Source organism: Suricata suricatta, chromosome 8, assembly GCF_006229205.1.
Source record: "Suricata suricatta isolate VVHF042 chromosome 8, meerkat_22Aug2017_6uvM2_HiC, whole genome shotgun sequence".
NCBI classification, from domain to species: Eukaryota; Metazoa; Chordata; class Mammalia; order Carnivora; family Herpestidae; genus Suricata; species Suricata suricatta.
In genome coordinates this window covers 59,986,844-60,058,932 of record NC_043707.1, presented here as the reverse complement: position 1 = coordinate 60,058,932, position 72,089 = coordinate 59,986,844, and the positions used below count along the sequence as shown (strand labels likewise).

Below are 72,089 nucleotides of genomic sequence, written 5' to 3'. Positions count from 1 at the left end.
ACAAACAAAAAAAAGGGAATGGAAGCTTAACAAAATTTCTATCTTTTTAAATGTATTTAAAAGTCACTTATCAATGATTTTCTAAGACTGAGGAAGCAAAGATGACTAATACTCCATGCATGTCCTCAAGTAACCTTTGACCTAATGAAAAGTCCCAATATGCATATAAACAATTGTACCACAGGTGCTGGAAAGGATCGTGAAAATAGATACCAAGTGCTACAGGACGAGAAGTGAGAGAGTGACAAATGGTAAATGTAGGACAAATGGTAAATGTAGGACAAAGTGTGTATGGCTTTTTCTGTCTTTGTTGTGTCATTGCATAACAATGCAGTGGGCAGAGAGTCGTCTTGCGGCGTGTGGTCAGGACATAGAATACACTAGGAATAGTGTTCCCCACGGTTATGCAGCATGGCAGCTCTAGAAAAGGAAAACATTAGGGCCTTCAGACGTTTACAAAGACCTGCAGGTGGTGGCTTTGAATGCAGCACTTCCTAGCTCTATCAGGTAGTAGTGCTTTGGGTTGCAAAAACTTAAGTTTATGATTTATGAAACAAAAACATCATTATCTCAAATTATAAAACCTAAAGACAGACATTCTCTAGTTCTTCTCGAGAAGCCTAATAACAGTGCTCTGATTCTTTTTTGTGTACAGATGATCTACTTTTTCTTCCTGGGAGCTGGTAACCGTATGTAAACCACTCCTCATGCAGCCCCGCCTGTTCCTGTAGCATCTCATTACTTTTTACTCCATCACCTTCAATACATGACATATAGTTATTTTTGTATTTGTCTGTATCTCTCCATTAGAGTGTAGCTCCTTACAGGGCAAGGACTGAGTCTTTTTGTTTCTGGCTGTATTCCCTATGCCTAGACTGTTCTTACTTGTGACAGATGTTCAGTAAATATTTGCTCAATGAATGAAGGTGGAAAGTGCCAGTATACGGACATGGCTACCAACTTGTTCTCATTGTGCACAAGACATGCATTTCGTGCACTTCTGCTGTACTGAAATGGGACTTTTCAAACTCCTGCTGTCTGATTCTCCACCATAATAAGGTAATCAGAGCCAGGAAAAACTGCAGTCCTCAGCAGGAACTTGTATCTAGGCTTTTCAACTTCCTCTGTTTTTGCTCACAGTATTTTACCTTGGGGAATTCATTTCCCAGGATTCAGTGCACCATCGCAAATGGCCCCTTGTTGCATTTTGGGAGTTGTAGTCTCCTAAGGAATATAAGAATATGGGGATAGTTGTATCAAAGGTAGAAATTCCAAAAAAGTAGAAAAGCCCCTCACTTTCCTGGTTTTTAAAAACAAAACAAAACAAAAACTATTGCTTTAGCCAGGAGCCATGCAATTGAAGAAGAATTTAGTTTCTTTCCATCTTTCAAATGGGAAGAGTTACTCGATTTCCTGAAACAAAGTGATACGGTGTAAGTAAAGTATTGATTACATTTCTAAGTTAAAGGAAATTTCACCCTGGTGAATGAAATTTCTAACATTTTCAATGTTGTGTGTCTTCACAATTTCGCCATTTATTTTTCAGTCCTCACAGATATGTGTTTTGAAAAATATGCTAAGCTCTTTTATAAGTCATTAACCAGGTGCTTTTCTGCCTAACATCAGAAATTATCAAGTGGAGGCTAGCAAACATCTGTCAATGATGCTAAAGAAAAAAAAAATCCTGCCTCCAATTCCTAGATTGAATTAGGTAACATTTAATTTTTCTTCCAATTTTATATCCTGTGGACAGTAAATACATCTGAAACTGATTCAAAGAAAGCATGTTTTACAAATATAAAAACTTTGTCTTACATTTATTTCCTGCTTAGAGTTTACAAATTGCCTGCACAAACACTTGGAACTGCTTACCCAATATGCGAAGTGTGATTTTGTTGGGAAAGGCGATGTGCCCAGCTTAAAAACTACGTTACCCAGTTTTCCCTCCCTCCCCCCACAGTTAAGCCTTTTGCCTTCCTCTTGGATAAAGAAGCCATGCTGCTTATGGCTGGGCTGTCCTTTGTATAAGAATATGAGGCCTCTGGAGACGGGCCATGTCTGAGCTGTCCTGGACAAATGAAAGCCATTGACTTCTGCAATTCATAGACTGAGAAATTGCAGTTTTATGCCCTCCCTGATACACAAATTTACCCTTGTGCTCAGTAACATGAAGGATTGGCGATTTCTGGGTAACTGTATGAAACTTTCAGACCCATTTCTTTAGACCCACCCCATGCACACTTTCACTGCTCCTGGGCTGACTATTGGAATGCTGAAATTTTAATACCCCTTCTGAACCTTGTAGGTACAGTCTGCTCCCAGATTGCCAAACCACATGAGTCTTTATTAACCTGCAACCTCATGAGTGTCAGTCTAGGTGCAAGGGGGCAGAGCTTAGCCTCTTCATTGAGATCCACCAATAAATAAGCTCACTTTGCTCCAAATCTATTTTTTATTTTTTTACTTTCTCCAAGACCATAGAATCTTTCTCCAGGCTTTGTAGGGATGCCAAGCATGATAAAGGAGAGAGGGGAAATGAGAAACTTTTTCTTACCCATTCTAAATTTCTTTCCTATAACCAAGAACTGCCTTTTTGGTTCACTGCAACATATTACATCTGTTCTCCAAATAAATTAGTATATAATATATTAGCTATTCTGAATAAAAGCAATGGTCATGAGATTATATAAACTACTGGGAATGAAAAAAATGCCCTAGAATATCAAAAGCCTATCTCAGACCAAGTAAGTGTATTAGAGTTCTTAGGTGCAAGCAACAGAAACCATTCCTAGCTGATTTAAGCAGAAAGGAACTTATTTTAAAAGCTGAAAAGCAGACTTGGGGAAAAAAAGAAAGATTTTGCAGCCAGAATCCCAGGCAAAAATCATTCCAACTGAAATAGCTTTTTCTGTAAAATGAATCATTCCAAAATTTAGCGGCAACCATTTATTTAGCTTACAATTTTGTGGTTTGACAATCTGATTTGGGTTCTCTCATGGGTCTGTGATCAAATGCCAATGATCACAATGGGTGGCTCTATCTCTGTTTGGCGGGGGACTGACTGACACAAGAGGTCTATGTGATTCTCATCAACCAGTACCTGAAGCCAGGCTCATTTACATGGCTACTCAACATGGTTCCAGAGAACGAGAAGTGTACAGTTCTTTCAACCAAATATAATTTTCACCCAACTGGACTCTTGTGATGTATCAGATCCCACAATGCAATCTAGAATTTAATATGATGAATCTAAACAATTGGCTTCAATTAATTAGGATCATTTTATCTTCGTGGGGTGAAGATGTTCTGTTCAAATTCATAACTGTAAATGCAATCACTTTTAACCATAAAAACTATTCATCAATTTATGTGTAATCATTCTCATGTCCATTTCTCTATTCATTTGTTTTATATTTTAAAGTACTCTGAGTGGCATTGAAATAGATTTGGCACAAACATAATACATTTTTACTTGAAGTTAATGGGCAGACTCTAAAAATAAATAATTTCTTTTTCTTAATTTTTTATGCTTTTTGATTTATTTTTGAGAGACAGAGAGAGACAGCGTGAGCAGGGAAGTGTCAGAGAGAGAGAGAGAGAGATACAGAATCTGAAGCAGGTCCAGGCTCTGAGCTAACTGTCGGCACAGAGCCCAGGGCTTGAACCCATAAACTGTGAGATCATGACCTGGTGGAAGCTGGACACTTAACCAACTGAGCCACCAGGTGCCCCAAAATAAATAATTTCTAATTTTATAGAATTCCTTTTACTACTATATCATTTAAAATTCACTTGATAGGGGCAACTGGGTGGCTCAGTCGGTTAAGTCCCAGGTCATGATGTCAAGATTTGTGAGCTTGAGCCCCACATCATGCTCTGTGCTGACAATGCAGAGCCTGCTTGGGATCCTCTCTCTTCCCCTCTCTCTGCCCCTCCCCTGCTCTCTCTCTTTCTTTCTCTCTCAAAATAATAAATAAACTTTTAAAATATTTTTAATAAAATAATAAAATTCTCTTGATAGACAAAGAGCTTCTAATGAATGAATAAAGTATAGTTTGGTAATTTGCTATATCTTGGTAATTATATTTTGGTAAATTCATAAGAAATTGAGAAAACAAATAACTCTAATGTCTAATTAGCAAGACATTTTCAAGATAAGCAAAATCTTTTCATATAAATTTTAGAATCAAACTCAATTTCCTTTAAGAAATATTTTGAAATTGTTATTGGGACTGCCTTATGTTTATAGGCAGTTTCAGAGAGAATTGACAATATCATACCATTGAATGTCCCACTCTGTGAACATTGTATAGTTCTCCATTTATTTAGGCCTTTAATTTCTCTCATAAAAATGTTTTAGCTTTTAAGGTAGGGATCTTGCAAAACTCTAGATTAATTCCTATAAAAACTTGATAACTTTTTATTCCACTGTAAATTAGTACAGCGACATCAGTTTCTTTGGGCAAGTTTTTATACCATGTTCTCTTTCTCTTCTTTACCTTTTAAAAATTTCAAAATCCTCAGTAAATAGGACATAATTAATTTTTAAATCTGATGTGCCAGTCCTCATATTTTAACTAAATAGCAATCAACTTGAAGGCCTTCAATTATGTATAAATAATTATGTAGTATATATACATTATGCATTATATGTTATGTACTTTTATCTTCCATTTTCATGTTCTTTTCATTTGTTCCACTCCATATACTTTTCTTCACCTGATACATTGTTCTTTCCTCTTTTTACCCTCCTTCCATACAACGAAAGGATGTTAGAATGGTAGAGACCTATTTGACGCTTTCCTGACTTTCATTGTATTTTGATCATGTTTCTTTTTCCATCTTTATACTTTCATAAGGGTCTAATCTGTTGTTGAACCTATCTGTATAATTTTTGAATTATATAACTTTCAGACGGTTCCTCTTCAAATCTGCATACTTAAATCCTTTGAAGAAAATTTAAATTTGACTTTTATCTCCATAAGCAGAATAAGTGTTTTTGCCCCAGTATGTGTCTGAGAAATCCAGTCTCTGGAGTTCTTTTGGGTCTATTATTGCTTCTACTGATTCTGGGTCTTGCAAACTCATTATATGTCTTGAAACTTCAAATTATTTGATGGTCAATTTTATTGGAAAAAAACATCTTTTAGATAAAGTTTGCCACTTTGTGTGTTACTATCTTCTTCAGAAAGGATTTTATCTCCTGCTCCAATTACCTGTGGACACTTGCAGTACAGGATCAATCTCTGTGCTGCCTAGGGGGTCCCCAGAGTACTCTTTATATCCCGATCCCAGAATTCAGCTCTCTCAGGTGTTTGCTCATAACGGGGATTGATTATTGCTAATTTTAGCAGTTGCTGAGCTTGGGATGTTTCCTATCTTTTAAAATCTGCCCCAAAGCACAGCTTGCCTGCCAGCTGTGTTTTATGGGGTGTTCTCACCCAGTCACCCTAGTCCTCTTCACTGACGTGTGAGTTGCCTCCTCTCCATGGCAAATGTCCCCGACAGCAACTACTCCAGTTCACCTCTCTGTGGCATTCACCCTCGCTAGTCCAAGACTGGTTATTTTTCACTAACTTGTTGCATGTTCAGTGCTCTTAGGAGGATATTTTCTGTGTTTTGTCTAGCTCTTTTGCTTATTCTCAGCAAGTGTTAGTCAAGTCACCAAAGTAACCATTACTGAAAGTATTTTTTTCACTTTTATTATAAACGAATGAAGGTAGGTATCAAATCATAATGTCATTTAGATTCCACCAGACACGTGTTCTAACAGATTTATCTAATACTATCAATATTTACAACATGCCCAAACGATATCATTTGTACTAATTTAAACATATCTTAAAGTTTAAGATACTAACATAAAATGGACAAGGAAAAGCTTTTTTCATATTATTTTAAGAAGCATGTTGGAAAAAATTGTGTAGACTAGTGTCTGTTTTCTAAGTATTTGATTTCACATAACTTCCCTTAGTACCTGATACAGTACCATATATAGAATAGCCCCTCAATAGATAGTTCCTGAATTGTTACTTTAATTTTTTACCAAATTTTAAAATTGTGTTGTGTATGATGTCAATGAGTAACCGATTAGCAATAGAAAACAACATTATTTTCCTTAAATCTAGTCGTTTTCCTTTCTGATCAATACAACAGTTGGTTTCAGTATTCAAATGGCATTAAGACCAAGGTTCCATCTGCTTTTCCTGAAATATTGGTTAATTTACTCTAATTTGCGTGCCATTTTAAATAACCTTGCAAGAACTCAGCACAGATTGAAGAAATTAAAGATATTTGTATAATGTGGCTTTTGCCATTTTATGACATTTTAAGGTTTAAAATTTTCTCTGAATAGTATTTACAAAGGCAAACAGATGTCTGAAATTTAAATATGATATTAAAGTTCTCTCTACTGTATTTTATGACATATTAAGGAATATTTTTAATTTCTGTCAAATCTTTTGTGGAAAAGTAAACTACACACTGTTCTGTGTGGGTTATTCCTGTGCATCTGAAGTCATGTCACAAGTTTGCTGTGCTCCATGAATTCACATCCACAGACATGACATTAAAGAGTCATGACTAGATAGTGCCATGGGCTAGAAGGCTGTGTAAGAACTCTGCCATGAAAGCGATTGGTGAGGAATGGTATATGCTGAAAAAGTCATGGTTTATTCTGGAGACAATAAGATTAACCACGTGGGTTCAGAGTAAACTCAAACTAAAACTGAGAATTAGTTAGAATTAGGATGCATGGGGGGAAGAGAAATTCTAAAGCTGTTGAATATCAGGGGTCAGCACAGCATTCCATTAAGAACTCAAGAGTAAATATTTTACAATTTGTGAGCTACATAATCTTTGTCACAGCTCCTCACCACTGTGGTGTCAAGGCAGGCATACACAACACAGAATGGCTGTGTGTGGTTGTGTGCCAGTAACACTATTTATATCTTTTTAAGTTTATTTATTTTTTATTTAAAGAGAGGGAGAGAAAGAGAGAGAAAGAGAACACATGAGCGAGCATGAGTTGGGGAGGGGCAGAGAGACAGGGAGAGAGAATCGCAAGCAGACTCCACACTGTCAGCACAGAGCCTGATACGAGGCTCAAACCCATGAATTGAGTAACACTATTTATAAAACCAAGCTGGATTTGGCCTGTGAGATGGGGGCTCACCAACTCCTGCTGAAGAGGGTTCCAGGACCCCAGGAGCTAACTTGTTACTTTTGAAGGAAGAATGCTGCAAGACAGAGAACCAAAAGTCTTACCTTTTCTGTGACATCCTGGCTCCGTTTGCTGCCAGACCTTGGTCCTCCACAATCCCATGCAAGTTAGCCCCAGGCTGCTGAGATTCTCATGGTGACTTGGAACTCTGCACAGTCTGTAGCATTGCCCACTTGGAGACTAAGCAAGAATTCTCCCAATTTACAATCCTGTGCACATCTGCTGTTGTCAAAGCACAGCATCATGCCAGGGCCAAGTCCAGAGGGGCTTCCAAACTTAGTTATATATCCCTGCAGAGCTAGTGCTTCCTTAACAACTCTTGGGTCCTATTATTTTAGATTTGGGTCATGAAACCAGAAATACTTTTTCTTCTGGTGAGTTCCTCTTGAGAGTCTTTATGTCTTCTCCCACCAGAAGATCTCTTGTTTAGGGACCCCATAGGTCACCTTGAGAGTTGGCCTTAATTTTGATTTTTTTTTCACCTTTAATTGTTAAATTGAGGTCAGAGTCCAGGTCTTTTTCTTCCACAAAGACCCTAGCTTTTTGTAAAACTGATTCATCTGTTAACATATCAAAGAAAATAGAAAGTAGTCCCCTGGCAATGAAAGTATGATACCCTTCTCTAAGGAGAGTGAGTTCTATTCAATTTACATTTGACTATGTCAACCCTTTTCAAAGCAGAGATCTGCTCCGAGGTGACTTCTTTCTTTTCCTATAGAATAAATACAGTTTAGCTTTATAAAAAGAAAATTTAGCCCTGTTTAAAAGAAGCTCTTATTCAGGTATGAGGTCATTTTTTGGGGATGCAAGAAGCTCTTTTGGAAGAGCTAGACTTTCTAAACTGAAGAGAAGCTAAGTTATCTAAAATGCAAATTAGACCAATACTGCATATCTTGATCCTTCTAAATTGCCAGTATCCCACACTTTATTCTGACATTATCTCACATGGCCTGGTCCATCACACGATCTGCACAGTTCACGAATCAATATTTGTCAGTTGTGCACATGGACAAGTTAACCTCAGTGAGTTGTGTACATGGACAAGATGCACATGGTTGCAAGTAGTGAAGCCCCACAATCACTGCATATGAGGGGTTCATGGACACCTTTGTCATCACTCCTTCCTGAAAATTGTGGGTGGCAGCAAATTATGCAGTGGTAGACAACTTGTGTTGAGGTTTCATTGGTTGTCTATTGCAGGATGATGGCGTGCTGGATTGTGGCTGGAAATCAGTCAGACACTATTAACACCTCATACTTTATTCCCAGAGAAATGCTCTTACACTATCATTAGTATCAATCTTATAGGGTGTGTATTACACAGAAATTTTTGGTTATAAGTGATAGGTACCCAAAGAAAAGTAACAGGCAAACGTGGCTTGGGAAGGAGGCAATTATTAACTCATACAGTTCGATCTCAGAGAAGGCTGTGCTGCAGCTGGCTTTGTGGTATTGAATTCAAGAACTTAAAACCCTCAGGAATCTGTATATTTTATATCTTCTTTTCCCTTCATGTCAGCTTTATTTTCTTCTACTACTATAAGACTTTCCTCATTTGGCAGAGGGAACAGGACCATGGGCAGCTTGGGACTTACACTGCCACAGCCTTGCTACCAATAAAAGAGAAGGAAGGGCACATTTCCCTCTGACTCAAGTTAGGAAGGTCCTGGGATGGTACTCTGGTAGGTTTTATAATCATCTCTGGGCAAATCTCCATTGCCAGACCATATAGTGTCATATATGATAGGACTCGCTTCAGTCATGTGCTCACTCCCCATGACCATTTTATGGGGAATTCTGTGGCAGTCCATGCCTTGGGACAACATATTGCCTTGTATTTGGAAAAGAGATCTTATCTCAGAGGAAGGGATGGATGCAAACCAAAGTACCACACATTTCCAATGCCTGGGATACAAAAGACAAACAATTGGCAAAATAATAGTTTACTCAATTCCAAATCAATTACTTATGTAAATTCAATGTAAAGGGTGAACCAATGAATCTAAGAATTCTAGAATTTATGAGCACCATCTCCACATTTGCAAGGTCTGTCATTTGTGACTCTATACCTGTGTGAAATCAACTTTGCATTAATTTTGTACTTCAGAATAAAGTCTGGAACTAATAGGCCTATTTTCTAAATACTAATGAACAAATTTTTATAAAAGATGTAATTAATTAAAGATGTAAAAATTATTTTAAGTATAAAATTTTCATGTAGCTTATATATTACTGTGAAATTAAACCATAATTCTATTTGTTTTACTTTAAAGTTATGCAACATATTATTTTTAAGAACTATATTGCTTTAGCTCTTTTCATAAGTGTTTCCAGAGAATACTGCAAGGACAAAAGTGGTGTGAGTGGCAGCAAAATTAAGAGGCACTGCTTTACAACATCTTACATTGCTTTCTGTGTCTTTTAATGATTCTTTCTAAAATCTTTTGGACTCCTGTTTTAATTTTTCTTATAATTGTTTATAAAACATAAGTGTGATGACTGTAGTTAATAATACTGTATGGAATAGTTGAAATATTGCATGTTTGAAAGTTGCTAAGAGAGTAGATCTTAAAAATCCTCATCACAAGAAAAAAATTAATTATGTATAGGGATGGTTGTTAATTAGACTTATTGCAGTGATTGTTTTGTAATACATGTGAATATCGAATCATTACCTCATATATCCAACACTAATATCACATTATATGTCAATTATATCTCAATTTTAAAAAACCCAGAATGGTTATATCATGACATTCAAATTAAGAGGGAACAGAGAGAAATATTAGTTTAGTTTGACAAATGAAATGGAATTTCCAGCCCACAGAGGAGTTGAATAGCCAAGGAGACCAAGATAGATGAAAAGATACATTCAAGAGACACTTAAATGTACAGGTGCTCAGAGAAAAAAGAAGACCACTCACATGTGGATTCTAGAAAATTTTTGGAGCTTCTAGAGCCTAGAGACAAGGCTGGAAAACTTCATGGGGGAAGTGAGTCTTCAGGAGAATTTAGGAGAATTTGAGATGCAGTATTTACAAGAATGCATGGTTTGCTACACCCTGGGAAAGTATCAGAGGATTCAGATCTGCTTGATTGGAGCACGTTTCTCTGTAGCTCCAGAGAAAGGCTCAAAATTCCTATGTTGGACTAATTATTATAAAAACTCTATGCAATCAAAGGGTAATTACAGAAAGATTGAGAAAACAGGAGTCATTCTGGACTAATTAAAATAGATTCTTATTTGTGTATTAGACACCTTTCATGCTTCTTGTGAAAATTGCCAATGTGCTCAAAGTGTTGAGAGAGAAGAGAAAGAAGGACAGTGTGTGTGTGTCCCAGCAGGATCATAACTCATAAAAACCTAAATTAATGAAAGCACTTACTCAGAATCTTCATTGTTTCAGGGTTATACCACCACTGTAAAGGAGAATAAAAATTATGGAATTTAGCTATTCAATAAATATTTACTAAAGTCTTGAAATGTACATAATACAATGCTAAGGATTGTGTGTTGGGTCCACACAAGGGACAATGGAGGCTTAGGCTGAAAGATTGGTGGAGGCCAGACCAAGGAAGCCCTTAAATGCCAGCCAAGAGACTGGAGAACTTTGGAGTGTTTTTAAGCAAATAAGTGACATGATCAAAATTGTACTTTGGGAGAAGTAAAATTAAAATCAAAATTAAAGAGTTGATCATGGGGGCTCCTGGGTGGCTTAGTCAGTTAAGCATCTGACTCTTGGTTTCTGTTCAGATTATGATCTGGTTCGTGTGCTCAAGCCCAGTGTCTGGCTCCATGTTGATGTTGCAGAACCCGCTTGGGATTCACCCTTTCCTTCTTCTTTGGCACCTCTTCTGCTTGCTCTCTCTCTCTCTCTCTATTTCTCCCTCAAAATGAATAAATACTTTATTAAATTTTTTTTAAAAAAAAAAGAGTTGATCATAAAATGAAGATATAAAGCCAGGGAAATTGACCCAGAAGCTATTAAGACATTGTAGAGATAATGAAGAATTGAACAAAATAGGGAGAGCAGAAATGTAATGGGGAGTATGGATAGAAGAGCTATGACATGCGTCATTCCCTCAATTCCCTCCTACAGGTAAGAATACAATATTAGATTAAAACATACCAAATAAAATAATCAAGGTCATAATCAAGTGCTACATTGTGCAGTGCAAAATAAGTTCACTGTTGTTCAGACAGAGGTCTATAAGAGCTGGGAGGAGTGTTGATAAAAATCAGAAATGTGAGATGTGCATGTATTCCAGGAGAGGGGAACAGCATGTGAGAGGGCTCAGAGGCAGAGTGAACGTGGTCCAAGTATGGCTCAAATAAGTTCATCAGAGGAGAGGACACAGTCTGCAGAGGGGAAAATGAGGCCGTTCAACAGAGGTAAAGAGTGTCCAGTGGATCTCTTCTTTAGAGGGGTGCTGTATGGCAAAAAAAAGCTTGGGGGACACAACAAAATTTGCAGGAAACCAGGTGTTAATTGATGTCAATGGAAACACGGAAGACACAATTATGAAAGAACAGAATTTCACTGGAAATTCAAAAGGATTTGGAGATTTAAACATAGGGGATGAAAGGCATGAATAAATTCAAGGTGATAGCAAGATGTTTAGACTGAGTGGTTGGCTCTATCTTATACTTTAATTAGTTGTTACTTATTAGTTACCAGTATGATAGTAGAGAATCTTTTTCCTAGTGTGACACTGAAAGAAAAGAAATAGTCAATTTGTGTTCATGTATTTCTCAACCTTTTCACACATAAAATAATGTATTAGTATAGTACAGTAGGATAAAGTAAGAGAAAATAAGGGCAGCTATATAAAACTTAGTGGGAAAAATTAATTATGTGTACATATTTTATATATTTTATTTATACAGTGTGTAAGCATGAAGACAAATCAAATTTTAGAGGAATGCACTAAATATAAAACTTCCAAATAAAATCTATTCAATTTTTTTTAATGAGAAACTTGAGCTCACTTCCAAAAATATGATTTTGTACAGGGAATGGCTACATACATTTTTTAATCAAAATTTTTAATTTTTATCTCTCTAACCTTGTGATAGTTATCATTAAAGAAAATCTTTGCACAAGCAGCTTATAAAAATCTAAAATCATTGCTTTACAATCATTGAAAATATAATAACCGTTAAAGTTATACCAGAAGAACCCAACAACTCTGCCTTTATTGACCAAAGTAATGCTTAAATGTCTTGTGATCACTTTTTTAAAATTTATTTATTTATTTATTTATTTATTTATTTATTTTTATTTTTTTTATTTTTGAAAGAGAGAGCAGGCAAGAGGGGAAGGGGTGGAGAGAGGGGGAGAGATAGAATCCCAAGCATCCTCTGTGCTGTCAGCACTGAGCCCGAAGAGGGCTTTCATCTCATGAATCATGAGATCACGACTTGAGCTGACATCAAGAGTAGGATGCTTAACCAACTGAGTCACCTCGGTACCCTTTCTTGCGATCACTTGGATGTTTTTATATCCAATTAAAATTTTTATATCAAATACTTCAAAACAAAAATGCTCTTATTTACAAAATGTGTGTGTGTTCAGGGCATTTGCAACCCATAAAAGTTACATTGGGGGTGAGAGAGTCGGCGGCTCACGTGCTCTGCCGCGGACTGTCTGGGTGGTATGTCCAATTGGTTTCCAGTTCTTGACTGTGTTCAGTGCATTGGGGTGGAGCATCCATTTCGGTGGCTGGCAGTCCTCTGGGCATGCTGTCATCTGATGCTCCACCCGAACCAGAATGCTTACAAGCAGAAGCTATGGCACTGAAGGTCTGGCACAGACCTGCCGTACCCCTAAAGACCCAAGTATTTTGTGGGGTTGTTATAACTCATCCACATCACATCAGTATGTCAATGTGCACCCACAGCAAAGCTCCACAATGCAACTTTCTGTTTGGTTTCTGCTGTCACCATTATGGGATATCCTGGGATTGCCTCTGCGCTCAAAGCAAAAGTAAGTTCCTGTGGAATGGGACTTGCTAGAACTGGGTAAGTCACCTTCTATCATGCTCTGATAGGGAATCACCCAGGACCATGGTGGGCAAAAGTCATTGACAGTAGGAAGTGTAAAACTCAGTTGAAAAATATTTCCTGCGAGAGAATACTGTTGGGTTTATTTTTTAAGTTCTAAAGTTAATCCTTCACTTAATAAGTGTCTTGTGATCCTTTTGTGTTATAAGGGTTTTTGGTTGCAGCCACAGATGTGGACTCTGGCTAAATGTATGAAAGAAAGAGAGAGGGGACAAAGGAGAGAGTCAGAGACAGGAATTTACTTTAAAGGATATGTGAATTTGCAAAGAAACAGAAGGAAGAAGAAAGCCAGACTTCTCAAAGGAAAAGAACATGTCACTTCTGAGAATTGAAAGACCAAAAGTAATTGCTATTCTCTCTGTGCTGCCATAAATCAACATCAAGAGTATTCCATCTCAATATCACTCCCTTCAAAATGCAAATTCCTGGGGAATTGATTCTATTTGTTTTCACTTGGCTCACCATCTGCACTCCCCTAGTTGGCCAGGAGAGGACTGAGCACCTTCATTACAGCTTTGAGTGCAGGAGTGGACAGCTCTTCATGAAAATTCAGGATACCAACACAAGAAGCAACAATGGGTCTTGGACAAACAAGATGTTTGTTAGATGTTCATGTTACCATTCTAACTCTATTTTTAGGTGAGGAAACCAAGTTTCTGAGGTAAAATATTCTCTTCAATCAATGATGAAGCCAGAATTAGAACATTACTTTCTGATCTGCCAGAACTTTCCTTATTTCGCTTCTTTTTCTCCTTCACACATTCAGTTCTTTTAGCCCTCTCTCTTTTAGAAAAACAAAATAAAATCTTACATTGTCTCCTGAAAATGCTATGAAGTGGGCTGGTGTCTGAGAAATACATTACTAAATAAAATACACTTCTTTTTCAACCTTAAAAGATAAATGTCAGACAAATATCCAAGGATGAATACTTGCCAAAAAGCTGAAAAAGAGTTTGTATTTGGCTATGAGCACCCAAAACAAAGGAAAGTGCATACGAAAACTACTTCTTTCTTATCTCAGGAGTCTGACAGTTTTAATGATCATGTCAAATGCATTTTCAGGCATATTTTTTCCAGGTTATTTGTGCTGTGAGGTACTCTGTCTTCTGAAATGTCAGAGTACTGCATTTTCAGTGGGTGCCGTTTTTCATTTGAATGCACTGAAATAGGATTTCCAATGAAAAATATTCAAGTTCTGTGGAGCACATTAAGTTGTTTTTAATGCCGCTATTACCATGAGAACTTGCAACTGACAACATTCAACATATGAGTTCTGCCCTTGGCCCTACTCTACACAGCGAATGTGGGATAGAGCATTTTTTGGTCCAGGAGTGTCCTTCAGTAGCCTGAATGCTGGGAGTGGCTCTAAGGTTCACTCTTCCCATAGCCTTCCTTGGCCACCACACTTAAGAGTTTTCTCCATAGTAATTAAAACTGTACCCTAATCGTTTCTTTAGTAGTATATACCACAAAAGGTAATTATATGTTTGTTACTGGAGGCAGTGTGTGTGGCACTTTGGGGCAATCTACTGGGTTCAAAAACTCAGCTAATTTCAGTCATTGCCCTTGAATATAATAGCTAACCTCTCTGAGTCTCAGGTCCTGTAACTGAAAAATGTGATACAATGGTATCCAGTTCTTAAAGACGTTGTAAGCGTTAAATGAGGTAAAAGGTGCAAAGCATTTTAAACAGTGACTTGTCTGTAGTGAGCATCATGGAAGTGCTTTCTATTGTTATGACGAATTTATTATCCTGTGTCCTCTCCCCTTGCATTTGCATTAGACTCTGGTTTCTGTGAAGGCAGGAGCCACATTCTATTATTTTAGTGGGTATCCAGTAAGAATAGTGCCTCTCACAAAGTTGGGGGAGGGGCAGTCAGTCAATATTTGTAGGTTGAATGGATGGACAGATGAATGGATGGGCCAATTTGATAACATCCCAAGCGCCTTCACATATGTATTGTCACATTTGAGCTCCCAAATGGCACCAACACACCTCTCATTTTATGTATTAGGAAACTGAAAGTTGGAGCGACTTGCTTGAGAGCAGATTTCAAATATAAATCCTGGACTTGAGCTCAGGTCTCTGACTCCAAATCTCATCCTCTTCTGGTTCAATCTTTGTACTTAATGTTTTCCATCTCTGAATCCTGTCTTCAAAATTATTCTATAAAAGAGGGGAAAGAAAATATTTTAAAAGGAGTGGGATAGAAGAAAAGAGAATCTTGTCAAAGATGGGATAAAGGATTTTAATAGGAATTGGCTTTGAATTCTGAAGCATTTCCTGATCCTATACCATGTAGTCAGGTCAAGCTGGTCCTACCACCTAGAGAGAAAAGGAAAGTACCTTTCTAATGTTTCACTAATTTATTGAATTACTGAGATGTGTTCAGCATGCATCTCTGATATTTTATCACACATTTTCAGCTCTTATGTGTTGTAGACTCTGGGTCTGGAGTTCTCTCTTGTCCAGCAAGAGGGTGGGTCACAGGATTAAAAATGCAAGAGAGACTAATGTCTGGGAGGAGACAAGAGCCCCGACTAAGGCTACGTACTTCGTTTTTATTGGGACTGGAAGGCTTACAAGCATGATGGATGTGCACAAAGAGACAATGCAATCTTGACCATTAACTCATGGGGGTGAGGGAAAGGAGGTTTTGAAGATCTGCAGTGTTAAGGGTTGGGGTCAGTACAAAACAAAATCCTGGCGCTGGGTGGATGGTCCTTTACAGCAGACATAAGGCCCCTCCTGTTCACCAAACTGGCTCAGGGGGCAAGAAAGACTCCTTGCTACCTCAGGGTCAACAAGGCATCTTTTTTGCAAGGAGCTCTGCTCTGGGCAACTTTGCCCTGCTCCAGTCTATAGCCCTGTTTGCCTGTTTACCTATTTTGGTCCTTCCTTCTTGGTTCATGCATTCCTTCAACAAATATTTACTGAACACTTATTTGCCAGGGACAATTCCAGTTACCAGACAAGACACGCTTCGGAGGAAAACATAGCTCTCTTCTGAGCACTCCACTTTCCCAGGGAAATGAGTTAAGTCACTAGCTGAGAATGACAAGATTTGAAGAAAGAGAAGGAAAGAGTTGGTCCCCGGAGAGTAAGAAAGTGGACAGACTATGGAAAAATACTAAGGCTGTGGGGGATTGGGGCCTGTTTGAAGTTTGCAGCCATTAGTCTAACTTGAAACAAGGCCACATGGCTGTGTGTTTTTCCCTACTCACCTTTGGTTGTTCTGGTGAGAGCAGATAACTGGGTTTAGCTGGGGGCTGGGACTCTGCCAGCGAAGTGTGGGGCATAGGAAAGTGGAAATGGAGTTTGGAGCAGCTGGGCTCTGGAACCCAAGCCCGACAGAAGAAAATGAAAAAAAAGAAACAGAAAACCAGACTGTGTCCACACCGTCAAAGATCTACTGGAGTGTGCTATCGACTGAATATCTGTGTCCCCTCGAAATTCCTATGCTGAAACCCTACCCTCCAGGGGGATGGTATTTGGAGGTGGGCACATTTGAGAAGTAATTATTCAGATGAGGTCATGAGAGAATAGGAATTGGACGGAGAACGTTGGAATTGGCAGTCAGATGCTTCAAAGAGAGACTTTGAAGATCTTGGAAGTGGCCAGAGACATGTCATCATGGAAAGACATGTCTTATATTACACAGTGTTTTTTATTTGCTGAGTGTTTCCCCCTCTGTATTACCTGACCTTCTAGGTGGTCAGAATAATCACAAAGTTGAGACCAGAGCACACTGCCAACAAGGTGAAGGGCTGATTTTAGATCGTTAATGTCTGAAGAGGTGCCTCTGTGATGCTGGTTTTGTTCGGGAAGTGGGATGCTGAGGTCAGAACATGCCCTGGCCTCTGGGCTCAAGGAGGATGCCCACACATCTGCCCCCATCGATGTAGGGAACCCTTGCCATTCCCAGACAGGTGATGGTGTTCATTAGCAGGAAGAGTCGCTGCTTGCAGGATGCAAGGGAGTCTCCTAAACAGAGTATCCTCAGAAGGGGCTGTCATTCCTTGATAGCAGCCAGCTCTCAAGAAGTTCCCACCGTGGCCTACTTTTCAGTATGGGATCCAAGTTTTGATTTCACGCAGGTATAGGTCTGTGTTGCTGCCGAGGGTCAGTGCGCAGGAGCTGGCCTTCTGCTCTCCAGCAATCCTTAAGTAAGCGTCCCTCGAGTGGCCCAGGAGGCTTTCCAGGCGGGGTGTGGGTGTCTGAGCTCCTCAACCTCTCTGCTGCAATATCCAGGGGTGCGATTCTTGACGTCAAGCTCCTCCGACAGCGCGAAGCCTCGCAAGGGCGGTGGGGAGCAGAGGGAGGCTGGCAGGGAGGGGAAGCCATTGCAGCAACAGCTTGTGGGAGGGAGCTGGACGTCTCTAGGTGGAGAAAAACCCGGAGCGAGGGCCAGAATAGGGGAGGAAGGAGACCTGCGGGTTTAGGGAGCCTCTTGCTGCAAAGAGGGGCGGGGAGAGGCGGGGGCGCTGCACGCTCCGCGCCGGCTCCAGCGGTGCCCGCGGGGAATGTGACATCAGCGGCGCCGGGCGCTTGCGGCTGGAGAAGGCAGCTCGCCTCGGCGGCGCCGTGCACACCTCGCCCCGGGGAGGACGCGGACGCGAGCAGGCGGCCGGAATGTCGGCGAAGGAGAGGCCAAAGGGCAAAGTGATCAAGGACAGCGTGACCCTCTTGCCCTGCTTCTATTTCGTGGAGGTGAGTTGGTGCAGCGCCTTGGCACAATGCAGATCTCGCGGGCAGCTCCGGAGCGAATTGGGGTCCTGGACCGGGTTGGAGGCGCGGAGGCTGTGCCCGGGTGCGCGCCGCTGCCCTAAAATGCCCTCCCCTCCCCCTCCCCCCAGGTTTCTCCGGGGCTCCCCCGAGTGTCCCTGTGAGTGTCTGCCACCCAGGGGTGGTTATCACTAGTGGTGTCGCTGCTAGGGGGCCTGCAGGGAGGAGATACCTGTGTGAGTGAACGTGGGGCTAGTTCCCTGGCCCTCCTGTAGCGCCCGTGTGCACAGCGTCCGCGGCCCACAGGGGCCATGATGCCGATATTTTGGGATGTGTTTTCCGTCTGCAAGTACCTATCTAGAACTCTGTGGGCTTTTGGCAAGAATTCAAATGCACACAGCCATGCTCAGAATGTGAGGTCTGGGGATGTTGATAGAGCATAGAATTGCTGATTGCTTTATTCAAAAAACAAAAAACAAAAAACAAAAACACGTTCACCTGTTATGATTTCTATGGTGTTCACGTCTGCTTCTAAAATTGGGTCTGCATCCCTAGGCATCAACCTATTGGACCTTTTCCATGGTTAACAAAAATTATACATATATGTGTATATATATTATGTATATACATGTATATGTATATGTATGTGTAGTATTTTAAAAATATGTGACATCATCTGATTCTGCATGGTTTATACATGTGTACTTTTTCTGTGCTGAGCAGCACTACAGATAAGCAATTGACATACAAATGTAGTGATAATGAACCTCTAACTTACCAAAATGCAGTATTTAAGAAGGAACAATTTATGGGAGCATTAGAAAGATTGACGGGTACAGTGATTCCATGCACTATGGTCCATTGCATTAGGAAGACATTTTTTAAACAAGAGGTTTATTAAGTCATAGGTAAAAAAGAGATGCATTGGGTAGGTTTAGGGAAATTAGATGGTTTTAGGCATAAATGCATGATCTGTAATTAAAGCCTGGACTGCATAGAGAATTATAAGACTGTTGGTGAATTAAAAATATCCTTCATTGGCTATCTTTTCAGCCAAATATGGAGGTTGAGCACTTCCAAGTACAGATGGTAGACTCTGTATTTGATGATTGTGAGGCTTATCTATATTGAGGGACAGCCACGGCCATGAAACTTGGGGGAAGGGACATTGTCAGACTGTTTCTTGTAGAGAACAGTATATTTGCAAATTTCTCTTAGGTGCCCTAATTCTTAAAAAGGGTTTCAGTTATAAGAAAGATGTATGTGACTTGCATAAGTCTCAGAAAAATGATGGGTGACTCCTTCATCCGTGACCTATAGGAGAAAAAAAAAAGATATTCTGTTTATCTAAAGTAATTAGTTGATTCCTTTATTTTTTTCCTTTCTCTTTCACAAGGGATTTTGAGGCCATGGTGTAGGTAATTTTGCTGAAATATAATAGTTTTCTTCAGAAAAATAGGGGCAGCAGAGGATTCCATGATGAAGAGGGAAAATAGAAAATGGGATACCTGACTTTATGCTAAATTGTGTCAGGCCACTTGTCGCATTGCTAATCCACTGTGGTTTAAAGCACTTTCATTCACATCTGGACCCCTTATGTGTTCTAGGAGAAATCAGTTCATGTCTGGGCTCTACCTCCAGGATGGAGCACACCTGAGGTCAGCTACAAGCTGACTACGTTCGGATGGCAGCTGTGTGGCTTCAAGGAAAATACTTTTATGAAAGAGGATGCAAACCAGAGAACTAAGAATAGGCCTTTAAAGTGTCTGTGTGTGCACTTTGACGTAGCTTTAACAGGGGTACATATCCCTTAATTTAAAATTTTAGGAGCAAAAATGCCACATAATGCATTTAAAGTGTGTCTCTATTGGGACACCTGGCTGGCTCAGTTGGTAGAGCATCTGACTCTTGATCTCAGGGTCCTGAGTTCAGGCCCCACATTGGGTGTAGACCCTACTAAAAAAAACCAAAACCAAAACAAAACCTGACAATGAAGTGTATCTCTAGGAACAAACATCTCACATTTGTTACTTCTTTTTTATGAATGGAAATAGTCCCCAAATCATTACATCCCCTTTGAACTATTCAGATACCCACTACAAATTCCTTAGCAGGGCAAGCTAAAGAACTTGGAGACTCTGCATGGAGTTTGAATGAGCATTAGTGACATTATATATTGGGGGTAACAGATTTCAAAGGGAGAGCCAGAAAATTGGATTGCAAATTATCTCCCTGAAACTTCAATGCATGATGAACCACTAAAGAGCCTCTAGAAAATGGGAGATGACATTAGTACACCAATTATTTAAGGGGCTGACAGGATGCACTACCAGGCTTCTTTGGAATGACTCATTTTGAAGCCAGTGAGAATGAGCTTTATATCTCCTTTGGAGGATGAATAAATAGCATGAATTAACACATCAGTAAAATGCTCTAGAATAATGACACTTTGTTTTACAACATAGTTTCCCAAGACCTTAGTAATTAAAATAGAAAAGTGAAACATGAGTGAATCTTCCATCACAGATCAGCCCAAAGCACATATTTCAAGCCTTTCTCTGTTACTTCAGACAATAATTTAAGCCACCTCTTTGCTGATTTCCAGAGGTGGTTTGGGTTCCAGAGCATTCCTGAAATTGACCTATCTTAATAGACCCGAATGGAGAGAGTAACTCAGTTAGTTACTGAGTGGTATTTACAGTTTATACAACAGTAATGGCAACCATTTACAAGCACTTAATAGATACAAAGAATAAAGCTAAATGCTTCACGTTCGCCATCTCATTCAGTTTTTAAGGTTCTCATTAAGAAAGATGCAGTATTGTCTGTTTCAGAGAAGAAGAAACAGAAACTCACGGTCATTCAACAACTTGCCAGGGTTTACAAAGCAAGGTCAGAGGTATAGCTGAGTGTTGATTCAGACACGTGCTCCTAACCATGGCACCACCTGTCTCTCTCAACATGCTGAAAGAATATTCACACAGCTAAAGTTACTGCCTATGGTCTCCCGCTAGTAAACATCAGAATAAGTAGTTGAAAGTAACAGCATATTGATAAAGATGACAGTTTTGCCTGAGAACAGACCAACTTTCCCAGCCGAGATCCTCCTCCTCAGGCTGCCTCTTGGCACAAAGGGCTGGTACAAACAGTATACGCTGGAGGACAGTGTATACTCCCCACACTGACTCACTACTTAGTGGCTGGTGTTCCCTCGGCAGGGGAAAAAGTGGAGACCCTGGCAGCCCATGTGCAGAGTGTCAGAGCGTGGAGATTATATCCTTGTGGACACTGGCTTGAGGTATTCAACCTCTAAAATCTGCACCAGATTCAATGTTAAGCAAACATTAAATTAATGGAAAGCATCAATTTTTTGTACATCTTTGGTTTATGCTGCCCATTGTCTGCTGATAAAGTGGTTTACGGTTGACGGTGACTAAATACATGAATATCATATGGTGATTTGAAAAACCCATGATGATTTCCAGCAGGATACCATACTTTATGAACAAGTCTGTTTATTTGGTCTGACATTGTTCAACTTGAAAGGAACTCTCAAAGGAGCACATCCAAGGCCTTATCGGGTTCAACAGAAAAGCAGGTTAAAAAGGAATGTTCCACTGAAGAAAAGGTTTCTTTTGCCTTTAAAGTTCCGAAGCACTCTCCACCTGGTGGCTGTATCACGGACAGTGGTAATGCAGCCCGGAGCACACGTAGGGTTCCTAAAAGGTCCTTCAGGCTTCATCACCCAGTATTACCTTTGACAAGGCTGGTAGGTGCCTAATGCGTCTTCTTTATGCAAGCCATCACCGTGGCTGTGCCTGTGCTCAGGCTCACCGTTTTGTTCTCATTAGTCATCCTATTTAAAGAAATGGCTTCACTTCAATTCAGCATGTAATAGCAGCCAATGACAAATACCTTTTAAGCCCACAAGGTATACATTCTTAATAAATAAATGGGAAAGAGATTCTTTTCATTTAAATGTTCTGTTTAATGACATATATTTTTATTACTAATCTAGTGTTTATTTTATGGAGGTAGAAGAGCTATGTTTGACCAATACACAAAGATATTTTTATAGGACTACAGATACATATAGTTTGAAATGCTTATTTTTTTTTGTACACATGCACACACACACATACCCCTACATACATAGGCATGCCCAAACATGGGTGGAGTGAGAATATCATCTCTTCCCATTAAGCATAAAATTATAGTATCTGAAGCCTTACAGATTCGGAATTTTTTTTTATTTTTAATTTTTAACAGATTTTTTTATGTTTCTTTATTTTTGAGAGAGAGACAGAGACTGCAAATGGGGGGAGGGTCATAGAGAGAGGGAGACACAGAATCGGAAGCAGGCTCCAGGCTCTGAGCTGTCAGCACAGGGCCCAATGCGGGGCTTGAACTCATGAACTGTGAGATCACAATCTGAGCTGAACTCGGATGCTTACTGACTGAGCTACACAGGCACCCCTGGATTTGGAATATTTTTAAACAGCAAACTTGAAATTGTATGGAAAGTTTTCACTAGCTTGAATGTTGTACTTAACAATGGATATGTTTCAGGATTTTGATAATCCAGGCTGTTACTCTAGGGTTGGTAACCAGACAGTGTGTTCAGGAGTAAAAGCCATTGTTTCTCAATGGCTGTCCTACCTGGAGAAGTTCCAAAAGCCTTTGAGCACAGATACCTTGTAATAGTCAGAATACCTGGTCAGTCTGAATACCATGCACAGACATTCTCATGTCCTGAAAAAACATTAATCTGATTTTTGTTTCCTATCCACTGGAGAGTGTCCACAGATTCTTAATTGTAGCAAACCTTAATTCACAAGATTTCTGTTCTCACTCATGACCTATGTGAAAATTATATTATATAACTCATTTGATCCCCTTGCTAAGAAATAGAGCTGGCTTATTTCCTTCTTCATAAACTTTGGCATCTGTAAGAAGTACAGAATCACATTTGTGCATTGCACATACCAAAATAGTAGTTGTAAGTTTCTCCCTTTTCTAGATGGCACGGGAAGTCTGCTCAAAGAAATGCTGCGAACACTGCCAAGAGAGATGAGCTGACAAATCTTTCCTCCTCTTTTAGCGTCACAACGCGCAAAGTCTTTTCATGAAAAACAAGAAGGAAGTGGAGAAGATAATAGATTCCTAAGTTTTAGAGAGATTAAATGAGGACATTCCCACAAATACCAAGTATTTGGAAATAGGCAGAACCTGCTATTAGGGAAATCTGTGCTATTCCTAAGCACCAATGCCACTCTACTGTGTCTCTATGGCCAAGTCACTCACAATGTTCTTTGCCCTCCTTTTCTCTAACAGTAAAATAAAAATTAAAATGAAAATAAATTGGCTTCTACCAACCTCAAAGGAGATTGAAAATAATGATAATAATAGTAATAAAATAGAATAATCAACTTCAAACCTCTTTTATGTGACAGGCCCTGTCCCTAGAATACCTTTAATACTGAGAACTACCCTACGGGTGCCTGGGTGGCTCAGTTGGTTAAGCAGTTAAGCTTTCGACTTTGGCTCAGGTCATGATCTCACCGTTCTTGGGTTCAGGCCCCACATCAGGCTCTGTGCTGACAGCTCAGAGCCTGGAGCCTGTTTCTGATTCTGCGTCTTTCTCTCTCTCTGCCCCTCCTCCACTTGTGCTCTGTCTCTCTGTCTCTCAAAAATAAATAAACATTTAAAAAAAATACTGAGAATGACCATAGAAGGTAGTATCAATATTGTGTTATGGTAGTACCAAGAAAGTATTATTATCCTTATTTTTTATTTTTTTAAGTTTATTTATTTTAATAGAGAAAGAGTGAGGGAGGGAGGTGCAGAGAGAGAGGAAGAGAGAGGATCCCAAGCAGGCTCTCGCTGTCAGCATAGAGCACAACACAGGGCTCGAACTCATGAACTGTGAAATCATGACCTGAGCCAAAGCCACGAGTCGGACACTTAACCGACCGAGCCACCCACGCACCTGTATTATCCCTCTTTTTAAAATCAACTTATTATAGTTCAGAGAGCTGAATATTTCTGGGGACACACAGCAATGAAGTGAAGCTGCCGGGGTTTGAGTGCTGGTCCATCTCACTCGCATTGCCATTGCATCGCGTCCCTCACACCTGCTCTAATGAGAAGACTAAATGTGACAAAGCAGTGGGATGGGGATACCGGCCTCAGCCATGACTGGGCTAGCTTTGTGGTGTCTGAAGGCAGGTCCTTGCAAGATGTCTGGTCGGCGCTCCCTTTGAGTTGTGGAACAAGGTTTTTCTCTTTATTCATTTCCTAAACTTGGCTCTGTTAGTGCGATCTCCGACTCATAGTAAGTGATTTAATCCTGATTTGGAGGTGTAGATGACATAATATCTGTCCACCTAAAAAGGTGCTTCCTTTGGGAAGGCACAGAGGACACCCATGAGTCTCCTGCGGAGACCGTACAAGCAGCTATGGATGGAGCAACAGGGAGGAGTCAGAACTGAAATAAAGCTTAGAAGGAGGAGAGTCTGCAGTCCTTTGGAAGAAGGAATCCCCAAAAGATAACAGAAACAGAACGAGAGGCCAGACCAAGAGGAATTAGGAGAGAATCCTGGGAAAATGTGGGTGCATGTGGGAGTAATGGAGATCCAATCTCTGAGCAAACTGTGGAGACTCCTTTAGGCATTTGGATTGTCTAAACTGGCTTGTTAATAAAAAGCATTTAAGGCACAGTTGTTACTGTATATGTTGGGAATATATTACAAATATTATGCACAGCATGGCTCTTTTTCAGGCAACCTCTCTTTAAAAAACAAAGTTAAAGCAATGTTGTATTACAGAATTCGGTCTAGTAAAATCATGCACTCCAAGAACATCTGGTTTGATTCCTCTATCACAGAGGAGAAAATTGTGGCTTGAAAAGGTTAACTGAGTTACCTAAAGACATACTTTGCTTAATATAAGGTCAAGAATAGAACTTGAGTCTCCCGACTCCTGTTCTAGTGCTCAGCCTAATTATTACTATTTCTAGAATTCCTCATATTAGAAAATTTCCCCCTGGATTATAACACTTAAAATACAGGTCATTCTAACTCTACATGTGAACAAATTGTGCTAGCTATTTGAAAGTTGTATCTAAATACGTAGGGTACACATTTCATGATATTGCATTGCAGTAATCAACATGTTAAAGCAATTACAGATGGATCTTCTGCTTTTTCTAATTGTTATGCTCTTTGAGAAGCCTGATTACAGCTGGGGCATCTGGGTGGCTCAGACAGTTAAGTGTCCAACTCTTGGTTTTGGCTCAGGTGATAATCTCACAGTCTGCAGGATCGAGCCCAGAATTGGGCTCAGTGCTAATGGTGTGGAGCCTGTTTGGGAGTCTCTGTCTTCCTTTCTCTCTCGGCCCCTCCTCCACTCATGCTGTCTCTCTCAAAACGAATAAATAAAACTTAAAAGAAAAGAATATGGACATTTAAGAGAAATAAAAGTATGGTTACAGCTACAGATCATAAGACTGGAAGTGATATTTTTCCTTCTCATTGCCTAATTCCCCACCGATAATTTCACAATTAACTTTCTTCCATGAGGTCTCTGATGGACAGAAAAAGGAAGAGGAAGCATTAAATGAGTAAGAATATAATTTACATCATCAGTAACAAAATAACTTTGAATTTTCTATTATAGTGTAATGTAATTTTTCACATATATTGTCTTATTTGATCTTTTAAATCTGACTGAGGAGTAGATATTAACTCTGTTCTATGAAGTAAGTAACTGAGACTCAAGGAAGTCCAAGAATGTGCCTTAAATCCAGGTGGTCCTACTCTCCTCTATTGGCCACAAGAAAAGAAGAAGTTTGTATTTAAAGTATGAAATGGCTGGGGCACCTGGGTGGCTCAGTCAGTTAAGCATCCGACTTCAGCTTAGGTCATGATCTCACGACTCATGAGTTCGAGCCCCACGTCAGGCTCTGTGCTGGTACCTAAGAGCCTGGAGCCTGCTTTGGATTCTGTGTTTCCCTCTTCCTCTGCCCCTCCCCTGCTCACACTCTTTCTCTCTCTCTGTCTCTCAAAAATAAATAATAAGCATTACAAAAATAAAGTGTGAAATGTCTAATTATGAGCGTCTTAGCCTTATATGGTTTCTTCTAGAATTAATTAGCTGAGAAATGTACTTCCAGGTAACTATGGAATTGAGTAATTTCCTCATGGTCATGGATTTTGAAGTGTAGAAGCCAAGGATGAAGATGCTAATTTTGACACAGTTAAGGTGGAGGTATTTTTCCTGGTCAGTAATTAGATACTGAATCAATTGCCCTATACGTCCATTACTCTTTGTGTGTTTTTTTTTTAATCACAAAGCATTTTTGTTAATCAGCATAAGGGAAGATAAAATTGCTTCCTTATTTGCTGTAACAAGATGGCTTCTGTATATTTTTCTAGAACTGACATTAGACCACTTAGGTATAAAATAAAGAGAAGAGGAAATCTAGGTAATTAACATCAGTGCATTTTAAGGAAAAGGTAAATAAGGCATCAGTTCATTTAATAGACTATTGTTTGGGAGAGGGGATAACAGAACTCTGTGTGAATATGTTGTCTACGATTAATGTCCTCACCAAAAGCCTGGGATTGCAATTGCCTTAGGAACTGCCATTTTATAAAGTCCTAAGCATGCCTCAGAAACTAGGTCCACGTAGGCAGAATCCAAAAGAGACCGATCTTATATTAAGTACTCACCAAAAAGGGGAGCTAAAGTGAAATACCAGGCTGTAATCTGTTTGTACCTTTATGACAGTTCATTTAATAATTTAATAAATATTTGATTGCTTATTATGAGCCTTTTAGTTAAATTGGGGGAAATAATAAAGAACTATTATTGGTACACTTCCTAGGCCATAGTAGAATTTCAATAAATTTTCATTTAATAGATGGAGTAAAACATCATTAATATGAACATAAATTTGTTTTCCTTTCCAGCCAGTGGAAACATTTTTATTTGTAAAGTAAGCAATGATGAATGTCCCATCAAATATGTTGCTCTGTTTCATAATTATTGAACAATGGAAGGTGAAATCAATCTCCAAGGTCTATATGAGTCCTCATCTCTTAATCCTACCATTTTGTGACCTAAGGCATGCCTATGGATGCATGTATTGTAGCAAATGAGATTTGCATTATTAAAATATAGAGAGCTTCCAACTGTAAAGGCTTGGGGTCAGATCGTAAGTCTTCTCCTCAGGAAAACCATAGAAAGATAGGTGACAACCTATTGGAAAATGTATACTAGAGAGAGACAAATTTTTGAAGCTTCTTTACCCTAGGTCCTCATTCAGTTTCTAGTCTCCAATTGAATTTCATATGTATTAAGAAAATTTATTCAGTGATGCTAGATTTTTTGATGTTTAAGTCTCAGACCTTGACAGTCATTTCATGGACAATATTGGTTCTAGTGACATCTTAGATAGTTAAACAAGGAGATAATTAAGATAATTAATTTTTTCATTTTTTAACTCCACCCTCTAGAGCAACAGAAATAGCAGGGAGCAGATGATAGGCTCTTAATAAATTTGTGCAGTATTAATGTTACATTGGTCAAGAAATCTATGAACTTAATTAATGGAAATAGGGAAATAGAAACTGTGCTGAGCCTCAGCCTTGATCTTAACCTTGGCCTCTGGCTTCTCTGGCTGATTTGGAAGGCTAATGGTCCTTAGGCCCAGTTCAGAAACAAGGGAAGACATTGCTAAGACTTCATTGGCCAGATATGTGTTCCAGTATGTCCAAGAAGGGCCCAGGGCAGCACCTCCCAGAAGATGCCCGTTCTGGGGGCTATTAAAGACTTCATAGAGTGTTCATTCCAAAGCCCCCAGCCCACCTGACTCATCAGACTCTGTTCCTTCCTCCACCACCATCTTCTCACTTTAAGATTGCAGAGGTCAACACAGCAGAGAGGAAAGATGGGTAATAGGAGATGACCCCAATAAGCACAAATACCTTAGTGAGGTGTGCTGCAGTCTCACATTCTTTGCTGTGTTTCTTCATTTTCCAGCCATATGAAAAGTCATAATAAGGGCAGCAATTTCTAGTCTAGGTGGAGGCTGTTAAGCATTACAGAGGGACAGAGACTGGGCTTGGGCAGCGAGGCTACAGCATGATAGGGCTGCCTAGCTACTCACACCAGATGGTTGGTTTGCCATAATCAGAGGCTGCTCAAATCTTGGCATATAAGCAGGGGTTAAATAAATCTCTAACGGATGGCTACTTCTCAAAATGGGTGGGGAGGTTGCTTAAAAATGTCATCAGCCACAAAACTGCTTCAAGATCCCTCCAGCTCAGAGACATTTCCATTGTCCTAGGGCACCTTTGAAAGGTCTGTGCATGGTACCAGATGAAACTCCGTAAGTCTGCAAAAGAGCACACAAACATGAACACACACACGCACACACACAAACAAATGATCTCATTTGCTCTTTGATTTTTGGTTCAAACCACTTACCTTCCCAGGTTTTTGTGTTGGTCAAGCAATTCAGCAGTAATGGAATTAATTCATTTTCAAATTTAGTAATAAAATGTGTCTCTTTGTCAGATGTACTTGTATCCCATGCTACATTGTATTTGACTTTTTGATGTATCTCAAAATGAAGCACATGATACAATTACACTTAATTTAATCGCAGCCTTAGGATGTTGGACAAGAAAGCTTATTAATGTTCTGTCCCACATTAACAAAACACCTTCAACATTTCTTTTATATTCACTGATGTCTTTCACAGGTACATTCAAGTAAATAAAATCTTTAACGGCCTTGGAAAATCCTTAATATTGAAGGTGGGCTCATAATGTGCATTGAAGTATGCATTAAGTATATAAGAGAGAAGCCTGAAGGAGTCTTGCGAGACATTGTTAAGTTATTATGTAAAAAATATATATTGGAAATGCCCTTGCTGGACAATTGATAGGTCAAATAAAATATATCAAGCGCATAGTATACATTCAATAAATGTTTGTTAAATCAATTATTGCATAATAGAAAATATAAACTTTTATAGTGCTTAAATAAAATAGTTTAATGATAAATTGATACCTGAATTTAGTAAGCAACTAAAATTTTTTTCAAAATACTGATGCCTCTAATTCCATAATTTCTATGTACAACATGAAATTATATGTCAGTAAAATTATGTCAGTTTAGATCTCAAAATCAGAATTTTGGCTTTATTATTCCATATTTCAAATGCGTTGTTTTTAGTTACATCTCATTTCCCTGCCATTATTGCAAAACAATATTTATATATCTTTCTTTTACCCCTATGTTGTTTCATATTAGGAAATATTTATTAGACCCTAAACATACTGTATATTTCCTGTGTAAGACTGTTCAGGTAAAAATATGTATGCTTTCTCTATATGAATAAAATAAGTAATAGTGAAAATGTCATTGAATCTAAGTATATTAAGATTTTAATTTTTTAAGGAGACATCAAAAAATACATGCACAATATCAATCACAGCAGAAATTGTAAAGTGGTATCCATAGTATGGAAAAATAAAATGTACTTTATATTAATGTGTCTTTTCAATTTCTCAACATTGTTGTGAAGGCAAAGGTCAGAATTGGAAGTTTTAGCAAAAGGCAGTGGGTATAATTAAGTTGTAAACATGAACTAAGGTGCTAGGTTTCTTGTGTTTGTAATCTAGCTAACCAGCTGTATAATCTTGCACAAATCATGTAATCTGTGCCTCAATTCTCTCATATATATGGTGGGGATAATAATAGTACCTAATAATATTAAGAGGTTTTGTGAAGACTGCATGAGTTCAAAAATTTAAACCTCTTTAAATGGTACCTGGAAAATATTAGTAGCATTAAATTGCTACTTGTATCCATATTTCGAAAAGTCAGGTATATTTTCTAAGGGAAAAGAAATTACAACTGTAGAAAGATTTAAAGCAATTACTTTTAACAATTGGAATACAGGTCTCCAGCCTCAGGTTTCAGTGTCTAATTTGGTTTAAAGGACAAAATGCTTTCCAAGACAATGCACATACTTCATTGTCTAATTATGTAAGAGGAACAAATCTTCAAAACCTGAGGTTAAAACTGGTGATTACAAAGCTTACCGCCCCAAGCTTAGTGCTGAATCAATATTCAGGTAATAAAACAGACATGCATTATTATTTTAAACTTTATTGATTGATCACTGAATGATTGTAATTAGTGTTTTTAGAGCTGTAAAGATGTAATGTATATTTGGATACAAGGAAATAGGACAGAATTTTCCCATTAAACCTAACATATATTGGATCTGGTTGCTCTTCCCTATTAACTACCCTTGCTATTTTTTTTAAGTTTTTTTTAATGTTATTTATTTATTTTTGAGAGACAGAGACAGTGCAAGCAGGGGAGGGTCAGAGAGAGAGGGAGACACAGAATCTGAAGCAGGCTCCAGGCTCTGAGCTGTCAGTACAGAGCCCGACACAGGGCTCGAACCCACGAGCTGTGAGATCATGACCTGAGTCGAAGCTGGATGCTTAACCAACTGAGCCACTCAGGCGCCCCTACCCTTGCTATCTGAAGGACTTAGTTTCAGTTTCTTGTGTTCTTTAGTGTTTAAAAAAATCATTAGAATTCTAGAAATTTGAAGTAGGAGTATGTTCTGTGGTAGAAGTAGGCAAGGATCTTTTAACATAGGGATTTTTTGCTTATCATATTAGCCACATGACAAGATTTATGTAAACACTTAACATCTCTGTCCAAACCATCCATACATGTATGTATTTATTCTACATGGAGGCTACTGAATATGTCCTTTGCTACGCTAGGCCCAGGGGATAAGGAAGTGAACAGGAACATTTTTCTGTTCTCAAGGGTCTTATGATTGAATAAAAGAGAAAAGTGAAGGAACAACAGCCATCCCATAAGATAATCGCCATGACGGAAGCATTCATCTCTGTGCGGTTAGCGAAAGCGATCCAAAGGGAACATTAAAGACAGGAAACCATCTGGAGCTTTAAAGGTGCCCAATTCCTGTTATTTTATACTAGAAGTTATTTACAAGGGAAAACACAAATAAAGATGAAAGCAGGTAACATCTAAGATATAATCAAAGGTTCTTAAGATATTACAAAAAAAATTAAAATTACATCAGAGAAACTGCACAGGGAAGAACATTTAAGACCCTGTAATATCAGATAATTAAGAGTGTGATTTGCCTGTGCCTCCCGCCTTTCGCTCTTGGTGCCATTTAAACCCCTTGCACACAAGGCTATCTTTCGCCTCTGTCCTTAAGTGGCATTTCCACTGAAGCCTGGGGCTATTCTTTCCTGAAAAGCACCAGACTGATGCCAGATGGCGACATGTGCCAGAGTAGCAGCAGGATGGAGTGGGGCATGTGCATCCAAGAATTTAACAGAGGAGGTTCCCCACTCTGGCTTTGTACTTAGAACACAGGCATGCCGTTTAACTTATCGAGGGCAGTGTCTTCTTAAAATTTGTCTTAAAATTCCCAAAGAGGTTAGGAATGTCACATGAGGTAGTTTATGGGGAATTGCCTAAAGAATAACCCAATAAATGTTCCTGTCTTCTTAGATATGTGTTGCTACTCCATAAATTCTACTTCCAGTAAGTGAAAGTGAACTGATTTGATTTGAATGTAAGCAGTTTTCGTGTTTGGTTGATAAATAAATTGGTAGAGACACGATTTAAGAGTTCAGAGTTAAGAATTGGGTGACCTTCTTTCAAACTGCACCTATTTCCTGCAACACCCTCCTCCCGTTTGCCAATTGCAGCCATTGTAGCAATGTTGAGGGGAAAGCAGCTTGAGTCGCATAAGCAAAGAAGTGTATATATGGCGTGTTTCCGGGACTTAAGCACCTGGGTAGGAATGTGGGTACCCCCACTCCCCAGCTTTGTGACCCCTGGACAATTTATGTAATCTGCATCTGTCTCAGTTTTCTCATCCGTAAATTAGGAATACCAATAGATACTTTATAAGGTATGGACTGAATAGAGCAGTCTGCAGTAGAACTTAGCACAGTATCTAGCACTTACATCCTCAACATATATGTTATCTGATTGTTGATAAATTGGTCATGCTTTGTGTTTATTTAATAGTAATGTTCTAATTTCTTTTGATTAAATTCAGTGAATATTTGCTGGACACCTAAAACACTGTGATTGAAAGCACTGTGTGAATACAGAGATCTCACTTTTAAGTACTTAATCTTAAAATTATGGCTGGCACACTCTGGAAAACAGTGTGGAGGTTCTTCAAAAAATTAACAATAGAACTCCCCCATGACCCAGCAATTAGCACTGCTAGGGATTTACCCAAGGGATACAGGAGTGCTGATGCACAGGGGCACATGCACCCCAATGTTCGTAGCAGCACTGTCAACAATAGCCAAATCATGGAAAGAGCCTAAATGTCCATCACCTGATGAATGGATCAAGAAGATGTGGTTTATATACACAATGGAGTACTACATGGCAATAAGAGGGAATGAAATCTGGCCATTTGTAGCAACGTGGATGGAACTCAAGGGTGTCATGCTAAGTGAAATAAGTCAGGCAGAGAAGGACAGATACCATATGTTTTCACTCATAAGCGGAACAGGAGAAACTTAACAGAGGACCATGGGGGAGGGGAAGGGGAAAAATAGTTGGAGAGAGGGAGGGAGGCAAACCATGAGAAACTTGAATGCTGAGAACAAACTGAGGGCTGCTTGGGGAGTTGGAGAGGGGAAGGGGGTGATGGGCATGGAGGAGGGCACTTGTAGGGATGAGCACTGGGTGTTATATGGAAACCAACTTGACAATAAACTATAAAAGAAAAAAAAATTTTAATTAAAAAAATAGAAAAAAATTAGGGCTGGCAATATACAAAGCATTATAAGGCAAGGCAGACAAACAGGTCCTATGATAAACTAGATATGGAAATAAAGAAGTCAGGGTCTTCAGCTCTGAATGAGGAGCATGAAGACCTTTATGAGGAAGGTCATCTCGACCTTTATGAGGAAAATTTTTATGGGACACAAATGTGAAATGTAATATAAAGCAGACACTGGAACATGTCTTTTGAGATGTAAGTGTAATAGGAACTTGGGTTTTTTGTGGGTTGGGAGAGTGAAGTATGGAGCAAACAAACAAGAAAGGCAGATTTGCTATAAGATAAAAGGTCATACGTACCATTCTAAAAAAAAAAAAAAGACTTTGATTATTAGTGGGATACTCTTAAAGACATGATCAGATGTGAACTCTAGAAAATCAGCCTCAAAGCATTGAGGAGGATGAAGTGAATCATGCACAGAACAGAGGTAGAGACCTAATTATAGAGGGTAGTGACCATGTAAAAAAATGGTTATCTGAAATCATGCCAGGACAGAGAATTCCAGAACTAGATGGCACTGTAAGCAGACTCTCTCTAAGAACAGAAGAGGTCCAGAGAGGTTAAGTGACTTGCCCAAATCCAGAAGCTAGTGGCATAAATGAGGGGACAAACTGGCTTCTCCTGGTTGTGAGGCTGGCTGTTGTGCTGCCCTGTTTGAATTTGTATCTACGTTATACATGCCATTTAAGTCACAGCCATTTTACTTGTGAAAAGTAGCTCAGAAACCTAGACCATGAATAATGTTGTAGACTCATTCTTGACCTATTCCTTTCCTTAACAACACTACACGTGTTAGTGTGTTTTTTATAATCTATATTTTGGATATTCATTGTAGTTCATCTGAATATGCTACAATTAAGATAGTTTTATAAACTATAATGCCTTATGCTATATTATAGTATACATTATTAGTTATCATTATTGTCAATATTTGAAGGAGACACTTATCTGTATTACCTACAAGGCAAAAAATTATTAAAGAATATTATTATACATTGTACTGTAGGAAGTGAAAAATTCTACTATCACTATGTTGACCTATGACAATTTCCTTTGTAGCACAAGATTTAGTAAAATTCCTTTGATCTGCTATTTCTTCAGTTTCAACTTGATTTCAATATATTTATCAATGTTTTAATTTTCCCATTTTATATAATTTTGAGATACTTTACCAGAATTGGTTCCCACCCTCCACTTAAAATTTGTTATTCGCATAAAATAATGTTTCTTTTCTCATGGATTATCTCCTGCATATGAGTGGTAGCAATATACAATACATTCTTTGACTTTTTGTGTCATTATTCATATGAACTCTGAAATTTCTTGTGCAAGTATTCAAAAGTGAGCATGATGTTTAAATCATCCTGTATCAATGACATGTACCTTTCTACCTTGATTAGAAAGATTGGCATCTTATTCTTTTCTGACAGCTACATTTTGATCACTAAGAGGCATCTCAGCTTTCAGATTCCCAAAACCAAACTTTAGCTTTCTCCTACCTAAGCTTCTCCCAGCTTTCCCTCTTCTAGAAAATGGTGCTTCTGACCAATTGCTCAACCTTGAATCGTTGAAGTCAACCTTTATTGTTTTTTGTACATTGACCAGACCATCAACAAGTCTTGTCTGTCTCCAGAATCATATCCAGATCTGGCAGCTTCTGTATACCGTCACCTCTACCCCTGAGTAAACAGGGCCATCGCCTCTTGCCTGGATTACTGCAAGTGCCCTGCATCCACTAGTATGGCAGTTTCGTGGGTGCAGGGAGTTTTCTGTTTTCTGTTGCCATTTTCTCACACTCAGAGCAGTGTCTAGCACATTCTAGGTATTCAGTAAGTATTTGCTGGATTTTGGTGAGCCTTCTCAAGTTTTACCCTGCTTCTACTTTTGAACCACTACAGTCCATCCTCAACCCAATAGCCAGAGTGATATTTGTAAAATATGTTTCAAGTCATATTACACCTCTGCTTAAATTCTCTAAAGCGTTTCAAAATGTACTTTGGATAAAGTATTAATTCTGGCCACAGCCTTCAATTCTCTGCAAAGCATGGCCCCAAATCCACCTCTCTGACTTCTTATATCACTTCTCCCTTTTGACTCTGCCTTCTACCTGGTTTTTATATGATTAGTTCTTTCTGGCCCCATCAAGCCTCTGCTTAAATGGCACCTATGTAAGTAAATCTCTGATCTAAAATAGCAATCCGGGCACTGAGTTACCACAGCCCTATCTTTTATCTTCTTTATAGTATATGCTCTTTCTCATATTATAATTTTTAAATTCCTACCTGCCTTCCCCAGCTAGAATGAAATTTTCATCAGAACAAGGACTTAGGAGCGCCTGAGTGGCTCAGTAGGTTAAGCATCTCACTTTGGCTCAGGTCATGATCTCGCAGTTCTTGAGTTTGAGCCCCGCATTGGGCTCTGTGCTGACAGCTCAGAGCCTGGAGCCTGCTTCAGATTCTGTGTCTCCTTCTCTCTGCCCCTTTCCTGCTCGCACTCTGTCTGCCTCTCTCTCAAAAATAAATAAATATTAAAAATGTTTTTTAAAAGAACAAGGACTTTGTTTTATTTCATCCACATTCTAGGACACAGGAGAGGGCTTAGTGCTAGGAGGCTCTCAGTAGCTATTTGTTGAATAAATAAACATATTTAAAATATAAATAAAATAAATAAACATACAATAACATATTGTATGTTAAGTGGCCCTTTGTGATTAGGATGCCACTAGTTTAAGAGGATCTGCTGAGATCTGCATTCACAATGGCCTAGAGAAAGGAGAAGAAAGGAGCTGACCTTTATGACTCTAGGCCAAGAGCAAAGTAAACTTTCCCAGAAGAGAAGGAAAGTTTGTTCTTATGATCAACATGCTACAAGCAAGTAAGTTATCTGACCTAGATAAAATGTCATGATGGATTCCATAAATTTTGCTAAAATTGATGTAGACTGTCAATTTGTATTTTTAAATGGACATAAAAAAATCAATATTATCTGGCAAATGTAATCTTTGGAAACACATTTCTTTTGTTTGCCTCGTCCTCTAAAACTGTTATAATTTTCTTTTAAAAATTGCTTCTATTATTTTTACTAAAGTTCCTTAGTAGATGGCAATTATAAGAATGAAGCTCTTATTTTTTAAAAACCACTTTGCTAATCTTCAGGTAATACCCCTCCTCTATATTGCTGCATAAAAATAGCAAGTTCGTGCTTTTTTTGGCTACAGCATAACTAGTGAATAAAATTTCTAATACCTGCTTATATGGATCTTATAAAATCTCTTTAAATCTCATTTTAAATGCAATCAAAAGATGCCTATGTGCTTTTATTATGTGTATATATATACATATATATATAAATTCTGTATCTATGCCCAAATTAGTACACACCATCTGTTAAAGTTCTTCCATTCAAAAAGAAGCTTTGTTGATGAGTATTTCAAGAGATGAAAGACACATCTGAAGAAAAGTATGTTAGAAGTAAGCATTGTAAAAAAAAGAAGTAAAGATTTTAATTTAATTCATTACATTATCTGGCAGTAAAATACCATAGGAAACAATGCATAAAATTACTTTTTTCTCAAATATTATAAGTATTTTGTCCAAATCACTCTTTCTTAAAAACAAAATTGAAGTAGAACACAAAGACTAAAAGTGTTTTTTTAAACCAGAGAAAAAACACCAAAAAGAAGAAAAATATTACCATTATTTTAAAACCAGATGAGGGGTCTTAAAGCATGTTTCTATAGAACTGTAAAAAATATTAATACATGGGGAGAAAAATGGTATCACTGGAAAAATTGGCAGTTTCAAGAAGGCTAATGTCTGAAATGACTAAGGTGCATAACATTACTGAACTGCACATTACAGTACTGTAGTGTACTGTACATTACATTATTTTCATTCAAAAGATGAACTTATTATATTCATATATGTGCATATATATTTGGAAGTCACTCTGATGTATAATATTAGTAGAAATATAGAAGTCAGTAAGATTAGACCCCCACTTTAAGATTTTCATATGGTGGGCCACCTGCTTGGCTCAGTTGGTTAAGCATCTAACTTTGGCTCAGGTCATGATCTCGCAGTTCATAAGTTCAAGCCCCACGTTGGGCTCTGTGTTGAAGACTCAAAGCCTGGAGCCTGCTTCAGATTGTGTGTCTCCCTTTCCCTCTGCCCCTCCTCCACTCATTCTCTGTCTCTGTCTCTCAAAAATAAATAAATGTTAAAAAAAATTATGAAAACAAAAAGATTTTCATTTGGGAAGCAGAGCAAAGGCTCCAACTGGCCTATAGCAGGTAAGTAGAATAAAGAACAACATATATAAATTTCCTAAAAAGAAGTACTAAGGAATTAAGAGTGAGGACATTACTCTCAAAAATTATTTCCAAAAAAGGCATTATGTAAAAGGTGACATTTTATAAGTATACAACAACAACAATAATACTAACATGTATGCACTATTCTTCATTCCAAATATTATTGAAAATTACTTGCAATACTTCATTTAACCCAACAACTTCCTGTGCTGATGGATACTATCAGTGTACCTATTTCATAGAAAAGAAGACTGAAGTTTAAGAAAAACATTTCCAAGGTCTCATTGGTAGTAATGAGTTGAACAATGGATGTTAGAACCTTCTAGGTGCCTTGAAAACCATGTGACCCCAGTGGGTTTGATTACAGTATGTTGAATTCAGAGTGTCCACACTATTCACACACAGACACAGACACACACACACACATGTACACACACAGACACACGCACACTATAGGAATAGCACTTTGATTCTATGGCTGTATCTTCATCGCTACAGTTAAGCAGATTCTAAAGTAATCATCTGCAAAATTCAATGGCAAATAATGTCTATACTAGAGAAGATTTGCTTAATTTTCAAATTGGCCATGTTAAATTTTGTTCACCTTCCTGCAGAAGACATCAAACTCACTTTGCTGGGGCATTAGTATATTAAACTGAGAGGATTGCATGTTATTTGATATGTGTCAAAGGTTTCAGATCTGATTCCCATTTTCGGAATATCTGTATAAGACCTAAAATATGGCATGAGGGAAAGACGAAAGAAGGTGGGTCATCGATCTGGTTTAAAAGTGAAATATTTAACATGCACATTAATGGAGGGAAAACTTATACAAACTTTATGGAAACAATACTTTTTCTTAATTTATCTACTTTGAGAGAGAGAGAAAGAGAAGAGAGGAAGCAGAGGATAGGAGCAGAGAGAGAGAGAGAGAGAAAGAGGAGAGGAAGCAGGGGAGAGCAGCAGAGAGAGAGAGAGAGAGAGAGAGAGAGAGAGGGATAGAGAGAGAGAGCACCTCATGCAGACTGAGCTGGCAGCACAGAGTCCGAAATGAGGCTCGATCTCACAATGCTGAGATCATGAGTTGAGCCAAAATTAAGAGCTGGATGGTTAACTGACTGAGCCAACCCAGGTCTCCCTGGAAACAATACTTTTAAGAAATGTCTATTTATGTTAAAGAGATACATACTTTTAACTAAAGATTTGCACATAGAAACCTTTAAGCAGAACTTTAAGCTAATTAGGCCCCTCATCGATTGATGCTAGTTATATTCCATTAGCCTAAAACTTTATTACCATTTTTGGAAAGAAAAAAAGCATAATATAGTGGTTAAGAAATAAGACTTTGGAGCTTCAATTCCTGGGCTCAGAATCCACTTCTGCCACTTATTAGAGGAGACTGGATTTCACCTGCAAAATAAAGATAATAATGGCACCCATGTTATATCATAATAAAAAGTCTTAAATGAGTTAAAATTAATTAACAAAATTACTTAAGATTTCAAAAAGAGAAAAGTGACAGGCACATAGTAAGCACTATATGAAATATTTGTTAAATTAATACAAAAATATATGTGGATTTAAGTGGAAAAATCTCAGTAACACACGTGCACATGAAGCAGTGCTCTATTGGTCAAGACTAAAGCTACCACTTGTGCATTATGGGCGCGGGGAGGGGTGAGGAGAAATGATCACATATTTGGAGTAATCAAATGATCATGGGTTCTAATGAGAGAAATGGAAGTGATTTGATGTACTTTTTGTTCTCTCTACTGAAAAGCATCAATCTGAAAAACAGGAGGACAGTGCCAGATAAATCTCTATACATAATTAGTTGTTCTATTAAACCTAATTCTCACCTCAGTTGAAAAAGAAACGGGTAAAGAAGGCATAATGTTGTTTTGTAAATTTAGGTTTTCAACTGGACAGCCAGAAATAATGGATGGTCAATAATGTCTTCATCAAAAATCTGCCCTGTTTTGTCAAATAAATATTGTGTCTTCTACAAATAACAAATCCTTGGTTTTTTAAATTTTTTAATGTTTTATTTATTTTTGAGACAGAGAGAGACAGAGCATGAGCAGGGGAGGGGCAGAGAGAGAGGGAGGCACAGAATCGAAAGGAGGCTCCAGGCTCTGAGCTGTCAGCACAGAGCCCAATGCGGGGCTCGAACCCACAAACGTGAGATCATGACCTGAGCCAAAGTCGGAGGCTTAGCCGACTGAGCCACCCAGGCGCCCCCAAATGACAAATTCTTAAGCTAAACAGTTCTTTTTAAAAAATACTTATTTATTTTTGAGAGATGGGGCGGGGCGGGGAGTGGCAGAGAGAGAGGGGAACAAAGGATCCAAAGCAGGCTCTGTGCTTACAGCCACAATGCAGGGCTCAAACTCACAAATAGAAGATCACGACCTGAGCTGAAGTCAGATGCTTAACCGACTAAGCCACCCAGGTGCCCTAATAGTTCTTACTAATAATGTGACATAATCTGAATTTTCAGATTCTGAAAGCTATGTGCAATATTTCTCTTAATCTTTTGATCCTTCCTGGCCAAGCCCATGTCCTGTTCACCACATTGCAGCTACCATCCACATAGTACCTGGCATATTGCAGGTTGAGTGAATTAAGAGTTGAATCCATAACACAAATCTAGAAAGCAAACTGTGTGTAATTTAGGTTTACCAGACAAACTAGAGGTCATCTAGTAAAATTAGAATTTCAGATAAACAACAATTATTAGTATAGCATCTTCCAAATGTTGCATGGAACATAATTATACTAAAATTGTTCAATGATTATCTGAAATTATAATCTCACTGGGTGACCAGTATTTTCATTTACTAATTCTGGTAACTCTAGTTATTAGACTAAATTAAGATTTATTCATTTATTCAATTAGTCACTTAACAACAAGTATTTATTGCTTTATTAAATTATTAAATGATGTACTACAGGCCCACCTTGTGCCAGGAACAATTCTATGCCCTGACTCAGCTATAAATAAATAATACTGGCTGACTCTCACTTCATGGACAGGTATTTCAGTGCAGGTGGAGGGAGGGATGATGAAAAATAAATAATTGAAGTATTAAATTGACAGAGTAATTTCAGTTAATGATCAGTGCCATGAAGAAAATCAAGCAAGATGATGAGGGTCAAGAAAGAAGGATGGATTAAGGGCTACCTTAGTAAGAAAGTACAAGAAGTCATCATTAAATGGTGAGAAGAGGCCGGTTGTACCAAGAGCCAGAAGAAGAGCAAATGCAAAGGACCTAAGTAAAAATGAATTTGACTGTTTCAGGAAGAGCATGAAAACCAATTAGATTGTAGTGGGCAGGGGCTTGGGGAGTTGTGTAAGCACTGTACAAGATGTAAGAAAATAAAGCAAGAGCCAGTTCATGCAGAAACTTATATTCCATGATGTGACATTCAGATGGTATTCAAATAGAAAGGAAAGCACCAGAGTGGTTAAACTAGAGAGGGATATGATCAAAAATATTTTCAAAAGACCCGTTGGTTTGCTGGGAGGAAAATGGGTAGATGGGGTGTGGAGGGGAAGAGGGAGAGTACAAGACTTGGAGGTAGTCCGAGAGCCAAGGTGAAGGACGGCATGGGCTCCTGGAGACAGAGATAGGTGAATTGAAGATATGTTTTGAAGGCATAACCACGAGCACTCATGAAGGGCTTTGACTCTGAGATCGGAAAAGACTGGTGAGAGAAGATAGCTATTTGCTTCCACTGAAAGATATACTGATCCTACGCAAGACCCATGCACAATAATAAATTCCTCTTCTATATCCTTCTTTCTCAGTTGCCTATATTGGCATCATCGGTGGTCAGCCTGTATTTCCTTGAACTCACAGATGTCTTCAAACCTGTGCACTCTGGATTTAGCTGCTATGACCGCAGTCTTAGCATGCCGTATATTGAACCCACCCAGGAGGCAATTCCATTCCTTATGTTGCTTAGCTTGGCTTTCGCTGGACCTGCAATTACGGTAAGAATTGCCCCCAAATTATGTTTTGACAGTCCCCCAAAACAAAGAGTGACTACATTTGTGTAATAAATAGGTTAAAAATAAACAAAAAGTGAACTCCAAATCTTGGAACAGAGAGATCATGTATTTGAGATATTTTGAAAGTGTCATGGGACTTAATAGTTGAAAATTACTGGGATTCACAGTTAGAGAAGATTAGATGATTGCAAAATTGATGGGTCTCTAATGTTTAGTTTTATAAATGATTCTAAAAAATGTTAGTAACTGTATAATTCCCCTTGAATAGCTAATATGATGTTTCTGATATACTTCCTAATTAATGTGTTTATTTGGTATCTGAAATCTGGAAAACTGGTAGGGAAAACCAAATAATTATAGAGCCAAGAGACTTTCTTCTCAAAGTGCATGTAGCTATCGCTTACAGTTTCATGTTTACTGGGTTATCACTTTCTATTGATTATGAGCACTGAGCACCAGCAATTGTAAAGTAATAAGGTCACAACTCACTTTTCGGGCATACTCGGGAATGCACACATGCACACACACACACACACACACACACACACACAGAAAAATAAAATACTTTAGATTCAAAACAGGTGTTTGCATTTTTAAATATGTAATATAAAATAATGCCCTAACCTACTAAAATTGAATTAAAAAGTTATTTTTAGTTTGCTGACTTGCACATTATGAATAAGCACACTTTTCTTAGTTCATTAATAAATCAGAGTAGACAGAGAAAGACAAATATATGACTTCACGCATATGAGAAACTTAAGGTACAAAACAGATGAACATAAGGAAATGGAAGCAAAAATACAGAAACAGGAAGGAGGACAAAACATAAGAGACTTCTAAATATAGAGAACAAACAGAGGGTTGCTGGAGGGGTTGTGGGAGGGGGGATGGGCTAAATGGGTAAGAGGCATTAAGGAAGACACTTGGGGTGAGCACTGGGTGTTATGCATAGGGGATGAATCACTGGAATCTACTGAAATTACTGTTGCACTATATGCTAAGTAACTTGGATGTAAATTCAAAAATAAATTAATTACTTTAAAAATAAATAAATAAATAAATAAATAAGACTAGACAAACATTTCCAGAAGGCTTCTTTTGGAAGAAGATTCTGCTCCCAGAATCCTACAGAAAGGGCAAAAAAACAGGTTTCAAGGTTAATAATATTTATTTCTACCAGTAGGAACTCTTGTCTTTATCATGCCCACGAATGTCAAAGGAAGTGGTTATTAAATGACAAGCTGTATTGGAATGGAGTTTCTACAAGATTCCCTAATGCATCAGCCTGTATTGGTTCAGCACATCAGGAATTTTAGAAAAAAAAGCTGTGCATAAACCTTCCAAAGATAATACTTTTATGTAGCCATGAATTTGTTTTTAAAATTTCCCCCTATATTAAAAATCATAACATATGTTTATACTCTAAATAAATTATACAAAATATTCTCAGAAGGTAGGATCAGAACTTAATATTCCATAGAACTTTGTCATACGCAAAATACTTTGTAAATTAATGAGTTATTTGAACTCTAGTAACTCAGGGGTGATTGGAACTATTCATGATGGGCTTAGAAATAGCTGAGACTCGAACTAATAAAACAGATTTAAAGTGCAGTATTACTCAGAATAATAGCACTTCCCTGTCATTTCATTAACGACTTATCAAAAAATCCATATCATCAGTCATTTGATAAGAGCAAAATGAATATATACTTACACCAGAAAGCATTTCTCCTAGTTAGGTATAATCCCCAAGTTTATTATAATAGAATATTTGAAATTAAATTCTGTACAAATGTTTAGGACTCTGCTGAAAAGATTGTGTTGATATTTAGTCATTTAAGTAATTTTTATATATCCAGAAGCCTTTCTTCCCCAGGGTATTTTATTAAGTTGCTAGGAAAGCAAGGCTAATTGTGGCACTTGCTGCTGGCACCATGTATCCCACATTGATCCCTTTGTTGACACTGTTACATGTCTGGAGGACAATGACCTTGGCCTCGTCGCTGTGTTCCTCCATCTGTGACTCGTTCATTTCCCATAATAAATTCTCTATATGCAATTTAGAGATGCTTTCTGGGGATTCTGGGCCAAAGCTTTCTTTCTTGAGCCCTGGGAAATGACAGGGCAAATCTGTCATGGCTGCCTCCCACCACGTTGACTTGGGGAACCCAGTGCCAATTCCTCCCACAAAGAACCCACTGAATCTGGGGGTCTTCACAGGGCCTCTATAGTGGCTGCACGCCTCTTAATGGAATAAGAGGCAAACTAGGGAAATATTTACATGCTGCGGTCCCTAGACTCCCCCATATCCCTTGGGGCTCCATGATACTCCAGGGTGTCAGTGATTCTTACACACTGGTTGCATAGCTTTGGGAAAATACTCATAGTTAAAACAAATCTTGCCTTTGCTGACATCAAATAATTTTTTCACACGTTTCTTTTCAAACATAGATCATGCTTCTTCATTTCATTTTCCCTTCTCTATTTTTAGGGGCTTCTTCCAAAACGTTCATTTTTTCAACATTGGTCATATAATGTCTATAGTTATCTTGTTCTAGACCCATAATTCTGATTCTAATCTTTCCACATAGTTACAACTGTAACCTCCTTCCCTTCTTTTCCTGAGGGTGAAAAATAACAAGTAGACTCTAATCACCAACTGTCAAGGATGTTGTTCTCCTTTTACCTATATGGTAGCATAAACCTGCTGCAAATGCGGTGGGGATTGCAAGAGCAATCTTTCATTTGAAAATAGCTTTTAAAGCCCACTTCTGTGAGGGGAGGCACTTCTTGTTTTCACCCATTCACCAGAGAGAAAAACCAAGTAAAACAAAGACCTCATGTCCATGATATTCTTCCAAAGAATCTTCATATGGACAAAAGAAGATTGATTTTTTTATACAAGGGCACCTTGGGTAGGTCAGTCAGTTAAGCATACAACTGTTGATTTCAGCTCGGGTCATGATCTCAGGGATTGTGGGATCAAGACACAAGTTGGGCTGCCCTGAAAATGCAGAGCCTGCTTGGGATTCTCTCTTTCCCCCTCTCTCTGTCCTCTCCTGATCTTGTGTGCACACTCTCCTCTTTCAAAAACAAAAACAAAACAAAACAGAAAAAACTCATATCCACAGTATTTTTTTTAATTTTAAAGAATCTTTATTTATTTTTGATAGAGAGAGAGAAACAGTGTGAGCGGGGGAGAAACAGAAAGAGAGGGAGACACAGAATTCGAAGCAGGCTCCAGGCTTTGAGCTATCAGCACAGAGCCTGATGCAGGGTTCAAACTCACCACTCACCAACCACGAGTTCATGACCTGAGCCCAAGTTGGACGCTTAACCAACGGAGCCACAGGTGCCCCCACAATATTCTTTAAAACAATCTTTATATGAACAAAAGAAGATCAACTGATTTTTCACACAGGCATTTAACTATAAATCTTTTAGTGTTTGCTTTTCAGATTTTTTTAAAAGCTTTGAGAGATGTTTTAAAAATAACTTGTCTTCATGATGTTGAACGAGAAACTGTAAAAGTTCCTTTCATGTCTGTGAAATACATTTTATGTCTCTGAAATTGCCCTTAAATTGGAAAATTTCATCCTTAATATTCACTTTTCGTTTACTTTAAAGTGATAATGAAACCAGCTTTCTGTTCAGTCCTTTGGAGATTGTTGTCTCAGGGAAAACAACAAAGAATACCATAAATCTTCAGGAAATCTATATGGAAAGGAAAAGATGTATATTTTCTCTTTTTTGGAAGTAAAATTTTATTACATATTATTAAAGGATATGTAACTTTATAGAAGAATTCTGTTGGAATTAGATTATGTTCCTAGAGGGTAACCTCAGCTTTAGCAGACTATACAATCAAAAGGTAGAATATTAAATGCATTACGGTTTCCAAAAGACATTCACTGCAAATTTAAGCACTGAAGATACTATGATAAATAATATATTTTTTGTCATTGTGCTTTGTTGTTTTCACAAGAAAGACTCTTTTGATGGAGTTCCTCCTGTGGTGGCTATTCTTAGGGCACTGCCCATATGATTAATAAAATGCAATATATTTCTCACTCTGACTCTCCTGAAGTAGAGTCATTTCAGAATTTCTTCCCAAAACCTGCCCCTTGATATTTGACAAGCCAAAAACAATTATTCTTTCTTTTTTTTTTTTTTTTTGGCTTTTGTACAGGTCAAACGGAATATTGTGAAAAAATGCTTGTCACAATTTTCTATTTACAAATGACAAAAGCAACAAATAATTTTATTGTCAGAGCCTAAACTCTGAAATCATATTTTAGCACAACAACGTGCCATTCAGAATGAGGAAACAGGGAGGTGCATTTGGAAATACATCAAGAAGCATCTCCCCTCCCCCTGAGGAGAATTCCATCTTTAAACAGAATTGAATTGCTTTGAAAATTCATGCAATGACATATAAATCAAAAATAAATGAATAGAAGTATGAGGAGAAAATTGATGTGTTTCTTAGATAGGACCATTGGGTGATGTCAAAATAATGACAAGAAACCTCTATCCATCATCAAGTCAAATAGTATTAAAACAGTCTCTTGACATATGAGTTTTGAGCATATTATGCAACTAAAATAAAACCCCTAAAATCTCAAAGTCATTTGAGATCATGACTATTGTGTTGTATGATAAGATACATTTCCCTAATGGCACTATACAAATAAATTCGTATATAATTTAGCCTTCATGGACAAAATGTGAATCATTACATATAATTGAAAAGATGGGAAAATTATTCACAGAAATATTATTGAGGAAGGGAAGATGAAATCACTATTTTTTTAACCATACAAACAACAGTGCACTCCAGGAATGAGTGGTTAATGTTCTTGAAATGATGAATTTGAGATACCCACTATCTTATGCTATGTGTGTGGAATATCATGTGACATCTAACTATGCAGAATATAGAACTTACTGTGCTTCCATGTCTAACTTAAAGTTATGTAGGGTGACATTTTTCAAGAAGTATAATTAACTCACTGTTCAATGACTTGGGAAAAAAAAGAACTCCTTTTGATGACTTCTATACAATTGATCTTAAAGATGCTTACCATGTATGCCATATGATCTTCATACACGTGTGGTTATTGGTAGAGTTCCATTATAAAAATTATTTTTTATACAAATTAAGATTCTTTATAATTGTACATATATCATAATACCTACAGGATTAAATATAGCAGATTGAACATTCAAAGCAGAAGGTCATCGGCTTACTGTGATTAGCTTTAAAAAACTATAATTTTATAAACTTCATAAAAAACTGAGAAGTTTCCCTTGGGAAATCTGTTTGAGCCCCTAGTCATGACCATGACCTTTAAAATGACACCATCACTTGTGTCTAAGAGACTTCTGGTGTCTCATGTAACTCAACTTTTCTTAGCTCAACACATGTCTACAAATCAATGTATTTCATAATAATCTCTTAGGCACAATAATCTTAAATATTAGAATTTTTTGCATAAATAAAACTCATAATTTCAAATCTTACTTCTCTTGTATAGAATAATCAACAACCTGAATGCCCAGGGTAATTAGCCAACAAGAATCCCACAGTGAAGGTAACATATGCAAATTCCATAATATCAGGCATTGTGCTAGACAATGAGAATAAAAGGTAAATAAGAAATGTTTTTTTCCCTCAGAGAGTTGTAGTCAGGTGAAAGATAAATGAATGAACAATTCAAGTGCATTTTAACCAAGCTATGCTAAGAGGGAAGAATGTGGTGCTGAGGAAGCCACAAAGAAGGGGACATAATTCAGTTTAGGATGCTGTAGGGTATTTCAAGGAAAACTTCTTAAAGGAAATGATGCCTGAATGTATTGAGTCTCTTCCCCGATGTCCTATGTCTTGGACTCCTCCAGCAAATATACTCTTCTTTATTTTAATGTAATCATCCTGATAACTACAGCATGGCTCCCTCTCCATTGTAAACACATTTTCTAATCTTATACCTAGGAAATAACACCCTGCTCACTTAAATTCTCTTATAATCTGCATTCTCTAATAAAGTACCTACCACCCACATCTGGCTATTTTATATTAAATCTAAATTGATTTAAATTTTAAATACTGAATTAAATACAGGGAAATGAAACTAAAAATTCAGCTCCTCAGCTGTGGTAGCTAAATTTCAAGGCTCAATAACCACATATGGGTAGTGGGTACCCTACTGGACAGGATGGAAAATATTTCTATCATCGCAGACTTTTTCATTAGGCTGCTCTGCTTTAGGTAGCACCTTTCTAACCTCATGCATACTTTCCAGGAATTGAGCCTTCTGCTCAATCCTGAATTGGTTTATTGAAATAATATGCCAGTAAAATTTCTTAATTCTAAATTTGGCACTTATTTTATTCCTACCCACCCCCACCAGCCATCTTGTGTTTGTGCTTTTAGCAATGAAATGCCAAGACTCAAAGACTTAGGGCAGAATCAGTCATCATGCAATGAATCAATTAGGTAGCCTCCCTGGGTGTCACTGAGCAAAAAGGCCAAAGACTGGGTGCTCCAGCCACATGAAAATGCCAAGGTGCTACCACACCCTTGACCAGTACATAGGCACCCAGAAGATCCAGCCCGTGCTCTTTACAGTGCCCTGATTGCTTCTTCTCACAGCTTCCTCAACTACTCAAGAGAAATCACTCACATCTCTAAAGCTTTTAAGAAAACTACATCTTTACCTTGTTGAACTGGTGATGTGCTAAGACATAAATCAGAATTCATTTGTACCCACTGAGTCCATTCTGAACACCATCCTGTCTTTGCAGATTATGGTAGGGGAAGGAATTCTCTACTGTTGCCTGTCCAAAAGAAGAAATGGGGTTGGACTGGAGCCCAACATTAATGCCGGAGGCTGCAACTTCAACTCCTTCCTTAGAAGAGCTGTCAGATTCGTTGGTGAGTGTGGGGAACCACAAAGAAAGGAATTTTTTTTTCAAATAGAAATGTTATATTTAATTACAGATATTAAGCCTTTAAAGCTATAATTTAGGTGTATAATTTGGGGTACATGATGAGTTTTACATTATACAAAAAAACTGTTAAAACACTAAGGTTTGGGCTTTGTATCTGTAATGTGTTATTTACAGTTATAGTGCTTGTTTTGAGAGCTAACATGCCATGCATTTCAGTATATTTTTGTCTAGCTGTGGTTGAAGCACAAATTTACTTTAAAATGGTTTCTCTGGATCTGTGTTCATTTTTGAAAGTGGAGAATAAATGTCAGCAGGACATTATGAATAGATAACTCTTCAGAAATTAGTTTAGCCACATCAATGATTCCATTTCAAATCTCCTGGAGTGTTTTCGTCGAGAAGTTATGGAAATGTCACCATAGAGAGAGCTGAATCATGGCTATTTATCCTTGGTTACATCTTCTAACTTTGCCTCCCATTTTTAATAAGACCTATAGAAAATCAGCATCTGAGCCTAACCTGTATCTAACCATTCATCTCTTCTGATTAGCATGGGACAATCTTTCTTAATTAATGTTTGAGTGACAGGCCTTTTTGTTCTGCAATAGGTCAGTAAAAAAAATTCACCTGTGACCTCTCAGCTCAAAGGAATAGGTCATTTCATTTAGGACCTAGAAGATAATTAAGTACAACCTTCTTCCCCACTAGAGGAAAAGTCCAGTCTAAGTCATGCCCTAGACATGCTCCACTAAGCAAGGAACTTGGAGATGGTAAGACAAAAAAGGCCCCTTAGCAGAGTCACAAACTGAGGCAAGGACAGAAATCTTTAAGACACATAGCTGATCTGAGAAAACAAAATTTGTAATGTAAAAAAATTCTGTGGACAAAAGGGTATATGACTTCTGTGAAAAGCCTCATGCCTGTGAGGACTGTCCATCCTTCCCTAGAGAACAGGGTCCCAGAGTCAGCAACCCCATCCTCCGTGGGTCAGGAGTCTCATTCTCCAAAGGTAGAAAAGGATGGGCTTCCGCACTGAAGCATATGCCTAGGACCTTGCGTACTGCTGGGAATTAGAATGTAGAAATGAAGGTCCTGTGTTGTGAACCCTGAACAAGTGGGTGGAGAAGGAATTGGGAGAGTTGCTAGGAGGGGATAAGCACCTTGTTTGTGGAAAACAAGGTAACCTGCAGGCAAGTGACTATGGTCTGGAGGAATCTACTGATGAATTACCCAGCTACCTCTTGCAATGATTTCTGTGACAAAAAATCATGAATCAGAATCCAGGCTGTCAATTCATAGTGAATCCAGGGTGTCAAGACATGTAAAGGAAGCAGGTGAATTCAGATCATGTGTATATGAACAGAACTTGACTCCTAGTCAAAGGACTTGCAGCAGAAATGGAGTTTGAGTGGACAAGCCTACCTCAGAATTTGTGAGTTTAGACTGGCTACAGAACACAAAAGAAAGATAGGTTTTGGATGGGAACTAGAAGAGCATCATCTCTGATTTCCAAACACACAGGAAGGCTCACACAGCCCTGTACCCAAGAGATGATTGTTTCTGCGACAGAACCCACCTGCCCTCTTCTCTTTTATTAGCATTCCTGGTATGACTTCTGCTTGTAGGGACTTGGAACAGGTTCCGTGGGGGTTAGGGACTACTGGAGAGAGCGAGCCCTGGAAGCTGAAACATGTTAAGCAATTTTAAATTGTTTTGAATTTTGCTTCATTCCCTGTATTTAATCCTTCTCTAGTCACACAGTTAGCCACGCTAATATGTCCTGGTGTCTTACAAGAGACCAATGGCAATGATATTAAGAACAGGTCCTAGGTAACCCAAATGGCAAAAGTATATCATAAATGACTACCTTGGAGACCCTCATTGCCCTTATAAGCAGCACATATCTGGTTTAAAGGTTTGGGAATTTTCTATACAGTTTTCTCCAAATTAACTCAGAGAAAATGATCACAACAGATTTGAAGGTTGCCAGGCTAATGTACAATAAACATGGTTGACAATGGCACAATATCAGCATTAGGCACTAACTTGGTAACAATTTCTTTCCCTCTGCTTGTAGGTGTTCACGTGTTTGGACTGTGCTCTACAGCTCTCATTACAGATATCATACAGCTCTCCACAGGCTATCAGGCGCCATACTTTCTGACCGTGTGCAAGCCAAACTACACCTCTCTCAATGTGTCTTGCAAAGAAAATTCCTACATTGTAGAAGATATTTGCTCAGGATCTGACCTTACAGTGATCAACAGTGGCAGGTTAGAAATTGAGACATAAAACTTTCCATGTCAGTGTTTTCATTGTTCATTATATAGCATGGAGTATCATTTTAGGCATACAGTTTTCAGTCCTAGTCACTTTGGCTTTATTTTTCTTTTTCAATTCAGTGATTTCTTTCGTGGTTACACCATAGAAAACCCACAGGTGGCTCATTCCAAATCCTCCATCTGTCTCCAAATTTCAGCCTCACATTGCTGCCACTAATCTTCATATCACCAAATTCTACTCACATTTTGTGATCTATCCTCTTTATTCATTATGGTTTTAGGTTATCACAGTTGGTTTATTTTAGGATACTATAGTTCGTCATGACTTACAGTCAATACATGGAGATTTACATCTCCATTATATGTTTTAGGTCTCAAAATTATGTGAATTTTGCATTTGGTAGAGTTATACATACATCTTCTTTGAATAAACCCAAAAGATCAGTATAGCTTCCAACCTTGCATTTTAAAAAATAAAAGACAGGAAAACTCAAGAAAATATCAATGCATTAAGTTTTGTTTTTCAGTGAATAAAGTAAAAATTAAGCTTTTTGGCAAGAGATAATGTTTTGGAAGTTCAAAAGAAATAAGTTACAGAAGGACAAAGGGCATTAAGTAATTGTTCGAAGAATTGCTTGTCATTCATTGAGTTCCCAAGATCAATTTACGAGTCAAAAATAAACTAATAAGTACTCTTGAAGAAACACAGCCTGATATGTAACTATACACCTTCAAGATCTCATGGTCCATTCAGTAATTTTGAAGCCACATTTAAAACCTGTGTCTTCTTTTTTTTCTCAATCTTGTCTTTGTTACATATCTTTTTTTTTTTTACATGTCTTGTCTTTTTAAATGGTAATCCTTTTTATTGGGTACCAAATAATTAGAAGGACATTAATATCATGAAATTTTATCTTAAAATTTTTTTGTCCATTAAAAGAAATGTCTGCTTTTCCTTCACGTCTCCTTTTCAGTGTCTCTCAGTATCCTGAGTTCCACCTCTCTCACCGTGCTTCTTAAATTTAACTAGATGCTCGGCGATTCTTGAGATGATAATTACTTTAAAGTGGAATATACAGGGAAACATTTTGTTAAAATATGCCTTCTTTGTTTTCTAGAGTATAAAAAATGCATTTAGACTCATTGCTGTGAGAAAATAATTTTGCCTTTTAACGTTGTATGTAAGTGAAACCATATATTTAGAAGCACGGAAAAAGTTTAAAAGCTTTAAAGATCTAGGTTTTATGGACCTTTACCTTACACTGACATAATTCTAATACCAAAGAACAATAATAATGTTTTTCAACCCATTTCTACTCTCGACCATTATTCCAATGATATAACAAAGTGACCGTCTCCAAAGCTGGCACTTGATATTGGAAAGCATATTACTATTATTCTTTAATTCTAATGGTGATTAGCAGTGCTTATCTCTCAGATCTTTCTCCAGAAAACTAAACAGAAATTAGGTTATCACTTATTACCTTGAGGCTTTTAAGTTGAATGTTTTAACCACCCAGTGTTCCTGAGATGGTTGTTAGCAGTGAGTCTGAAATAGAAGACATAATTTGACTGTCTTCCTTTGGCAGAAAATCATTCCCTTCTCAACACGCAACCCTCGCTGCCTTTGCTGCTGTGTACGTTTCGGTAAGTCACTGCCTCTTTTTCATCAATCTGTGTCCTAGAGAAAATTAGAGAAATGAGTGCTATCTCCAAGAGACTAATTAGGTTATATAGACATGTAATAACAGAACAGTAAACTTTAGCACAGCAGTCCGGAAAGACAGTTGCATCGAGAACAGAAACTGGGTCATACTGGGAACAATATTACAGTAAAAGAACTTTTCTACACAGTCATAATACTTATTCAGCCCACTATTCCTTCAATGTAATATTATACCTCATGGCAGGGTCTTATGAACTACATGAATTTTATAAATTCTGAGACTGAAAGAATTGTGTTACGCACAGTACACACACGTACATGCTTTACTTTCAGTATTTATGTAACAGTTCAAAGTCAGTGTAAATTTGATAAACTATACATAATGAATCATCATCATATCTGATTAATAAAATAATCCATTAGGTCTTATGTAAGAAAAAGATTTGCTATGTATTTCCTTTTATTTCAGGTATAAAACATAACCATAACAGTTATAGGACAGTTAAATTGATGTCGAGTATGCCAGTTATGCTTGAGGTTTAACTTTTTGTTTGATTATAATTCAATAGTAAATGACCTTTCTAACATACTTAACTCTTTCACTTTTAAGATGTACTTCAATTCCACATTAACGGATTCCTCTAAGCTTCTGAAACCTCTCTTGGTCTTCACGTTTATCATCTGTGGGATCATCTGTGGGCTAACACGGATAACTCAGTATAAGAACCACCCAGTTGATGTCTATTGTGGCTTTTTAATAGGAGGAGGAATTGCTCTGTACTTGGTAAATAATTTATTATTCTTATTTGATAAACCACAGTTTAAATGGAAAACTTGCATTGAACATTTTGCATTGTAATAATTTACTTGCCACATAGTTTATATTCATGAGAAAATGTCTGGGTGTGTCTCCATTCTAAGCCAAAACACATATCCTACTTTAATTTTTCATTTTTTTAACATTTATTTATTTTTGAGAGACAGAGATAGGGCGTTAGCAGGGGAAGGGCAGAGAGAGAGGGAGATACAGAATCTGAAGCAGGCTCCTGGCTCTGAGCTACCTGTCAGCAAACAGCCCAATGGGGGCTCGAATCCATGACTCATGAGATCATGACCTAAGCCAAAGTCAGACACTTAACTAATAGAGCTGCCCAGGTGCCCCATATCTTACTTTTAGCAAAACAATTTTTTAAACTTTTACCATAGACCAGAAACTCCAATTTTAGGATTATTGCATTTTATCTTGATACATACACCCCAAAAAGAATTAAGGATGATTTTTGCTAGTATAATTTTATAGATGAGGAAAGGAAAGTAAATATTAGTGAAAGTAAGGTTCATGACAGTTCCGAAGGTTTAGTGGATAGGCAGTTGAAGAGTTGGGTCTGGAGCTCAAAAGAGCAATCAGGAGTGGAGAAATAGACTTAAAAGTCATGGACATTATTGGAGGAAGCACCATAATAATTATGGGAATATATAAAATTGCCAGGTCATAAGAATAAAAGGAAGCCAGGCGATACCAAGATGCAAGCAGATTGGAGAGGAAGAGGCAATAACCAAAGAAACTGAGAGAGGCTGGCAGAGAAAAAATCCTCTATAGCAGCAGTTCAATCATGTCATCTTGATGCATGTGTGGAAGGTGTCACAAGAAAGTGATTACAAAAAAATAGTAAAAGCGCTGAGGCAAGCAATGATTTATTTTTCATTTTTATGAAATAGCATGGTCAGGATTGTTTACTTCAAATCTCATGCTTACTCAGGTGCTTTCTTCTGTGGCGGAGAAAGTAATCCAAGTAAAGTTAGTGTTCCAGGAATTGGGCATAAGCTTGGGTTTCTCATGCAAGTGTTGACGGGCGTTGTGTTACAGAATGAGCAAAGAAGACCGAGAACGGCATCTCCGTAGTTCATGAATCACCTTCACATGTGTGTGATTTCATGGTGTTCTGGAATTGGCATGGGCTCCATAGTCTGAAGAATTTGGGCTTGAATCTCAAATATCCTTGACATTTAGCCAAGTTACATAGTCTCTAAGAAGCCTGTTTCTTCACCTATGAAATGAAAATAATAACAAGAATGAAGCAACCATATTTATTAAGCACAGTGCTGGGCACTGAATGTTGAACAATATGGCCAGAGATTACTTAAAGTCTAGTGGATGATTTTCCTAAAATTACAACAATTATAACTAATTAATACAATTATTAATAGAACATTAGGTAGGGACTGCTCATCTTGGGAACTCTAGCAGTGAGAGCATAGAAAGCTATTATTTAGAAGAAAATTTGAGCCAGGAATTAAAATGGTTGGTGAGGCAGAAGCTGGACTTTATTTAGTTTCTGTTTGCATGCTGTGCCCTGAGGTTGGCGATCCATCAATTCTGAACCAATGCTGTTTTAAATTGTTAAGCATTCTATAAAATGTTAAATCCACAGGATTCTTTTGAAAAGTAGACAGTGGCTACCATTTATGGAAATTAACACCCCAACAGGAATCTGTTGCTTGCTCTTATCTTCAAACTAAGCATCTCAGAAATTGAAAATCCAACAGGGATTTGGTCTTCTATGTGTAAAAAGAGTAAAAATTCAGAATCTGAATTTTTTTCTTTATCCAAATTTGTATCTTCCAAATCTAAAATAACAAAAAATGGGTAGGTTAAGTATAAAAACAAGGTTAAATAAAATTTAGCTGAAATTTCGTGTACTAGCCCTGAATTGATCAAACACTTCCAAACTTAAGACCAAGTTAAAAGAAAGAATGTGAGCGCTCCCAACTAGTGACAGTCTCTGCCATCTTTTGAGAATATTCTGGACAATACTGAACACACAGGGCTGTGCTTGATCTGAGTCATAACAACATTTGTCTCTGACCTCACTGCAAAACCTGATAGCATATTTTATGGATGATTTGTTGTTTGATATGTTTCATACCTCTCCTGCTTTCCATCATAAGGGGTGATTGAAAATGGAAGGTAAAATAAATCAGTTAAGCTATTCAAGGTGTCACTCAACCAGAGGTTCCTAAATCCAGAAAAACGAATTGCTTTGAAAAGAATGTCCTATTTCTCTCAACTGTTGTCTTTTTTTTTCACTCAAAACATACAGAAGATAGATAAGATTCACAAAAACATCCAGTGGGATGGAGAGAGGAGACGAAATCCAACTATTAAAAATAATGGGCTCCTTATTTCTGAAGAGTCAGTTCAGTGATTTATTATATAATTCACAAATTATTTTCTGAGTAATTGTAGTTTTGGTTTTTTATTATTTGTGTTAGCTGATGGTGTATAGAGGGCACATACCTCGTTTATATGTGTCCGAGGGTCCTCTAAGACGAATTCTTAGTAACCGCATCTTCTAGTGCATGATATTCTTGTTTCTCTCCAATGCCAGGGCCTGTATGCTGTGGGCAATTTTCTCCCTAGTGAAGAGACTATGTTTCATCACAGAGAAGCCCTCAGATCTCTGACAGACCTCAACCAAGACCCCAGCAGGGTATTATCTGCTAAAAATGGTAGCAGCAGTGATGGAATTGCTCACACAGAAGGCATCCTCAACCGAAACCACAGAGATGCCAGCTCCCTCAAAAGAGCAAATGCTGATGTAGAGATCATCACTCCACGGAGTCCCATGGGGAAGGAGAACATGGTTACCTTTAGCAATACCCTGCCAAGAGCCAACACACCATCCGTAGAAGACCCTGTTAGAAGAAATGCCAGCATTCATGCCTCTATGGATTCTGCTCGGTCAAAGCAGCTTCTCACCCAGTGGAAGAATAAGAATGAAAGCCGGAAGTTGTCCCTGCAAGTTATAGAGACTGAGCCTGGACAGTCACCACCCAGATCCATAGAAATGAGGTCAAGCTCAGAGCCCTCCAGAGTAGGGGTGAATGGAGAGCACCATCCTCCCAGCAATCAGTACCTCAAGATCCAGCCTGGCACTGTCCCCGGGTGTAACAATAGCATGCCCGGAGGACCACGAGTGTCCATCCAGTCCCGCCCGGGGTCCTCGCAGTTAGTGCACATCCCCGAGGAGACGCAGGAAAACATAAGCACCTCTCCCAAAAGCAGCTCTGCTCGGGCCAAGTGGTTGAAAGCTGCAGAGAAGACTGTGGCCTGTAATAGAAGCAACAGCCAGCCCCGAATAATGCAAGTAATAGCAATGTCCAAGCAGCAGGGTGTCCTCCAAAGCAGCCCCAAGAACACCGAAGGCAGCACTGTCTCCTGCACTGGCTCCATCCGCTACAAAACCTTGACAGACCACGAACCCAGTGGGATCGTAAGGGTTGAGGCTCACCCGGAGAACAACAGGCCCATCATACAGATCCCATCCACCGAAGGCGAAGGCAGTGGCTCCTGGAAATGGAAAGCCCCTGAAAAGGGCAGCCTTCGCCAAACTTATGAGCTCAACGATCTCAACAGGGACTCAGAAAGCTGTGAGTCCCTGAAAGACAGTTTTGGTTCCGGAGACCGCAAAAGAAGCAACATAGATAACAATGAGCATCACCACCATGGAATCACCACCATCCGCGTCACCCCCGTAGAGGGCAGCGAAATTGGTTCAGAGACGTTGTCTGTTTCTTCCTCCCGCGACTCTACCCTGCGGAGAAAGGGCAACATCATCTTAATCCCTGAGAGAAGTAACAGCCCCGAAAACACTAGAAATATCTTCTACAAGGGAACCTCCCCAACACGGGCTTATAAGGATTGAGTGGTGGGATTCAATCACTTGAGCAACCACCCTCCTCCCCCCACCCCGCGCCCCCGAAAAGACCACGGGTTGATTCTCCCTGTGCTCTGTTGCAGCGGATTGGGAAGCCTTCTCATCAAACTGGGTCATTTAACCATCAGCCCGGAACGCAATGACTTGAGAACTACTACACACAAGCTTGTAGATTTCGCATCAAGGGGAGGGAAAAGCACAATGCAAGAACCTAATTAATATGATAATGTGAAGAATCTTAAGACCTATCTTCAAACTCAAAAGGTTTGCAGAAGGCAGTATCAGAAGAAAGTGGTTTCCTTCAGTGTATACTATTTTACTTCCTGAATGTGCCAACTTTAGGGATTTTTCTTTATAATTAGCTGTGGGAATCCAGAACACGTTTCCCTACAGCAGAGGCCATGCAGTATTATATATTCATTTTGCAGAATCTGCGCCTACAGCCCAGTAAGGGTGGTGCTGATTATTATAGTACACATACCATGTAAACTCTCAAATTCTATTTAGCTGTGAAATAGTGGTGTGCAATTCCTTGTCAAAGAAATGCTACTGTATTAAGAAGATGCTGGCTGCTTTGTGTTAGAATAGGACACCCCACAGCTTCTCTGTAGTGGCTCTGTCACCGTCAAAAAATGAAAAGGTTTTGTGCATTTCCTCATTTCTCTGCTTTCTTCAAAAACAAAAAAATGTGTAGGAATATTTTCAGTGAAAGGGAATAACTAGTACTTTTCTACATAGTTTTTTTGTGGTTTTTTTGCTGCTTACTTTTTATTTAAGTGTAGGTACTACTGAAGATTCTGTTTTTTTAGTGAGTCAACTTGTATAATTTAAGAAATACGTTGTTTTAGAGTTTTTTGAAATTGTTGTGATCATATTTTGCATCTTATGGCTCCTCCTTTATTTATTAATTATTTTTTGATATCACAGATATGTTTTCTATTTTTAAAGCAAGAATAACAGTTGACATTCCTTGAGCAAAACATACTGCTGTGAATTTATGAATAAGAAATCTGAACCAACACTTGACATTGTGAATTACATTGCCAGCAGTGTCGGTTGAGTCTACCCTGGGATGTCCCCAGCTGCCTGGCTTAGGTTGCTATCTTAATTAGTAATTTTTTATATTTTAATAACCAGTAAATTAGAGCAACAGTAGATGGGCTTTACCTTCTTCCCTGAGATATTTTTGTTAATTGGACATCTATAAACAGAATCTGACAAAAAAAGTGCAAATTGATAAGTGAAAGTATCTCACAGTATAAATTAGGAATGTATTTCTTCAAAATATCTAAACAGACACAGGCTTTGTGCTTAATATGCAAACAACAGTTTTGCTACCTATCCTGAATAGAGCCTTCAGCCTAAATCAAAGGAAAACAAATATTATCAATAAGAAGATAGAATCAAAACATTTGGAGGTGTTTTCCAACTTAAAAATTTCAGTGTGGAGAAATATTTGGTTCTTGGAATTTAGTATCAAATCTTTTTTACACCATTTCTTAAGAATTCTAATACACACTTGATGATTGCCAAGGGGACAAAAGGTAACAATAAGGCTGGTTGATCCGATCTGTTTTCAGTGAGAACAGAAGGGGTTGTTAAGACATGAAGAGGATCACATCATTATCAACTTCCACAGGAAAAGGGCAAAGCTTCTAGAGTTAACCAACCTCCTAAGAGCATTAGGGATTTAGCTGAAACCAGCAGAATTGAAAACTCTGGCAATAAAATATGATTCAACTATATCCCTTCTGGCAATTTCCTTCTCAGAGAGGGGAGTGGGAGTAAAACGTTGCCTTCCCCACTTCTCACCACCGCCACCATCACGGCACTCCTACTGGCTTTTGCCATTTCATAGAGAGAAAGGTGGACTGGTTTTAGTACTCTGAAGAAAAAAATAATAAAGCTGCAGCATTTAAGGTGCAGTATGATATTTCCTAGTCTTTCCTATTTCTTAACAAAAGATTTTAAAGTACTTCTCTAGTCATTGAAGGTTTTTTTTCCTTTACATAAATATTGATATATTCTTTTTCTACTCAAAGTGCCAAAGGCTACAGTTTTTAATGACTGAACAAAATGTACCACATTGTTAAGGAAATATAATGATAGTCGCTAGAACTCAGACCTCTGCATGTATATTTGATAATACATCTTTTGTAAAAAAAATTACAAAAAATATTTGTTTACATTCCACTGGTACCTTAATTTAAAGTAAATGAGACTAACAGGTGGTATCTCTTCTTAGTGTTCTATTTATCTGATTTGCTAATGAGAGCACTTCTTCCTTGGTTAGGCTGTGCTTTACTGATAAAACCAAGTATTGAATAAAGAGAGTAATTATCTTTTTAAAGTAAATAAAATTATGAAAATATATATACTATATATAAAGTATTGTGTTTAATAAAATGTTATGCAATGTTTTCCAAACTGATAAAGTTTGTAAAGTGCTATAATGTATTTTGTTAAGTACAGATTAAAGCTATTGTGTGAGTATATTGTGCTAACATCATAGAAATAAAGATTAGATTTCTTCATCAAAATTGGAACATTTTGATTTTTTTACTTCAAACAGTATGAATGGATACTAACTTGGCTTATAGGAAAACATCTGAAGACATAAGAATGAATCAGAACTGATTATATTCATAATTGTTTAGAAGAAAGACTGTTAACTAACAAAAGTTGGTAAACTATGCCATAATTTTCCTTCGTCACAGAATTTTTATTTTATGCTGATTAAAGGAGCTCTTTTAGACTTACTTAGGCATAGATCTTTTATGTATCAATGTTATAAAGTGTAAAAACAAAAATATGTCAGGGCCAATCGCTCTGAATCAATTTTTGACCAAGAGTGGTTGATGTGCCTCTTTTCCCCAATATTATTGCCCCCTGCGTAGCCCATATACAGAGACATGGTTTTGCCATCTGTAACACACAAGTTCCATAGTTTCTCCATTTGCCATAATTCCCCAGCAGGAGTAGGGTGGGAAGGAGGAATGAAAAGAGAAGCGGCTTTAAGAAGAAGACACAGAAGTTTCATATGTCATGTGTAATCTACCTACATGGTACAAACTAGATCTCCTTGGCCGGAAGACAGGCTGGGGATGAAGTCTCTAGCTGAGGGTTCCAGCCCAGCTGAACATTTGTGTCTTCTCTACTTAGATGAAAAAGGATGAGATGGCTCCTGGGGGCTAATGATCAGTTTCTGTCATACCAGCTTCAAGGCTCTTCACAATAGGATATATAGAGCCTTATAGATCACTGCTTCTCCATACAAACCTGTCTGCTGCCTCAGGCCTGGCTTCCTCTGTGTGTGTGGGTGGAGGGGACATGGCGGGTGGGCGCCTGAGTGAGAGTGTGTGTGTGGCTTATTTTTAACTCTCTGGAAAACCTTTGTGCCCCTTTTTAAAGTCCCCTTTGTCATTTCAGGCTAAATGTCAATATTCCTTTATTTTCAATTTTTCCTGTTTCTAATTTTAGGGCTGGAAGGGGCTTGAGATATCACTCATCCTTCTAGATATAATCTCTGTGGTTGCTATGTTCACACATGTGAAACGTAGAATGCACGAGAAGGGCTTTACTCAAAGTCACACAAGTTGTAGATGCAAGAAGGACACTGAGGGCAGGGAGGAATACCTCCTGCTCATTTTTTATTCTCTTATGTTTAGTGCATCACCTACCACATAGGTTGGACACTCAGTAACATTTGAAATAATTAATTAATTAAATATACTTATAAGTGCTCTTGTTCTGTGTGACCAATGTATTCATTAATCATACAGTTTGTATTATTAATCAATTTGATTAATGAGGCATTGAATATTTACTATGCATTAAACTGTAAACTTTTATAAGTAGCTCCTAGCACAACAGGTGCTTGATAAGTATAAGATTCATTGAAAAAGTACAGTATGTTTCATTTACTATAAGTGAAAAATTATGAAAATGAGTAAATAACAGAATTCATCACATGAAGGAAAGTATGAGAGGCTTTGGAAGAGAAAGAAATGGTTGTCCACTTGAGTGTGTCCTGAAATCCTTCAGTTCTCAGAAATCGCCTCCAAGACTCTGAAGCCAAATGTATGTTATTGATACTTTTCTCCTTTTTCTTATTTGAAGCATCTTTTTCAAATGTTGACATTGTGTAAGCCAGACTTCTTGGAACAAACTGTCTCCTCACAATAGATATGATTTTGCAACAGTTGTTTGTTCAAACGTCTCCCACCTCCACAGAAATCTCGGTTCAGGAAAGTGCCAATAAAGAATACTTACTTCTATCATTAAAAAAAAAAAAAAGAAAGAAAGAAAGCCCTTTTTGTAGTGAGCATTCTAACTTATTTTTCAAATTCAAAATCAGACATTAGACATCAAAATCAAAATCAAAAGTTAAAGTCCAGGGACTTTAGTAATTTCTTTATTTTGGGCATATTCGCTGGTCTCTTATTCCCACCTAATCTGTCACTTAGGGTATCACAATTATTTCCAGAATTACGGAGTAATGAGTCTTTGGGGTCAGTCTGCCACGTGTTCAGATTCCAGCTCCAACTACTGTGTGCCCTGGTTTTCTTGCTTGTATAAAAAGGATAATAGCTTAGGGTTGCTATGGAGCTGAATAAATATATATATTAGGCAAATCATCTGAAACACCATGTGGCAGAGTATATATGTATTGGTTCCTATTCTTGGGCAATGTTGTGTGACTTCTTTATCTCTAGTCTTCACCCTTCTCGGAAATCTAGAACCTAATATACAACTACCTGCTTGATTGATATCTATAGTTAAATATCTATAATTATCTCAAATTTAACATTTTCAAAATAACATTTCCCGATTTCTATTCCTAAATGTATTCTTCCATCTTCGTAAACTAGCGACCTCCACTATCATTGCAAAAGCAGAAAATCTAAACAATATACTTGATCCTTTTCCTTAACATTCACTTCTGAACTGTCTTATTGGCGTTCCTCCAAAATATATCCTTTGACTTCTTTCCCCCATCCTTATTATCTTTAACTTTAGCTAAACCACCATGGACTCTTGATACTTCTGTCTGGGCTTGAGGCCTCCATTTTTGCTACCATCCATTCTTCACATGGCAGCTAGAGTACACTTCTTAAAAACACAAGTCAGATCAGATGCCCTCCTAAAATTCCCCAAATGGTTTACAGAAATTCAAGTTCTAGAAACATGGAAACATTAGACATGGTATCCACTCCCCTTCATTGGTGAAGAGAAGTTTCCTGATGAAGGAACCCCAATCTTCAGTGATGGTCCCTGTTAGATGGAGAATGCAGAGACAACTCAAAATGAGCAGAGGCCCAACTGAGAAAAGTCTGCATCTGTCATCTCTACCTCAGTCCTCAGTAGCATTATTCATGACGTCTAAGGATGTCTAGTGACCTTAATTAATCCAAATGAAGTCATCTCTAGTATTACTGATACCCCAAAATAATTCCTTTATTTATGTAATTGGCAAATATTTATTAATAATATTCAACATGTTTATCTTCCAGAAACAGATTTTAGAAATGCAGAACACTTGAGTGCAATCCTGGCTGGATCACTCACCAATTCGGTGACCCTGAGCAGTATCCCCACCCTTCCTGAAAAGCGAGACAGGTTTCTATCTCAGATCCTATCTTGAGTTTTCCACCCACCAGTTGCTTCTCAGGACGTACTGATACGTGCTTCTTCTCATCTCACTGTGGCCCACTGCTGACTTCTCTGCTTGTCACCATCAAGAATTATGTGGCACGGTAGCTTAATAGGATACTGTTCCTTTCACATGGATGTAATGAAGAAGAAGATGAAGAAAAGGCAAAGCTCTCATCACTGTTCCTTTCTTTTGGTCTCCATACTACCATATATATGCATCTAGATAGATGTATTTAGGTAGCCATAGGAAATGATAAACATAGGAGGTGAAAACATTAAAATTTTGTGCTAAAAATTAATTTCCTACAATTAAACAAAAAAGCTATCAAGCATGAAAAGACATAGAATAAACTTAAATGCATGTTACTAAGTGAAAGAAGTCAGTCTGAAAGACTTCACTGTATGATTCCAATTATATGACATTCTGGAAAAGGCAAAACTGTGGAGAGAGTAAAAAGATCAGTGGGCAACCATTTGATAATATACTTCCAGACTATATTTTCAATACTTCTTTTTACCATTGATCATTCATCATCTAGATTAAGGGAGAAAAATCCTGAGAAAAAAATGTAGTGGAGATCTCTCTACTAAAATCTTAAAATGTGTCCTTCCAATTAAGTTTCCAATTCAAATGTAGTTATTGAAATAAGACATATTGTTAAAGGGTGCTTTTATTTCCTTGCCTCTCTAATTAATCCTTCCTCCCTTGTCTATTCTTTTTTTGCTTTGCTTATATTATTATAGCAAATGTCTTGAATCTTCCCATCTTAAATTTAAATTTTTACCTGTCTCCAAAGCATAGTTACTGATGAAATTTTCTTTGAAGGTAGGCAAACTTTTCTCTCATTTTTAATGAGAGAAATTTTTTAATTTCTGTTTATTTGAGAGAAAAAGAGAGAGAGCAAGAGAGAGAGGAGGAGGGGCAGAGAGAGAGGAAGTGAGGGAGAACCCAAGCAGGTTCAGTGCTGTCAGCTCAGAGCCAGATGTGGGGCTTTATCTCACAAATCCTATGACCTTGAGATCATGACCTGAGCCAAAATCAAAAGTCAGACACCTATGTGACTGAGCCACCCAGGTGCCCCAAAAGTAGTCAAGCTCCTCTTGATCAATTTTTTAAAAATACGTGTGCTTCAGTGAAAGGGCTTTAAATAATTTTATAAAAAGACAGTGATAATTTCATAAGAACTGTAATGTGGTCTACATTTTAACAATTCCACCTTTCAGTAAATACCTCAGGTGATGATTATTCTCACTAACATTTGGAAACCATTGCAATAGGCCATACTCACCAATTGGACAGGCTCTGTGTTTCATTTACCATTGTATTGCTAGTGCTTACTACAGTGCCTTGGCATGGAAAAAACTCAAAATTATCTACATGATTTTATTAAATCCTCCCAACTTACTAGGTATTACTGTTTCAATTTGAAAAATGATAGACAAAAACTCTAAGAAATTAAAGGACTTTGTCAAATTCACTAACTAGCTCTTGCCAGACCTGATTTTAATATCCAGGGTGCTGGGATTGCAGCTATGTCTTTGATAGTGAGCCACAAAACAATTGGAATTTTCCCCCTTCTTGGTGAATATCAGGCTCAAAAATGTCCACTCATTCAGGCTGGAGGAAGCGTCCATATTTGGAGAAAAGTGGAACAAAGCTTTAAAGTCACCAAAATTCCATTATGGGAATTTAGCCTGAAAAATTCCTTATCAGCAGCAAAAAAATATATTATATTTTTAATAAAACATTTGATTAGAAGACTTGTTCTGAGTTCACTTTATCTTTTAAGATAAAGGTAAATCAAATTACTAATTCTATTATTTTAATTATTTTTTAAGAAACACTATAGTTTATTTAAAAATCTTTACATGTCTCTTAGAGGAAAAAACTAAGGGCCTCTCCCAAAATCCATAACCAGCTAGGTCAGGACTGCTTTCTCCAAACTGAACTTTTAATGTATTCTAACACTTTTATTAATCAATAGATACCAGGAGTGGGGCAGGAGGCTACACGCTCATTTTGTCCCCAAAATAAAAGGTTCCTAATAAGCAACCATCCTCCTTCTGCTCTGTTAGCCCTGCTCTGTCTAATTCACATGTGCTTTGAAAGACCTTGGAGCATCATCATTAAGTTGCCTCATTACCAAGTCAGAGAAATTATTTCAGCTCCTGTGTTCTAGGTTGTTAGACATATATAAATAAGTGACAAGTGGGTCTATGTACACAGCCTGTAAGAGAAAAGATACACCTGTATGTTAGGTAAAGCCTCGAAGGTAGTGGCTGTATGAATATTTCATGTTGCTTTCTGGCCATTGCTTCTGTAACCTGTTTTTAAGTGATACAAGGAGAGAGAAAAGAGCACAGGAGAGGTCAGTTTCCATAGGAACAAGTACCACAACAGAAAAGCCTATTAGAGCTAGAGCTTTGCCTCCAGGTCAACTGAACTCACACCACCAGTGTGTTCTGAGCAGCACATTTCCCTAACTTAATTGCTTTCTCAAAAGTCATCTCTAAAAACCTTCTACAAGCAATAAGTGTTTACAATTTTCCTTTTCATGAGGCATTTTGATTTATTTTTTACAAACTGGACTTCTGGATGTCTTTAGCCATGAAGTGAAATAGACTCACCAAAGTCTGAATCTCATCCTACATCCATACTGACAAGTTTTTCAGGGAATACACCCAGAACATACCTTACCAGTAAGACAGCCACCACCAAAAATACTCCCCATATCATAACATACAACACTGCATTGTTATATTTAACATAAAATATGTAAAATAAGTGATATAAACATGGACTCTCTGGCCTCTGAAATAAAAATATTTTAAATCAGAAAATTAGCTATATTTTTTGTTTGGATTGGTACTATTTGAATATAAGAGGAAAAAAGCTAGCTAAAGCATGAAAATCCTAAGAGAAAATTAAGGCAGTACAAAATAATAACTTTTTCTTAAATACTAACTATAGTAAATCTAACTGTTAAACACACTGGCTACTTGACAGAAGGCATGAAGAATCAAAAAATAATAACAAAGTAATAAGTAATTTTTAAAACTTCTCTAAATTTACAAGATGAATGTGAAATAATTCAACTGAGAAGAAAAATTGGTAATTTATGAACAACTTCTCATGATCAATATAAGAAAGCAGTATTATTCTGCCCTATATTTTAAGGAATCGGAGGAAAATTTCCATTTTAGAAAATCCATAATTATCATGTAAACCTAAGACTTCTGTTTATAGCTTTTACACGGGGGTTTAAGTATTAAAATAGTAACAAAAGATAAGTTCTAGAAATCTATTATCTTTGAATTCTTATTTCCTGTCTCTCCACACACACTTTGTCACAGAACTCTGTGTTCTGTCACTTCTGGTCCTTTACCCAGGACCGCACTCTAGCCCTTCTTTAGCCCCCCGCAGCTCTAGGTCCCCACCCAGAGAGCTTCCAGAGCTCCAACCCAAAACCACTCTTCCTTTTTGTATTTGCCCGTTCGCATTCCCATTCCTAACCAGCAGATTTCTCATAAGTTTGCCAGAAAGGTCTGATATAATTATTTTGCAATATGATGTAAGCGACTGATGGCAATTCCAGTGTGTTATACTTCCCAGGGTGATCTGCATTCAAAAGGGAAATCGATCATAATTGATAATCCCCCCAAATTAATGTGTTGATTCAAATCTTTTGGAAATGAGAAGAAATATTTCTTTAACTTAAGTAATTAAATAAATACTCAAAGGAAGAATGAATCTATAATGTTAGAATGTCAGCAGCAACACAGCTATAGACCCCAATAGTCTCTTTTTAAAAATATTTTTTTAAGTTTATTTATTTTGAGAGAGACAGAGACAGCATGAGTGGTGCAGGGGGAGAAAGAAAGGGAGGGAGGGAGGGAGGGAGAGAGAGAGAGAGAGAGAGAGAGAGAGAGAGAGAGAGAGCGAGCACCCAAGCAGGCTCTTCACTGTCAGCGCAGAGCTTGACAGACTGTGAGATCATGACCTGAGCTGAAACCAAGAGACCAGCTGAGTCACCCAGGCACCCCTTAATTTGCATAGTTTTGACAACTAACTCTTTCACATACAACTATTAGCTCTGCAACAAAATTTTGCAAACTTAGAAGCTACTTGACTCATTCTTCACCACCCTGTCTCACAAGTCTGTATTTGCAGCACCAAGTACCTTTAAAATGGAAATAAGGATGAGGTTAAAAACAAGAGGCTGTTTGAGTCACAAAAGCCTCCAGATTTTCTTCCTCATATTCTGTTCCCCTACCTCTGCAGAAAACTGAAGATATGTCCTTGAAATGGTGAGACAGAGATTTATTTGAGATGGTAAGAAGTCTGTCCCTTGGAAACATACACCACAGAGTGGGGCTGAAATCCACACTAAAACTTTCAATTTCAGTGGAAGTCTGTCAGTCACATACTGAATTTTGAAAACCCAATCTTTGTGCCTATTGGGATCTCAGAATAATGACAGGTAGGCTAATAATCTCCAGGTCAATGGTAGAAAAATTCACGTCAGAGAATTTGACTGGCTTAAAGAAAAAAGAACTAAAGATACTGCTATCAGCCCAACTGGATTAACCAGCCCAGGGATCAATGAATCAGGAACATATAATAGTCCTAAATGTAAATGCACCTATTAACAGAGGTTCAAAATATGTAAAGTCAAAATTAACAGAACTAAAAGGAGAAATTAAATACATAATCATAAGTGGTGATTTTAATATCCTTTTCTTTGTAATTGATAGAACAGGCAGAAAAAAGTATTAAAAACAAGGACATTTTGACTAACACTATCAAACTTGACCTGATATTTATATTTTACACACAACTGAAAAATATACATTTTTCGTAAGTGTACCATGAAACACTCACTAAGCAGATGGTGTGCTGTGCCATAAAACAAGTCTCAATACATTTAAAAGGATTTGAAATCATATGCTTTCAGACCTTACCTGCATTTAATTAACAAATTAATAAGATATCTAGAAAATTTTCAAATACCTGAAACTTAATCAACTTATTTCTAAATAATTGATGGAGTAAGGAAGAAATCACAAGGGAAATTAGAAAATATTGCTTATTAAATAACTAAAACACAACATGCCAAAACTATCAGGATGTGGCTAAAGTAGAGCTGATGCAGTACTTAGAAGGAAATTTATAGTTTTATAACCCATCCTGCAGGTCGGTCAATGCAGGTCCTGAGGGAGGGAGGGAGAATTGGGGGGCAGGGGGCACAGAGAATGAAGGCAAGATAAAGTCTCTGATCAAGCCTCATTTATTGAGAGAACACACACATCTTATAAAGGGTAGAAGGCAGAAAACAAGGCAGCTGAGTAGGTCGGTTGCTAGAAAACACGGTCAAGTGATTTTTAGGAAAAGGCTAGGGTAAAGGGGAAACCGAAACTGCGATTTTAGCACAGCGCCTGAGGGGCCAATAAGAAAGCCCAAACTGGCTGTCTCTAGCCCTGAATTGGGAGTGACAGCACTGCCCCGCCTGCAGGCAGCTGATCTTTGTTCTTCTGGCAGCTCCCTACAGTCTTAAAATGTTCATATATATATATATGGCAAAGCCAATGATCTAAAACAAGGAACTGAGCTTTACGCTAGAAATTCAATGGTCACTAAAACACAGTCCATGTCCTGATGATGAATACGGCCTAGTGCAATGGTTGCCCATATTAGCATGAATAATCATCATCAGGAGTATTCACTAAAATGTAGAATCATTAGAATGTAGACCCAATTACAGTTTTCCCTTATGAAGCAATCACTGTTTCAGTATGTCCTTCACAATGAGGAGTTCCATGTCGCTATCAAACATATGAAGAAATCTAATTTCATTACATATTAGGAGAGTATTCATTAGAAACAATGAGAATTCACTACACACCCACACCAGAACTGCTAAATGAAAAGGACAGAGAATTCCAAGTGCTAAAAGGATGTGGAACAACTCTCACATGCTGTTAATGAGAAGTTAAATTGGTAAAACTAGTTTGGAGAACCACTTGGCAGTAATGGCTAAAGCTGAATGTGTATAAACTCCATGACTCATCCAAATTTCCTTCCTTAGTATATACCCAACAAAAATGTTTACATATGCTGACCAAAAACCATGTACAATCATATTCAGAGCAGCACTCTTTGTAAATAAAAACTAATAAACCCTACCTAAATGTCTGTCAAGAGTAGAACAGATTTTAAAAATGGTGACATGATCACATAATTAGATACTACACAACAATAAATAGATAAAAACTATAAATACATGCAAAATTTGGATGAATACCATAAAGGTAATTTTGAATAAAAGGAGTAGCATCAATAAAATAGTATATACAGAATGATTCTATTTATACAAATTTCAAAAACAGACAGAACTATTGCATGGTGGTTGAAGTCAGAATCCTGTTTAGCTGTGGGGGATGGGAAGTGAGGATGACTGCTAAGAGACATGAAGCTAACTTGTGGAATGCTGGCATGTTCTATTCCTTGATTTGTGTGTGCTATTGACATTTGAAGGTTCACGTGATAAAAGCTCACTGGGTTGTAGACATAGAATTTGTTCACAGAAAGTTCCTGCTTTGTTTTAATTAAAAGTTCAAATAAAAACAGAAGAAATAATTCCCGCTGTTTTTAGTTTGATTCATGAAAGTCATCGCCAAAGTATCTTTGCTATTAGGATTTCTTATGCTTACAATTGCCAACCACAGTTCTTTTTCTCCTTACATTTAGTTAAAATGGCTTGGACTATTCTGTTCATTCTGACACTATGTACTCTTTGGGTGTTCAAATAAATGGGAAATTTCATTAAGAGAATCATTTCTGAGGTTTCATTAAGAGAAACCTCAAAATGTTTCATTAAGAGAATCATCTTTGAGGTTAATAATTGACCATGTAATCCCTGTGTCTCCCTGTGTAATCCTTTCTGAATCAGGCTGGTGAGGCTCACAACTCCCTGTGAGAGGTGGCAGCTGCTGGAGCTATGTCCTTTGGGAATGGAAAGCATTGCTTTCTGAAGCCGAACAAATCTATATTGAATCATAATCCTCCTACTCTGGACCATCGGAGATAGCTGGTGTAATTTAAAATCTACTTCTTGCACTCTAATCATTTTTTTTTCTTTAATAGACGTATGGGAAAACAATCATATAGTTGCTGAGTTTGCAAGTAACCTTTGAGAAGCCTTTAAATGAATATTCATAGAAATATGAATTATCTTGTGTTCCTTAGTAAATTATAAACGGTTTTTGTTATTTAGGGAAAATATCCATTTACTCCCTTTGATTTATGTGAAGTTAAATTGTAAGTTACCTGGAATTTAGTGCATAATTTATACAAATTTAGTGAATAAAGGATCTTAACTTTCTGACGTTCATTTTATACAACTTCATTTGAAAGCATTGGATATCCACAGATGAGAAAAGTCCATTCACTGAAACATTTATCAATGGAATATTTGTTTTCTTTTGTTTTACCTTTGATAAATAAAAACATATTTTTTGAAAGATAAAAAGAAAACTAAATTCCATTCCCACCAGCATTAGCTAGAATTCTTACTGTAATATTATCAGTGAGTCACAATCATGAGTTCAGGAATGACTGCATTAGTGCACCAAATGTGTCAGCTGAAAATAATTATGCAATTAATTCTCAAGGGATTTTTATCACCTTGGTGGTCATATAATACAATTCCTGGACTCTTCCAAAGGTGTACAGAGTTTGTGCTGTGGTAGTTGTAGAAGATATGGGTCTACATCAAGATGCCTGCCAAATCAAAATGATTTGAACATTGCACTTGAAGTAGGTTTAATATTGGAATTTCAGAGAATACTAGTTGTTTGCCTTAAGATACAGGCTTCCCAGAGTACATGAGTTCTATATTTATCCAGTTTTCTTAAAATAACTGATTTCTTTACAGCATCTTTTAAAATGAGAGCATGCCTAGCTTCATTACAGTTGCACAAATTTATACTCGTGGATAAAGTATAATTGAAGATTGTTTTTCCTTCTGTTACCATCTTTTGAAAAATATTCTATTCTTCATTTTCCCCTAATAATTATGAGATATTTTGTGTTTTATTGCTTTCTAATCATAATACTCACATCTTTACATACACTTTCATGGTTTCTGAATTGATTGCTGTTTCAGTTTCTATGGTAACTCTGCCAGTTGCCTACCTATAAATAGATATTTTATAATAGCAGGCTTATGAAAGTTCAATTTTTGAATACCCTTCTGAAATAAGGAGAATTGCCAGAATAATAACATATAAATCAAGATTTAGGAAAACAGATATCTTACACTTGTCAGGGTGTAAAAATAGATGACTAAAATGGAAAGTTCAGTGAGATACATGCTGGCAAGCACATGGCAGAAAGAGAAAATACTAGACTATTTAAAAAGAAAAATGTACACTTGGGATATACTTTTCATTTTAGGTCCCAGTGAAAATTCATGATACCTTTAAAATAACATTTATTAACCACAAAATAACTCCCCAGACTGTTTTCCTTTCATTGGAAGCTTATACTACTCTTCAACATGATTTTGTAGAAATTCTTACTTATACCTATGGATATTATTACTTGGTTTTATTTATATATATACAATATTTATATTTATTTATATTTAAGATATATATCTCTATATATATCTATATAGAGAGAGAGATTTAGATACATATAGATAGATAATAGATTGATCTTCCAATCTATTTTTTTAATCTTTTAATGTTCTTTATATTATGGTTTCATTTGCCATACAGGTATTTTAACTTATGTAGCCAAATACGTCAATTTTCCAAAAAAAAAAATTTATAAAGGGAGCACCTGGCTGGCTCAGTCAAGAGAGCATGCAACTCTTGATCTCAGGCCTAGAGCTTACTTTACCCCACCCCTCCAAAATTTAAAATGTTCCTTGTCTTCTGTGGATTCTAAGTCTGTGTCTCACTTAGGAAGCCTGTCCTATTACAAGATTATAAAAACATTCCCTTGTATTTCTTTCTTGTTCTTAAATAGTCTTAAAAGTATATTATGCTATTAATCTATTTGGAATTTATTTTTGAGTTTATTTTGAGGTGAATTTCTATTTTTTATTGAATGTCAACTGGATTATCAGTAGTCATCATTTCCTTGATAATTTTACGTGCCCTATTTATCATGTATTAATATGTATTATGGTCCCTTTATTTATTTTTATTCCTACAGTGATATCTGCTATCTAGCATGTTTTAACATATGGTAGTATATTTCATATGTGTGCTAGTACTCTGCTTATTTACTCCTCTCTTTGAACTTTAGAATCAGCTTGAAGTTCCATAAAATCCCCACTTAGTTTATTATTTAAAATTTCCACTTAGTTTATTATTTAATTCAGGAACAATGTACATCTATATAACACTTAGCCTTCCCATTTAGAAACATAGGAAATGTTTACATTTACTCCGCTCAGTTTTATGTTCAACAGTAAAGCCACATTTTACTCCCTACCCAGAAAAATTCTAGAATTTTATAGCTTTTGTGTTATTGTATGTGGAATATTTTTTCAGTTATTTTTCTGTTTGCTTATTGTA

At 37.6% G+C, this 72,089-nt stretch overlaps 1 protein-coding gene across 1 annotated transcript; it reads left to right on the top strand.

Annotated features, from left to right (window-relative positions):
• Positions 1 to 17,787: 17,787 nt before the first annotated feature.
• PLPPR4 (phospholipid phosphatase related 4) lies at positions 17,788 to 59,386 on the top strand. The gene is made up of 7 exons (XM_029949890.1): positions 17,788 to 17,997; positions 41,020 to 41,205; positions 48,034 to 48,163; positions 50,258 to 50,453; positions 52,052 to 52,109; positions 52,739 to 52,912; positions 55,518 to 59,386. The coding sequence occupies exons 1-7, from the start codon at positions 17,920 to 17,922 to the stop codon at positions 56,832 to 56,834; spliced, it is 2,139 nt and encodes a 712-aa protein (XP_029805750.1). The 5' UTR covers positions 17,788 to 17,919; the 3' UTR covers positions 56,835 to 59,386.
• The last annotated feature ends 12,703 nt before the right edge of the window (positions 59,387 to 72,089 follow it).

Bases quoted from the DNA above. Each gene is read 5' to 3' on its own strand.
- PLPPR4 (XM_029949890.1), top strand. From the start codon at position 17,920: ATGTCGGCGAAGGAGAGGCCAAAGGGCAAAGTGATCAAGGACAGCGTG. The intron at 48,164-50,257 runs GTGAGTGTGGGG...CTCTGCTTGTAG, and splicing joins AAGAGCTGTCAGATTCGTTG to GTGTTCACGTGTTTGGACTG. The intron at 52,110-52,738 runs GTAAGTCACTGC...TTCACTTTTAAG, and splicing joins TTGCTGCTGTGTACGTTTCG to ATGTACTTCAATTCCACATT.